At 36.2% G+C, this 72,089-nt stretch overlaps 1 protein-coding gene, 1 long non-coding RNA gene and 1 other non-coding gene across 3 annotated transcripts; all 3 read right to left on the reverse strand.

Moving 5' to 3' along the window:
* Positions 1-14,322: 14,322 nt before the first annotated feature.
* LOC146916625 (DNA N(6)-methyladenine demethylase ALKBH1C-like) lies at positions 14,323-16,819 on the reverse strand. Its single transcript, XM_085718640.1, has 3 exons — positions 16,598-16,819; positions 15,013-15,591; positions 14,323-14,753 (listed from the first exon to the last, which is right to left on the reverse strand). Exons 1-3 carry the CDS (start codon positions 16,718-16,720, stop codon positions 14,475-14,477), a joined length of 981 nt encoding a protein of 326 aa, XP_085574766.1. The 5' UTR covers positions 16,721-16,819; the 3' UTR covers positions 14,323-14,474.
* A 2,492-nt stretch (positions 16,820-19,311) lies between these two features.
* Positions 19,312-19,418, reverse strand: LOC146916626 (small nucleolar RNA R71). The gene has a single exon (XR_015017039.1). It is a non-coding gene; the product is annotated as a small nucleolar RNA R71 (small nucleolar RNA).
* A 36,992-nt stretch (positions 19,419-56,410) lies between these two features.
* LOC146916627 (uncharacterized) lies at positions 56,411-56,953 on the reverse strand. The gene is made up of 2 exons (XR_015015171.1): positions 56,738-56,953; positions 56,411-56,636 (listed from the first exon to the last, which is right to left on the reverse strand). It is a non-coding gene; the product is annotated as an uncharacterized LOC146916627 (long non-coding RNA).
* Between the last annotated feature and the right edge of the window lie 15,136 nt (positions 56,954-72,089).

Below are 72,089 nucleotides of genomic sequence, written 5' to 3' on the forward strand. Positions count from 1 at the left end.
AAAAAAATGATAGAAGTTTTTCAAAATAATTTTCAAATATCATTAATGGGGCTCAGAGCCTTTAAATATTATCACATATACTCCCCCTTTTGTCATTAGCAAAAAGAAAATGCGCACTAAAGGCAAAAAGATAATGAGAAAAACTCAAACATGGAGAGAGGATAGACTATAATAAAACAATCAGAGCAAAAAGTGTTAGAGCAAAACAATAATATAGATCAGAGCAAGTATAGACAAACAGAAACATAACATTCAGAAGCAAAACAGTTCAGATTCTATAAGCAATCAGAAGCATAAAACAACAACAAAAAAACTATGGTGTGCATCTAATGGTTAGGTTGTTGCATCATAGCTTTCATGAGAGCAATTTATTCAGACTGTTTCTTCAGTAGCTCTGCTTGTTGTTTCACAAAATCTTCAAGTGCTTGTTGCCTCTGAAGAAGAGAATCTTCCTTAACCTTTGTTTCTGTCAGTTTCTTCTTCAGCGTCTTGAACACCTTTTCTTCTCTCCATATGTACTCTGATTCTGGATAGAAGGGCTCATTAGCTAAGCAAAGAACTGGACCTCTAGCTGGCTCAAATTGTTGCAGATTCATCAGCAGTCTTCTTACAATAGCAGCTTGAGTCCTGATGCATTTCTTGCTTACAGTATCTATTAGCTCAGAGGCTCTGTTCTTCAAAGATGCCCATTTTGTCTCATAGTCAAGAGAAAGAGTGGGAACTCTTCTCAGTTGCATTAGAGTATGCATGTCAGAGCTAAGCTTGAGCAGCTCATTGTCAACGTATTCAGATTCCAAGATGTCTAAGGGTGGTTGTTCTAGAATTTCAAGGTTAGATGAGGTTGATCGTTTGTCAGGAACACTAAGTGTTTGAATCTGATTGGAAGATGGGGGTTGAGTTTGTTCAGTTTCTAGGGTGGTTAGTTGTTGGGTAGGTAGTTCAGAAGTATCTGGGTCAGAAGTGGTTTGTTTAAGAACAACAGGTTCAGAAACAATAGGTGAAGGTAAGGTTTGAGTAGAACTGGTTGAGGCTTCCATTTGTGGTTTAGTTTGTGTGTTTGGTGGTTGTTGTTGTGGTGATGAAGTCTTTTGTGGTTCAGGTGCTTGTTGTTGGAGGTTTTCTAAAACAACTTTCTCAGAAGCAACTGCTTCAGAAGCTGTTTCAGAGGCTTTCTTTGAGTTTGGGTTAACTTTATCAGGTAGTTCACCTGAATAGTGATTAATCAGATTCTCTAAAACAACATTGTCTTCTGTTTGGCTAGTTGAGGATGGTTTGGATGAAGAGGGTAAAACAGGGATAGAGGTTTCTGGAATCTGAATTACCTGAACTGCTTCTGACGCCTCAGCTTCTGGAGCATCCTCCACAATAATCATCATATCTTCCTCTAAATCACCTTCAGTAGCTTTACCAGTAATTGCCTTGACTTCAGCAATTTTCCTCTTGTAGTACTCATCACAGTTTTCTAAGCCCAGAGTCTTGAGCTTCTCATCTCTTTCCAGCTCGTACTGAGCTTTTAAATCCTGCTTTTCTGCTCTCATATGCTCAGCTCGCTCCTTAGCCATTCTCTTCATTGCAGGAGTCACCTCAACCATAGGACTCACAATCTGAAGAGGAACCTTCTTCTTCTTGGGCTCATGCTCTTCTTCTCTTATTTCTTTAAGAGCTTTTTCCAAATGCTCTTTGGTCATTATGGTTTCTCCTTTTCCTCTTCTTTTCTTGGGAATAGAAGCAGCAGCAACTTTCTTTTTCTTGGCCTTTGCATCAGCAACTTCAGACTTAGTACTGGTTCTGCCCCTTTTTCTTTTGGTTCCATCAGGAGCATCAGGAACAACTTTCACTTGAACATTGGCTCCTGATTCTCTGGAGTGAGTAGCTACCAGACCAGCTAAGATTTCAGGATTGTTCTCTTGTAGAATAAAAGGAAAATTCTCAGCTCGTTCTGACTCAGTAATGGACTTTTCCATCCAATTCTCTTTGATAGGGGGTTGGTCAATAATCCTCATAGCATACAAAGATTTGCTGTTTAGGATCTTGTCAGAAGTTGTGACCTTGAAGCAGCTGCCAGATGCAGGCTTGATGTTCCTCAGGACCCCAACAAACCTCCTTGATGGAAAATCTCAGACAGAAGCCTTGCACAAGGTACTTGCTTCCTTCCCTTGTTAATTTCTTCCTTGATAGCCCAACACAGATGATGCATGAGGTATCTAGGAATGTTTATCCTATCAAAAGTGGCCATGAAGTACAGAGCCAGTTGATGATCCTGATTAGGTTTATCAGACCCTACTCCTCTTTAAAAGAAGCAATTAGTGCAAAACTTCAGGAGCAGCCTGTGACAATCCTCCATTTCAGTAGTCCTAGCCTTTGGGTTTCCTTTCAAAAACAATCTCACGTAGCTTTCCAACAGGACATCATCCTTGACCTCCCACCGAAATCTGCCTTTAGCAGAAACTCTGCATGCTCTTGAAATTGCTTTTTCAGTGATGATTACTGGAATACCCATCACAGCTGACCTTATCTCCATATCCTCAAATGGTACCAAACCCATTTCTATTCTAGTATTCCCTTTCAGACTATGATCTCTTTCTACAGCCTGCTCTTCTTCTAACTTAGCAGCTTCCCAGCCGTAGCCTTCAGCCCTTAACCAAAAGTCCTTTACCAGATTCTCATATGTTGGTCCATTCAACATACGGAAATAACCATATAGCTTTTGAGGTTTGACGTAGGATTCCATGTTCACCTTGTATCTCTCAAGAGAGGTGATGTCCACTGGGCTCTCTATTTGAACCTTTAGAGATTCAACCGGTATGGTCATGGTTTTTGGTTTGATGATAAAACCTGGTTCTGAAGCACTCTGTTGTTGTGGCATGCTGGATGTAGATTCTGATAACATTTGTTGCGAGCTTGATAATGCCATTGATGAAGATAATGATGATGATTTGGGTTCTAGGGTTGAGAATTGCACTTACTTCGCAAGAACAGGTTTGAAAGAAGAAGTGTTTGTTGTGAAGTGAGTAGTGTGTGAATTGTCAAAGTGTTAAGAGTAAAAACGTTTGCAATTCAAAAGAGACAAACAAACATAGCATTAATGACATTGGGGGCGCGTGAAAGTACTTTCAAAGTTTTTAAATCATCATTGCCCTTTTAAGTTACACACCAATACAGATAAGCCACGTCAGAAGTTTTCAGAGTAACTGCCAAGTTAGTGGGCCAGTGTTACTACAAAAAGTAACTTCCAGCGTTTCCACTAACTCTACTATTCAGAAGCACAAAATCCAGCTTCTGGACTTCAGATGCTGACGTCATCATCAGAAGTACATTTTCCTCAGAACCTCAATAAAGAGCTTCTGATGGACCATGGCTTCTGAACTGACTTCAGAACCTAAAATCCTATTCAGGAGCAAGCAAGCTTTTAATCAGACACAAAGTGCATGTTCAAATTTTTCTTTATAAAATCAAATCTTTCAACAGTTAAAGGCTTAGTAAAGATATCAGCCCATTGATTCTTAGTATCAATGAATTGTATATCTAAAATTCCTTTTTGAACATAGTCTCTGATAAAATGATGTTTGATTTCAATATGCTTAGCTCTTGAATGCGAAATTGGATTTTTAGACAAACATATAGCAGCAGTATTATCACAATAAACGGGAATAATGTTAGCAATTATCTGATAGTCTTCCAATTGATGTTTCATCCAAAATAGTTATGTACAACAACTTGCAGCTGAAATGTATTATGCTTCTGCTGTAGACATAACAATAGTTGTTTGTCTTTTGCTAGCCCAGGATATAAGATTATCACCCAGAAATTGACAATTGCCACTGGTTGACTTTCTTTCAATCCTATCACCAGTATAATCAGCATCACAGAATCCAATTAGCTTATAATCTAAGGATTTCCTATAAAGGAGTCCAAGATTAGTTGTTCCTTTCAAATACCTGAAGATTCTCTTGACAGCAGTCAAATGAGATTCTCTAGGATCTGATTGGAATCTTGCACACAAGCATACACTGAATAAAATATTTGGCCTAGATACAGTGAGGTATAACAGAGAATCAATCATACCTCTGTACAGCTTCTGATATACTTTTGCTCCTTCATCTTCTTTGCTTAAGGTGCATGTAGGATGCATTGGAGTGTTCATCACTTTACAATCTTCAAGCTTGAATCTCTTCAGAAGCTCCTTTGTGTATTTGGATTGATGAACATAGACTCCATCTTTGCATTGATTGATTTGAATGCCCATGAAGAACTTCAGCTCTCCCATCATGCTCATTTCAAATTCATCCTGCATTAACTTAGAAAATTCCTTTCAAAGATATGAATTAGTAGAACCAAATATTATATCATCAACATATATTTGCACAACAAGAATATTTTTCCCAAGGGTCCTTCTGAAGAGTGTTGTGTCAACCTGTCCTCTTTTAAAATCATTTTTGATTAAGAAATTACTTAGTCTATCATACCAAGCTCTGGGAGCTTGTTTCAAGCCATATAGTGATTTTTTCAGTTTAAAAACATGATCAGGATACTTAAGATCCTCAAAACCAAGAGGTTGTTTGACATACACTTCTTCTTTAATGACACCATTAAGAAATGCACTCTTGACATCCATTTGATATAATATTATGCCATGATTAACTGCATAGGAAAGAAGTAACCTGATTGCTTCCAATCTTGCAACTGGAGCAAATGTTTCAGTATAATCAATGCATTCTTGTTGGCTATAACCTTGTGCAACAAGTCTTGCTTTGTTTCTTGTTACTTCTCCTTGCTCATTCAACTTGGTTCTGAATGCCCATTTTGTTCTAATAATGTTCTTATGATGAGGTTTGGGTACCAGATCCCACACATCATTTCTTTGAAATTGATTCAACTCTTCTTGCATAGCTAAGATCCATCCATCATCTGAAAGTGCTTCAACAACTGTTGTAGGTTCAATCATTGATATCAGTCCAATCATAGACTCTTCTTGTCTGAAATATGATCTTGTTCTTCTTGGACTATCTTTGTTTCCAATGATTAGCTCCTCAGGATGTGAAGACTTGTGCTTGAATGTGTTTCTGGGAGGATCTGCTTGATGTGAGCCATCTTGTGCTTCATCAGAAGCAGCTTCATCTTAAGCTTCTGATGTGGGTTCAGCTTCTGGACTATCTTCAGATTCAGCTATCTGATCAGGTTCTGGAGTATCTTCAGGAACCTGTATCTCTGCAAAACTTTCATCTTGCTCTGGAGTTTTACTCCCATGCTCTTTGTCATCAAATTTAACGTCATAGATTCTTCAACATAGAGTGTCTCTGAATTATACACTCTGTATGCCTTTGACCTTTCAGAGTAACCTAAAATGATTCCTCTTTGGGCCTTGGCATCAAATTTCTTTAGGTAGAGCTTGTTATTCAGAATGTAACATGTACATCCAAATTGATGAAAGTAAGATATATTGGTTCTTCTTCATTTAAAGAGTTCATATGATGTTTTCTCCAAAATAGGTCTGATATAGATCCAGTTCTGGACATAACATGCTGTATTCACTGCTTCTGCCCAAAAATGCTTTGCTAAATTGTTTTCATGGATCATGGTTCTGGCCATTTCTTGTAAAGTTCTATTCTTTCTTTCTACAACCCCATTTTGTTGTGGAGTTCTAGGAGAAGAGAATTCATGGACAATTCCATGTTTTTCAAAAAAAGCTTCAAATGGCTCATTTTTAAACTCTCCACCATGCTCACTTCTGATTTTCAAAATCTTTGTTTATTTTTCAGATTGAATTTGAGTGCAGAAACTACTGAATACATCACAAGCAACATCTTTACTCTTCAGGAATTTTACCCAGGTCCATCTGCTGTAATCATCAACAATAACCAATCCATATCTACTTCCATATAAGGATGCAGTGCTAACTGGTCCAAATAAGTCAATATGAAGTAGTTCTAAGGGTCTGGCGGTTGAAACAATGTCTTTTTTTTTAAAAGATGATTTCACAATCTTCCCATTCTGGCATGCACCACAAAGTGCACCACAAAGATTTCACAATCTTCCCTTTGACAAGTTGTAACTTACTAAGCTTAGAGATTAATCTCCAGTTAGCATGTCCTAACCTTCTGTGTCACATCCATTTCTTATCATTCATTGACAGAAGGCAAAATGACCTTCTGATCAACCAGTTCAGAAAAGTTGATTTTGTAGACATTTTCCACTCTCTTTCCCTTGAACACAATGGATTTGTCTTCCTTGTTGATTACAGTACAATTGGCTTTCTCAAATAACACATCATAACCATTGTCACAAAATTGACTAATGCTCAAAAGGTTATGTTCAAGACCATCTACCAACCATACATTATTAATTGAGGTAGAAGAATTACCAATAGTTCCTGTACCAATGATCTTTCCAGACTGGTTGCCTCCAAATTTCACACTTCCTCCTTCCTTCATTGTTAGGCTGAGGAACATGGATTTCTCTCCTGTCATGTGTCTTGAGCAACCGCTGTCTAGGTACCATGATCTTTGTTTCTCCTTTGCTCTTAGACATACCTGCAATATTGAAATTTTCAGATTTAGGTACCCATTGTCTTATGGGTCCTCTCTGGTTAGTACTAGAAGTTTTACTCTTCACTTCTTGTACCTTGTGTTGTGTGTTGGGTTGCTTCTGATTAACCATCACCTTAGGTTATACAACCTTTGGTTTTGGTACTTCAGGAGCAGTAACTGTCTTCTTCTGAGACTTAGACTTCAGAACCTCAGATTTTGGTTTCACCAGACTCTGAGGAACAGGTTCTGATCTCTTTAGAATCCTGATCTTTGAAGTCTTGGAATCAGAGTTGATCATAGCCTTTGGCTTGGAGTTCTTTGGCTTTGAAGTAATCTTAGCCTTAGAGCTAGAAGCTTCAGGTTCTGATTGAACAATAGTTTCCAACTCAGCACCTTCAGGTACAAAGAAGGTTTTCAATCCTTCCTTGATGCATTCACAACATGCTTTGAGACTGATTTCATTAGGTTTCCCTCCTGAAAATCCAATCCCTTTGCCATTGTTTCTGTAAATGTTGTAAATCATTGAAGCAACTCTGCTTCTGTCAATACCAGACATGATAAAATCTTCAAGAGCAATTTCATGGTTGCTTAAAGGTTTTTCATTACACTTTTCTTGTAGCTTCTGACATAAGAACCTGAGCTTGTCTTCATAAGTTTTACAAATGAAGTCAAAGCCCCTAAGTCCTTCTTCAGAAGCTTTCAGATCCAATAGAGTTGATTTTTGTTGTTTCACTAAGTCAACAAATTTTTCTTTTAAATCCTTCAACTCATTGGTTCTTATTTCAAAATGTGTAAGAAGTTCTTTAAGTGACTCAACAAGTTCATTTCTGGGAATTTTAGAATATACCTCGTTTTCATCTCCTGAATCTGAATCTGATCCAGCTTCTGAAGTTGTTGTTGCTACCAACCCAACAGCTATCTTTGCATCTTCATCAGCTTTCTCTTTATCAGATCCAGATTCACTTCCCAAATCATCCCAGGTGGCCATTAAACTCTGCTTAATCTGCTTCTTGAATTTGCTTGGTTTGAAAGATGACTTCTTTGACTTGTCCTTTGACTTTTCCTTCTAAAGATCAGGGCAATCAGCAATGAAATGTCCAAGCTTCTTACAATTGAAGCAACCCTTCTGATCTTCTCTCTTTGAGCTTCTTTAGTTACCTCTTCTGGTCAGAAACTTTCTATTCTTCTTGGTCAGATACTGAAGTTTGTTGGAGAGCATAGCCATCTCAGCAGCATCTTCTTCAGAGTCTGAACCAGATGGTTCTTCTTCTTCAAATTCAACCACTTTGAGAGCTTTTGATGACTTGCCTTTGGACGGAAGAGCTATTGATTTACTCTTCTTAGTAGACTCATGTTCATTAAGACTTAACTCATGAAATTTGAGAGAACTAACAAGATCTTCAACAGTTAAAGTGTTTAAATCTTTAGCTTCCTCAATGGCAGTCACCTTTGGTCTCTATCTAGCAGGCAAACTTCTGAGTATCTTGCTCACATGATCAGAAGCAACATAACTCTTCTTCAGTATTTGAAGTCCAGAGACCAGAGTTTGAAACCTTGAGTACATCTCCTCAATAGTTTCATCATCCTTCATCTTGAATAACTCATACTGATGTACAAGCATAAGAGCCTTTGCTTCTCTGACTTTCTTGCTGCCTTCATAGTTAGCACAAAGAGAAGCAAACATTGCTTTAGCAGTTGACTTGTCACTCATCTTCATGTACTCTGCTTTAGGGATAACAGTGACAAGTGTTCTTCTGATGATATGATGCTTCTTGTAAATCTTCTTCTGAACAGGACTATGTTTCTTTCTATCAACAACAGCTCCTTCTTCATCAAGAACCAAGTCATCAGCAACACCTTCTTCTAGTATGTCCCAAAGTTCTTTGTCTAAACTCACGACATAACTATAGAAGTTGGTTTTCCACCAAGAGAATTCTTCAGGGTCTCCATTGAATCTAGGAATCTTTCCTACACTGGATTTATTGTTGTCAACATTGTAATCATGAGCCACAGCAGTATGATCAGGTCCAGATCCAGAAGTAGAAGTACCACTAGACATGTTTTTCTCAAATCTTGGACTGTTACACTGTTAGGTGTTATCAACAGAACCAAGGCTCTAGATACCAATTGAAGGTGAGAAAAACACAAGAAGGGGGGTTGAATTGTGTTTTGAAAAATTCTTCGTTTCTCCTAAACTGAACACACTGATCAGAAGCTAAGTGAGACAACTTCTGAGATGATAATCAGAATCTGAATGCAGCGGATAAAAACAGAGAGAGATAGTGAAGAAAGACACAAAGCAATTATACAGGTTCCTTCCACAAACTGGAAGTAGTACTGTCCCCCTTGCACTTCCAAGGAGAGTTCACTAGAATGTAATATCTGATTACAAATGCTCAAGCACACAGCAAGAGACTTCCTTTGCTCAAGCACACTTTGCAAGAGTCTTCCTATGCTCAAGAACAACTGCAAGAGACTTCTAAACAAACAAGATTACAGAGGAAAATGTTTAAAGTTGAACACTTGATATACAATCAGAGGTGCTCACAATACAAATCAGATAAGACTCTAAGACTTAAGAATTTCTAGAATATGACTTTGAGAAACAGAAATTCTAAGTGAATGCAGAACAATTTCAGCAGAGGTTTGGCACTAGTAAAAATGTTGAGAGTCTTTCGTTCAGCATTGCCAAATCTCTAAGTCTTCACTCCTTTATAAAGAGGTGTGAAAGAGACGTTGTGAAATTGCCAGCACATCAAGAGAGTCGTTGTTGAAGTTTGATCAATCACCAATGATCTTTTGCCTGATTTGGTTGTTGTCCTATGAAGAACCAATTTGAAATCCATTCCCATTGTGAAGGAACATCTTTGCAGGCATAGCTGTTATTCTGGAGCTGTTTTCTTGTCTTGTAGCGTGGACACAAAACAGAGTAGTGGAGAAGGTGGTTGTACAGTTCGTACAAAGTACAATGTCAATGCTCTTTGAAGATAAGCTTTCAATGCCTTCAAATCTTCACCAAAATGACCGTTGCAACGTTCCACTAGTCTTCTGCATTTATTTCAAATCCAATAGACAGCTTTTGAAGTGTTAATTCTTGAATCTTCAGCTTTTGGTGATTATCAGCTTCTGATGAGCTTCAGCTTCTGATGAAGTTGCTTCTGGACTACTTGCTTCTGATGAACTTCAGCTTCTAATGACTTTCAGCTTCTGATGACGTCATCATTCTTCAGGAGCACTTTTGGTCGTCAGGAGCACTTCTTTTCAGATGCTTTAAAGCTTCCTTTCCTTGATTCCTTAGCTCTCATTTGTCCTTCAGAACCTTCAAGTGATGTAAATTTTTAACTATGGTCCTGTACACTTGAACAAATATTAGCTAGTCCAATTGTCAATTTTTAATACCTTGTTATCATCAAAACTCTTTAAGGTTCATTGTTAAACACATTTTGTTCCAACAGTAGGAGATAGGGAAATCGCCGGCTGAAGGGAGGGAGAGGAGGGTTTCCAAGGAGGTTTCATTCAAGTCGATGTTGGCAGGGCCGTCGGAGCACCTGATGGCGGTGGCTCACCGGCAGATTGATTTGATTCTGACGGAGGAGAGACTCAAGGAGCATGAAAATTGCTTTGCTGCGGTTTTAAGGTGCCATAGAAAGACTCAACAGGTTCAACACAACTGTGTGATGGAATGGGTGAAGAATGTGAAGGTCATGTCTATGGGTGATAATATGATGCTTTTGCGACCTGATGATCCTGCTGGTTTTCTGCAAGCTGCAAAGTTTCATGAACCTTGGTGGAATTCTATGTTTAAGGAGGTCACCAAATGGTCACCCACATCAGTGGTTTCAAAGAGAAGGGTGTGGTTGAAGTTTTCTGGTGTTCCGATTCGTGTGTGGGAGGAAGAAAGCTTTAAGTTGTTGGGCTCATGTTTTGGGGAGTTTGTTGATTTTGATGAGGAGACGGTTAGTACGAAGAGGGTTGATGTTGCCAGGATTCTAGTTTGTACAACAAGAAGGGATTAGATAAATGAATCTCTTACAATCCATGTTATGGGAGCTGTTTTTGTTCTTTGGGTGGTTGAAGAGGGTCCGGTGGTGGCGACGGCGAAGCAATCTCGTACGGTGGCGGAGTGGACGGTGGCAGTATGCCTCTACCAGAGGCAGAAGCTTTTTCTGAAGATGATGAAGAGGTGGGCCCAAGGAGGGAAGTTGATGTTTGCATAGGGGAGGTAGGAGGCACATCTCTACTGGGATCCTCCTTTTTGGTGAAAGGACAAGTGATTAGTCAAAATGGAACTTTTTCTGAAGTTCACTGTCACGCGCCCTAATTGCGGAAGGAAATTTCAAATTCTCCACTCAATGGTGAACACGTGGCAAGGGAAAAGGTGGGAGAAGAAAAGCAACTGCGGGAGGAGAGAAAGACATAGGAGATTTGATGGGGCCACTTGAGGGACAGATGGCGCATGGAGAGCTCATTGCAGGGGTGACCATGGCAGCTGCAAAGGAGGGGATCCATGCCCTGGAGAGAGAAGAGTGGCCTGCGGTCAACAAAAGTCAGCAGGGACAACTTGAGACTGCAGGGCCTGGAGTTTCTATTTTTCAGAATTTTTTTTCTTCAGGATGTTGCTTGTAAGGTGTTGTTGCTGAAATTAGGGGGTGGGAGAGTAAATAAGCATACACGTTTTTACTCGGATGATTCCAATATCTCAGATTTTAGTGACTCACTTGAGGATATTTCGGCTAATCATGGATTGCGGTTGTTGCACAATAGAAGATGAAAACAAAGGAATAAGCGTGGCAAAGAGGGCGCTTTATTGAATGGGAGATCAGATTTAGGGAGGTTGGTGGAACCGGCTGCGAAGGGTGGTAAAGGTAGGGAGGGAAAAAGCAGAGTTATGAGGTCAAATCAGGGAGGTGCAAGGGTTCCAACTGGTGATGGTTGTGCTTCATTGAGGAGGGATAGTAGGGCTCACTCCTCGTCGGCTTCAGGACTTCATCTCATTTTGTCTAATTCTTGTGAGGTAGTCCCATAATCTCCTATGCAAAGAACCACTCAGCAGGATCCTTTGAAGCGTTTAGAGGTGGAGTCACTTTTAGGTTACCAAAAAGGTGTGAGTTTTTCTTTTACAACAGAAAATAATGGGAATAAAGAGAGATTGGAAGTTATGGAGGAGGTGGATGTTAACAAGAAGGCAATTAAATGGAGAGCTAATGGTGATCCATGATTATTACAACCTTTAATACTCGTGGATCGGGGGGGTAGGATAAAAGAAACAAGATCAAAGAATTAGTGAGGCAAAATAAAGTGGAGTTTTTTGCGTTACAAGAGACAAAAATGGAGGTAATTACTCAATCTTTTTGCAATAATCTTTGGGGTGGGGAGGATTGTTCTTGGGCTTTTCGCCCGTCGGTGGGGAATAGTGGAGGCATCCTTTCAATTTGGGATAAATCAAACTCTTCTCTTAATTTTATATTTGTCAGTGAAGGTTTTATGAGAGTGTGTTTGGATAGGGGAGTGGAGAAACATAAGTGTTTTTTATTAATGTTTATTCCATATGTGATCTTCTATCTAAGAGGAGGCTTTGGGAGGAAATTGGGTGAAGGGGTGTGGTGCATTCTAACTGACTTTAATACCATTGGAGGTGAAGAGGAGTGGTGTGGGGTGAATAGGGAGTTATCTTCTAGTCAACGGGGAGAATTGAATTTTTATTCTAATTATCTTAATGATGTGGAGATGGAGGATGTGAATATTTTAGGGCGTCGTTTCACTTGGTACCATCTGAATGGTCGATCTATGAGTTGAATTGATAGAGTTCTTATATTTTGGGTGCCTTGCGTCTGTGCAGAAGCGTTACTGAAAATAAATTTATGCAGGGAACAACTAAAAAGAAAATAAATTTTTTTGAAGGAAAAAAAAAGTTTTAAAACCAACATATTAAATTTAAGGATAATATATGTTTTTAGTCCTATAAATTAGAATTTTTTAGGTTTAGTCCTTAAAAAAAATATTCAATTTTTGTCTTGATTTTTTTAACATTTTACAAAAAAAACTGTTTTTAGTCTTGGATTTAATCTATTTTTTTAACTTTTTTATCTATGCTAATTTTCGACAACGGAACTTATTTGAGCTAGTTCAATATTAACTATTTGAGGTAGCTGAATATAAATACATACCTACCAACTCAAGAATAATATTATTTTTGGGGTAGCCAAGGCCACCCTTCCACATGAAGGGCTACGCCCCTGGTTACTGGAAGAGTTTTTTCAGCTCCTGTGCTACCTGCTGCTGTGAGACGCGGTGGTTGTTGCAGATGGCAGCAGCCTCTGCGTTTTGAGTCTTCTGCTGCATTTTTTCAATCCTCTGGTGCTGTTCTGTGGTTTTTTTTTTTTCCTGCTGTGCGTTGCTGTTTTATGGAGGCAGGGCTATGTGACTGAATTCCGATTTCTTTAATTGGATTTCAGCATCATAGCTCTTGCTGTCATAGGCATGGCTGCAGTTTTTTTCGTGGAGTTTTTTTAGATGTTACGCCTATATGAGGTATCCTTGTATTTTTTTCTCCTCCTCTTTGAGTTTTGCTAAGAGTTTCGGTTTCAATAATATTCGCCGTTTCAAAAAATGTTGAAAAACATGTTTCTCATATAAATGGATTTCTTCATTCCGCTAGAGTAAAGTTATATTTGGAATAACCTATCTAAATTGTAGGACCAAAAGTAGTATAAAACTTACATCATTGTTGACAGTAAGATATAAATTACAATTTTTATTTATCTTTACATAATTCGTTCTGAATTTTTAATTAAAATATAATGTACTGATACAGTTTCATAATTACATGTAATTTTAGTTATCTCTTCAAAAATGTAATTTTATTTATATTATTATTATGGATTAAATGACAGTAGCAATCGACATCCATTATTCTTTGAAGAATGGAAATTCTTATTTTTTATAAGAGTAATGTTAACGGCTCCTTTATTTATAATTTGGGGAGAATGGTTTCTGGTGAGACTCTCGTAGCCATCACAATCAAAGTTTCTTTAACAAGCTTTACCCTTGGAAATGACATTGGATGTTGGATTTCTTAGGGTCCTCCAAGAGAAGGGTAAGGTAAGTAAGGATATTGGAGGAAGACAAATAGCTCAAGCCAACCACATAGTAGTTAAACTCAAAAAGTGAGTCCTCGCAAGCTTAGCTCTGTTGGTAGCGATAATGCATAATATATGCAAGCTCCAAGGTTCGAACCCCGGACACCACCAAAAATAAAACTCAGAAAGTGAATGATTGAAGAACTTGAAAAACCAAACTTGATTTTAGGACAAGAAACTGTTTCAGAAGAACATACTGTAATTATATTTTATAGGTTACACACTGTGGTTGAGCCAAGCATTGCTAACCAGAGCTTTGCTTACCCAAAATGATCTGTGTGAGATACTCATTTGTACCCCCCAAAAAAAGCTGTTTTTTACTCTTGTCTGTATATGCTTTTCTGATTGATTCATATTTTCAAATACTAAAGAGAAGTAATTAATCATATCAGAAATCATAAAGTTCATGGAAACACAGTGTTTAGACAATTTTTAACCGAATGTTATAATTGTGAACAATAATAGAAACTACGGTTATCCTTAACAGCCAAATAACGCATAGTACTAGTTAGAACTTACCCTTGTATCAACTATCAAATGGGAATCTTTAACAGTCATTCCACAAAGAATTCAACAGAAAGAACTTACCTCAGATCGACAAGATTGACTTAAGAAAGCACACATACATATAATTCCAGTAAATAAGCAAGAGGATATGTGATAAAGTGAAATACATTCATATTAGAAAGTCACTGTCACTGAAGGATGTAAAATTAGCATGGAATTGCATTACATGCCCTGCCCCATGTAATTCACAAAATAGGTTTCAGGCTAATCTATGATAGTCAAAATACGGCGGATTTTTAATTTAATACTGTCTGAAAGTAAGATTCAATCGGCCAGGTTTACGGAGATTAGTTTCTTCGAGCAAGCGGCTAGGAGCAGTCTCTGGCTGAATAGTACTAACACCATGAAAGACATTTCTGGCCTTTCCACCAAAGATTAAAACATCCCCAGATTCCAGAAGAACTTTCTTTGCCTTGTCAACATCCCTTTCATCACCATACAAAAACTCTGCAGTGTCTCCAATAGAGAATGACACCACTGGCAACCCTTCATGGATACTCTGTTCACTTTCATCCTTGTCCTGCAAGCAAGCAAACTCTATCACTCAGTCAAGATTCAAAATGTAAAATGTGGATGCAGTGTTGTCAATGGCACATCGCAGAAAATGACAGATTCAAATTCCGCTATGCTACAGCGCTATAGCATCACTACTTGCCAACACTTTGTATTAAATAGCGTCTTGTGAAATAAATGCGATTTGTTCGAACTCTGCTACGCCAGAGTGCTATAGCACGTAGCAACTATTTGACAACACTGTGAGAATGAAGTAATATACTTACCTGATGAAGACCAAGTTGTCCGTTCTTAGCGTAATAATTAACAATACAAATGTCTGGAGAGATCAAGGGAAGTTTGGATTTAGGGTGTTTGGCCAGGGAATGTGAATCTTTGATTGCAGAGTCAACCAATGTTAGGAATTCATCAGGAATCTTTGGGGGAACTGACCCATCACACGGTCGCTGATATTCGTATTTACTTGTCTGAGGATCCCAATTTCTACCAAGACACATCATTTTCAATTTCAACATAGCCCCACCTTCATAACTAGGTTGGTAAAATCCTCCTTCACCTAACCCTAATTCCCTACATACTTTCACTATCTTAACTTGATCGGTTAATGTAATGTAACCCTTCAAATGAATCATCCCAGGTCTTAACACATCCCCTTTACTAATTTGGTTCTGCTCCTTCCTTTTTTCTCTGTTTCCTTTAAACAAAGGTGGTTTCAAACGAGGAATACTTCCACCTTGTTTGGGGGTGCAAATATCAAAAGGCTTTGTTATAGTTTGAGAAACAGAAACACCCTCTTTGTCACAATCATTGTTCTTCATAGATGTTTTATCTCCAACAGCAGCAACCTTATCAAAATAAAATCCATTAATTAATGAAAGAATCATCATATAGAATTACTAATTTGTATTAATCACTCTAAAATTACTAATTTTTTAATTTAGTTCCTACAAAATCTTCTTGAGTAAACCACTAATTTGGTCCCTGTCTTTGTAAGGCACTATCAAATTAGTCCCTAACTCTATTAATATTTCAAAACAATCTTTGTCAAAAGTTTCTCAATTAAATATTTGCCTCTATGTTTTGGTCACATAACAAGGGACTTGAAAACTTTTGACAAAGACATAAATTATTTTGAAATTTCGTCAAAAGTTTCTCGATTAGATCCCTTTCTCTTTGTTTTAGTCACACGATGAGGGACTTAGTTTAGAAAATTGAAATATTAACAGAGACAACGACTAATTTGAGAATGACTTACAAAGACAGAACCAATTTGGTGGCTTACTCAAAATTTCTTCAATATTAGTCCTAAATTATCTTTTATTTAAAAAATAAAACAATTGAATAAAGACCCAATTTGGTCCCTTAAAATTTTCTCACAGCCCAAGTCAATAAATTAATCCCTCACATGTTCATAATGGACTAAATCAGTCCTTCTGTTTACAATAATTCAACATTAACACAGAGACTCATGAGGGGCTAAATCGGACCGCCGCAAACAAATTATTAGGGACCCAATTGTGTTTTAAATCTCAAAAAAATAGTACTTCTAAAACCACTTGGATTGGGTTGGTCTGGTAGTGTTGGTTTGAGACCTTAAAGCGAAGCGTATCGATTTTCCTCAGTATCAATTTCTCGGTGGGTTAGTTTGAAATAATACTGCATGTAGTGATATAACCAAAATTGAATAAATTTTTGTAATGACTAAATTTAGAAAGTACTAATCTTGTATGAACTTAAAACATATTTAACACCAACAAATACAGTAATCACTAATCACAAAATAAAACCCTAATTTCAATTTCGTGATGATAATCTATGAGAATAATCTATGCTAATCAAATTGAACGTTACCGGCGTTGTGGGCAGCGGTGTTTGTGGAGTGACAGGATGGTGGTTGAATGGAAGAACACGATCACGATCGCGATCGCGAATGGAACCATTGGAGCTTTGCGATGGCGAAAATCGATCGTCCATTTACGATGCTAGTTACCAATGGGTATCGAAATACGAATAGAAGCACTTTCCTTTTTGAAGTATCGTTTGGGTTTACGTTTTCTCTGTTGAATTCAATTCAACGAGACATACTTTCTCGGGAATATATATATCCTTTATTATAAGGGTTGTGATTACCCGTGCCCCGGGGCACTGGTTAAGGTATCTAAAAAAGGAAAAATTAAATAAAAAAATACACTTTTTTGACTTTTGAAGTTTTGATTACACAATTTTCAATACAAAAGCTTCTATATTTGCTTCTTTAACCATTATCCCGGGGCACCGGTTAACATTTTCCTTATTATAAAAGATAGACTTGATGAGCTAGCATGTTTGCCATAATCCCTTACATTTTTTCCCTCCTAAAAATGTAATTATTGCTAATCTAATCTCACAACCACACACTTAATCAGAGCCGTTGATTCAAACTCTATTTTCAAACTCCTCGCTTTCTCTCTCATACAGAAACGTCATAATGGCAATTGAAAACAGTGTTAATCATCCTCATAATGGCAATTGAAAACACGTATTAATGCTAATCAACTTAGTCAACAACTCCCTTCATCTCAGCCGTAGATCTCATAACCTTTCATGTATTAATGTTAATCAACTCAGTCAACATCCCACTACATCTCAGCCATAGATCTCATAACCTTCCATGTATATTAACGATTGCATTCTCATTATCCTCTCCTGCCATCATTTTTACGTCAAAACAGTTTAGACTTAATAATGGAAAGTGATGCTCAAACTCTCTTAACTGATGAGTCATAATTTAGTCTAATTTAATGCATTATTTAGTTTAGTTTTATTTAGATTTGATTTTGTTTTATTGCAAATTTATTTCCGTTTTGAATCTTTTACTTCAAATTGCATTTTATTTTATTTTAGGAACGAATATATGGTGGAAGGTGTATTGGAGCAAAAGAAAGAGGACTACATCAAATACAGTGCGAAAATACGAAGATACGGAGACAAAATTATATCTCCCCAAGTCAGAAGCTTGGCACGGCCCGTGCCAACATGTGGCACGGCCGTGCCACCCTCCAGAAGCATCTTTTGCTGCTTTTCTTCGGGCCCAAGTTACTCTGTTGAAGTTTTACTGAACAGCTCTTGTAGTTGCTTAGAATTTAAGTCAATTGTAAAGCTATAAATAGAGTAGCACTCCATCATAAACATTCACCTCTCTTTAGAATACTTCAGTACAATTATTTTAATAAAGATTCTTTTCTTTTCTTTACTTTCTCGCAATTTATTTTATTGTTTTCTCTCTTCTTCCCTCATGACTACAATGAACATGAGTGAGTAGACTTCTTTGTCTTGGGATTGTTGGATAAGTCTAATGACGTAATCCGAATCAATCCAAGCCTTAAACCCTAATTATATGTTACGTTAATTCCTAATCTAAATTCACCGCTTTAACATGAATTAACTATTATCAAATTGTGGAAGCGAACGCGGAGGGTTTGATAATCGTTAATTCATCATCTCAAATATCAATTCATAAAGCGAACGTGGAGCTTTGATATTTGAACAAGTGAATTTAGACAAGGTTTGCGAAACATGAGAATAGTCTAGCAAACCTTCAGACATATAAAGTTTCGATCTTCAAGGGTCCCAAAGGCAATCACCCATGAGAATAGGTGTGGTTGTTGGAGGGATACACTCACTGACTTCGAGAGAAGCTTTGATACGCTAAAGAGAAACTTGTCTTTAGAAATTAAGAATAACGTAGAATTATAAAGTTTAAGGCTTGATTGTGAAGGATTCGTTGTTATGACGAACCAATGATCCCAATGCTCATTTATTATTATTGTTATTTACCTTCAGCAACTAAACCTCCCTTTTTATAACTTTTCTTCTCCTCTAATCATTCTTTTAAAGTTAGTTAAATTTAACAACTCCCTAGCGGAACGATACTCTTTTACTACTATTACTTCGATAGACCGTGCACTTGCGGTTTGGCTCTATCAAGTTTTTGGCGCCGTTGCCGGGGAGTTAACTAATTTAATTAACTTTTTCTTTTTGATTAGAATTCTCTTTCTTTTTCTATTCTTTTATTTTTCTTTTATTTTTCTTTTCTTTATGTTATTGTTAACTTCTTGGGTTCTCAACCTTTTATGCGAAGAACTAGAAATCGAGTGGTATTCATACCCGAGATCGAAAGGTTCTTACATAGAAGGAGGAGAGAGGCACAAAATAATACCGCCATGGCTAATCGCACTCTCAAAGAGTATGCAACGCTGTCTACGGCTGAGCCACAAGCTATTATTGTGTACCCAACGGTTGAGGATGACAATTTTGAAATCAAGCCTGCCCTACTTAACCTGGTGCAGCAAAACCCATTTTCGGGATCCTCCACCGAGGATCCCAATCTTCACATCTCTGTTTTCCTACGAATTAGTGGAACCATGAAGGAGAACCAAGAGGCCGTAAGACTTCATCTCTATCCCTTTTCCTTAAGGGATAGAGCTAGCGCTTGGTTCCATTCCGTCGAAGTCGGTTCCATTACTTCATGGGATCAAATGAGGCAAGCATTCCTTGCCCGATTCTTTCCCCCATCCAAAACTGCTAAACTTAGGGACCAAATTACTCGGTTCAATCAAAAAGATGGGGAGTCTCTCTATGATGCGTGGGAGCGTTTCAAAGAAATGCTTAGACTTTGTCCCCACCATGGTCTAGAGAGTTGGCTCATAGTCCACACCTTTTATAATGGCTTATCTTATACCACTAAGATGTCTGTTGATGCAGCTGCAGGTGGAGCTTTAATGAACAAGAACTACACGGAGGCATACGCCTTGATTGAAGACATGACTCAGAATCATTACAAATGGACCGACGAGAGAGCCATCACTAGTTCTTCACCCTCTAAAAAGGAGGCAGGTATGTATGAAGTCTCTAACTATGATCACCTTGCTTCTAAAATTGATGCATTAACGGAGAAATTTGAAAAATTCAATGTTAGTGCCATCGATTCTGCTTCCACTCCTTCTTCTTGTGAAATCTGTGGTATAACTGGTCATGTTGATGTTGATTGTCAACTAGGTAGTGCTATTAATGGTGTTGAGCAAATGAATTATGCTCAATACAACCAAGGGATGAGACAAAGCCAAAATTTTTACAAAAATCAAAATCCCTATGGACAAGTAGCACCACCTGGCTATGCAAACAACCAGAGATTCGCTCAGAAATCCAATTTGGAAATTTTGTTGGAAAATTCTATTGCCAACCAAAATAAACAACTTCAAGAACTTAAAAACCAAACTGGATTTCTGAACGATTCTCTTTCCAAACTCAATACCAAGGTTGACTCTATCTCTACTCATTCTAAAATGCTTGAAACACAAATCTCCTAAATAGCCCAACAAGTGTCCACTCTTTCTCAAGCACCGGGAGTCTTTCCTGGTCAAACCGAAGCCAATCCTAAAGCTCATGTTAATGCTATTTCTGTTGGGGGTAGTAAGTTAGGAGATACTATTGCTAAGGTTCAAAACATTGAGAAAGAAAATGTCAAGCTTTTAGGTATGAAAACTGAGATAGAAAGTGAGAAACCGCTTGATAAGACCCAAACTCCATCCCCATTAGATGTTGCTAAGCTTAAATTGGAGGGTAAGTTTGAAAAATTTGTTAACATACTTGGGAAGATTTGCATTAAACTCCCTTTTGCAGAAGCTTTGTCTAGGATGCCTCTATATGCCAAGTTTTTAAAGGAAATTTTTTCAAAGAAAAGGGATATAGAGCGTAACGAGACAATAACTTTAGCTAAAGACACAAGTGCAATCTTCCAAAAGACATCCCCTAAGCTTAGAGATCCAGGTAGCTTTGCCATACCGTGTAAAATTGGTAATGAAACCATAAACAAAGCCTTGTGTGACTTAGGAGCTAGTGTTAGTTTGCTGTCTTTGTCTCTCTTTAAAAGGATGGGGATAGTGTTGGAACAAAATGTGTTTAACAATGAACCTTAAAGTGTTTTGATGATAACAAGGTATTAAAAATTGTAAATTGGACTAGCTAATATTTGTTCAAGTGTACAGGACCATAATTAAAAAGTTACATCATCATTGGTTCTGAATGAGCAAATAAAGAGCAAAGGAAACAACAAAATTTGAAGCTTGGACGCTCCTGAAGGCAACTTGCTACTGAAGAGAAAAAGCGCTCCTGAATTTAAGTCGCTTCTGAAGTAAGAATAGTGCTACTGAAGAATAGTGCTCCTGAAGACAAGAGGTCCAGAAGCTGCATCATCAGAAGCTGCAGAAGCTGCCTCATCAGAAGCCATTTCACCAGAAGCTGAATATCAACTGGATTTGCAAAGATTCAAGAATTGAAGAATCATCACTGCAAAAGCTGTCTATTGGATTCGAACACACAACAAAGGATTAGTGGAATTTTGCAACGGTCTTTTCAAAGGTGTTTGAAGGCATGTGCTTGCAATTTGGACGAAAGCGTTGACATTTGTACGAATTGTACAACCACGTTCTCCACTACTCTGTTTTGTGTCCACGCTACAAGACAAGAAAAAAGCTCCAGAATACGGCTTCGCCTGCATAGATGTTCCTTTGGATAAGGAATGGATTTCAAATTGGTTCTTCATAGGACAATAACCAAATCAGGCAAAAGATCAAAGGTGAAAGATCAAGCTTCAACAATGACTATTTTGTGTGCTGGCAATTTCACAACGTCTCTTTCACACCTCTATATAAAGGAGTGAAGACCTAGAGATTTGGGAATGCTGAACAACAGACTCTAAATATTTTTACAAGTGTCAAACCTCTGCTGAAATTGTTTTGCATTCACTTAGAATTTCTGTGTCTCAAAGTCATATCTTAGAACTTCTTAAGTCCATTGAGTCTGTATCTGATTTGTATTGTGAGCACCTCTGATTGTATATCAAGTGTTCAACCTTAAATAATTTTCTGTGTAATTTTGTTTAGTTAGAAGTCTCTTGCAGTTGTGCTTGAGCTGGAAGTCTCTTGATTGTGTTCTTGAGCAAAGAAAGTCTCTAGCTTGTGTGCTTGAGCAAAGGAAGTCTCTTGCTTGTGTGCTTGAGCAATTGTAATCAGATATTACTCTTAGTGAAATCTCCTTGGAAGTGCAAGGGAGACTGGACTACTTCCGGATTGTGGAAGGAACCAGTATAATTGCTTTGTGTCGTTCTTCTTCTCTCTCTCTGTTTTATTCCGCTGCATTTAGATTCTGATTATCACTTCAGGATCTGTCTCACTTAGCTTCTGACCAGTGTGTTCAGTTTTTAGGAGAATCGAAGAATTTTTCAAAACACAATTCAACCCCCCCCCCCCCCCTCTTGTGTTTTTCTCACCTTCAATTGGTATCTAGAGCCTTGGTCTGTTGTGTAACACTTAACCGTGCAACAATCAAAGATCTGAGAAAAACATGTCTACTCCTCCTCCTATTGGTTCTGATGATACTAGCTATAAACATGTCTCACATGATTATAGTGATAGTAAGAAATCCAGTGTTGGAAAGATTCCAAAATTCAATGGAGATGCTGAAGAATTTTCTTGGTGGAAGACCAACTTTTACAGTTATATCATGAGCCTAGATGAAGAATTATGGGATATTCTGGAAGATGGTGTTGGTGATTTAGTTCTTGATGAAGAAGGAGCTGTTGTGGATAGAAAGAAACATACTCCAGAACTGAGGAAACTCTACAAGAAGCATCATATTATCAGAGGAGCCCTTGTCACTGCCATACCCAAAGCAGAGTACATGAAGATGAGTGACAAATCCACTGCTAAAGCTATGTTTGCTTCTCTCTGTTCAAACTACGAAGGGAGCAAGAAGGTCAAAGAAGTAAAGGCTCTCCTGCTTGTACATCAGTATGAGTTATTCAAGATGAAGGATGATGAAACTATTGAGGAGATGTACTCAAGGTTTCAAACCTTAGTCTCTGGGCTACAGATTCTAAAAAAGAGCTATGTTGCTTCTGATCATGTAAGCAAGATACTCAGAAGCTTACCTGCCAGATGGAGACCAAAGGTGACTGCCATTGAGGAAGCTAAAGATTTAAACACTTTAAGTGTCGAAGATCTTGTTAGTTCTCTCAAAGTTCATGAGTTAAGTCTTAATGAACACGAGTCTACTAAGAAGAGTAAATCAATAGCTCTTCCATCCAAAGGCAAGTCATCAAAAGCTCTCAAAGTGGTTGAATCTGAAGAGGAAGAACAGTCAAGTTCAGATTCTGAACCAGATGCTGCTGAAATGGCCATGCTCTCAAACAGACTTCAGTATCTGGCCAAGAAGAACAGAAAGTTTCTCGCCAGAAGGGGTAACTCCAGAAGCTCAAGGAAAGAAGATCAGAAGGGATGCTTCAACTGTAAGAAACTTGGACACTTCATTGCTGAATGCCCTGATCTTCAAAGAGAAAAGTCAATGGACAAGTCAAAGAGGTCTACATTCAAACCAAGCAAATTCAAGAAGCAGATTAAGCAGAGTTCAATGGCAACCTGGGATGATTTGGGAAGTGAATCTGGATCTGATAAAAAGGAAGATGATGAAGATGAAAAGGTAGCTGTTGGGTTGGTAGCAACAGCAACTTCAGAAGCTGGATCAGATTCAGACTCATAAGATGAAAACGAGGTATAACAGCAAATGAGTTGAAGAACTTCTTACACATTTTGAAGTCTGGATCAGATTCAGACTCAGACTCATAAGATGAAGATGAACTTGTTGAGTCACTTAAAGAACTTCTTACACATTTTGAAGTAAGAACCAATGAGTTGAAGGATTTAAAAGAAAAATATGCTGATTTGGTACAACAGCAAAAATCAACTCTATTGGATCTGAAAGCTTCTGAACAAGGACTTAGGGGCTTTGACTTCATGTGTAAAACATATGAAGATCAGCTCAGGTTCTTATGTCAGAAGCTACAAGAAAAGTGTAATGAAAAACCTTTAAGTAACCATGAAATTGCTCTTGAAGATTTTATTATATCTGGCATTGACAGAAGCAGAGTGGCTTCTATGATTTATAGCATTGACAAGAACAATGGTAGAGGAATTGGTTTTCCAGAAGTGAAACTTGAGAAAACCAATCTAAAATCTTGTTGTGAATGCATCAAGGAAGGTCTGAAAACCTTCTTTGTACCAGAAGGCGCTGAGTTGGAAACTGTTGTTCAATCAGAACCAGAAGCTTCTAGTTCTAAGGCTAAGATTACTTCAAAGCCAAAGAACTCTAAGTCAAAGGCTATGATTAAATCTGATTCCAAGACTTCAAAGGTTAGGATCCTGAAAAGATCAGAACCTATTCCTCAGAGTATGGTGAAACCAAAATCTGAGGTTCTGAAGTCGAAGTTTCAGAAGAAGACAGTTACTGCTGCTGAAGTACCAAAACCTAAGGTGATGGTTAATCAGAAGCAACCCAACTCACAGCACAAGGTACAAGAAGTGAAGAGTAAAGCCTTTAGTACTAACCTTCCAGGACCCATAGATCAATGGGTACCTAAATCTAAAAATGTCAATGATGCAGGTATGTCTAAGAGCAGTGCCAAAGCAAAGATCATGGTACCTAGACAGCGGTTGCTCAAGACACATGACAAGAGAGAAGTCCATGTTCCTCAGCCTAACAATGAAAGAGGGAGGAAATGTGAAGTTTGGAGGCAACCAGTCAGGCAAGATCATAGGTACAGGAACTATTGGTAACTCCTCAACCTCAATTAATAATGTATGGTTGGTAGATGGTCTTGAACATAACCTTTTGAGCATTAGTCAATTTTGTGATAATGGTTATGATGTGCTTTTTAAGAAACCCAACTGTACAGTAATCAACAAGGAAGACAAATCCATTGTGTTCAAGGGAAAGAGAGTTGACAATGTCTATAAAATCAATTTTTCTGAACTGGCTGATCAGAAGGTGATTTGCCTACTATCAGTGAATGATAAGAAATGGATGTGGCACAGAAGGTTGGGACATGCTAACTGGAGGTTAATCTCTAAGCTTAGTAAGTTACAACTTGTGAAAGGGCTACCAGACATTGACTATCATTCAGATGCACTCTGTGGTGCATGTCAGAGAGGGAAAATTGTGAAATCATCTTTTAAAACCAAAGACATTGTTTCAACCTCAAGACCCTTAGAATTACTCCATATTGATTTATTTGGACCAGTGAGTACTGCATCCTTATATGGAAGTAAATATGGATTAGTCATTGTTGATGATTACAGCAGATAGACTTGGGTGAAATTCCTGAAAAGTAAGGATCATGCATATGAGGTATTCAGTAACTTCTGCACACAAATTCAAACTGAAAAAGAGTCAAAGATTTTGAAAATCTGAAGTGATCATGGTGGAGAATTTGAAAATGAGCCATTTGAAGCTTTTTGTGAAAAACATGGAATTATCCATGAATTCTCTTCTCCTAGAACTCCACAACAAAATGGGGTTGTAGAGAGAAAGAATAGAACTTTACAAGAAATGGCCAGAACCATGATCCATGAAAACAATTTGGCTAAACATTTTTGGGCAGAAGCAGTGAATACAGCATGTTATGTTCAAAACAGGATCTATATTAGACCTATTTTGGAGAAAACAACATATGAACTCTTTAAAGGAAGAAAACCCAATATCTCTTACTTTCATCAATTTGGATGTACATGTTACATTCTGAACAACAAGCTCTACCTAAAGAAATTTGATGCCAAGGCCCAAAGACGAATCTTCTTAGGTTACTCTGAAAGGTCAAAGGCATACAGAGTGTATAATTCAGAGACACTCTGTGTTGAAGAATCTATGCACGTTAAATTTGATGACAAGGAGCTTGAAGATAAAACTTCAAAGCAAGATGAAAGTTTTGCAGAGATACAGGTTCCTGAAGCTACTCCAGAACCTGATCAGATAGCTGAATCTGAAGATAGTCCAGAAGCTGAACCCACATCAGAAGCGCAAGATGAAACTGCTTTTGATGAAGCACCAGATGGCTCACATCAAGCAGATCCTCCCAGAAACACATTCAAACACAAGTCTTCACATCCTGAGGAGTTAATCATTGGAAACAAAGATAGTCCAAGAAGAACAAGATCACATTTCAGACAAGAAGAGTCAATGATTGGACTAATCTCAATGATTGAACCTACAACAGTTGATGAAGCACTTTCAGATGATGGATGGATCCTAACTATGCAAGAAGAGTTGAATCAATTTCAAAGAAATGATGTGTGGGATCTGGTACCCAAACCTCATCACAAGAACATTATTGGAACAAAATGGGTATTCAGAAACAAGTTGAATGAGCAAGGAGAAGTAACAAGAAACAAAGCCAGACTTGTTGCACAAGGGTATAGTCAACAAGAAGGCATTGATTACACTGAAACGTTTGCTCCAGTTGCAAGATTGGAAGCAATCAGGTTACTTCTTTCCTATGCAGTTAATCATGGCATAATATTATATCAAATGGATGTCAAGAGTGCATTTCTCAATGGTGTCATAGAAGAAGAAGTGTGTGTCAAACAACCTCCTGGATTTGAGGATATTAAATATCCTGACCATGTGTTTAAACTGAAGAAATCACTATATGGCTTGAAACAAGCTCCCAGAGCTTGGTATGATAGACTAAGTAATTTCTTAATCAAAAATGATTTTAAAAGAGGACAGGTTGATACAACACTCTTCAGAAGGACCCTTGGGAAAGATATTCTTGTTGTGCAAATATATGTTGATGATATAATATTTGGTTCTACTAATGCATCTCTTTGCAAGGAATTTTCTAAGTTGATGCAGGATGAATTTGAAATGAGCATGATGGGAGAGCTGAAGTTCTTCCTTGGCATTCAAATCAATCAATGCAAAGATGGAGTTTATGTTCATCAATCAAAGTACACAGAGGAGCTTCTAAAGAAGTTCAAGCTTGAAGATTGTAAATTGATGAACACTCCAATGCACCCTACGTGCACCTTAAGCAAAGAAGATGAAGGAGCTAAAGTTGATCAGAAGCTGTACAGAGGTATGATTGGTTCTTTGTTATACCTCACTGCATCTAGGCCAGATATTTTATTCAGTGTATGCTTGTGTGCAAGATTCCAATCAGATCCAAGAGAATCTCATATGACTGCTGTTAAGAGAATCTTCAGGTATTTGAAAGGAACAACTAATCTTGGACTCCTTTATAGGAAATCCTTAGATTATAAGCTAATTGGATTCTGTGATGCTGATTATGCTGGTGATAGGATTGAAAGAAAGTCAACCAGTGGCAATTGTCAATTTCTGGGTGATAATCTTATATCCTGGGCTAGCAAAAGACAAACAACTATTACTATGTCTACAGCAGAAGCAGAATACATTTCAGCTGCAAGTTGTTGTACACAACTACTTTGGATGAAACATCAGTTGGAAAACTATCAGATAACTGCTAACAGTATTCCCATTTATTGTGATAATACTGCTGCTATTTGTTTGTCTAAAAATCCAATTTCGCATTCACGAGCTAAGCACATTGAAATCAAACACCATTTTATCAGAGATTATGTTCAAAAAGGAATTTTAGATATACAATTCATTGATACTGAAAATCAATGGGCTGATATATTTACTAAGCCTTTAACTGTTGAAAGATTTAATTTTATAAAGAAAAATTTGAACATGCACTTTGTGTCTGATTAAATGATTGCTTGCTCCTGAATAGGATTTTAGGTTCTGAAGTTAGTTCAGAAGTAGTAGTCCATCAGAAGCTCTTTATTGAGGTTCTGAGGAAAACTCGCTTCTGATGATGACGTCAGCATCTGAAGTCCAGAAGCTGGATTTTATGCTTCTGAATAGTAGAGTTAGTGGAAACGTTGGGAGTTACTTTTTATGGTAACTTCTGGCCCACTAACTTGGTAGTTACTCTGTGAGCTTCTGACGTGGCCTGTATGTGTTGGTGTATAACTAAAAGGGCAATGATGATTTAATAGCTTTGAAAGTACTTTTCACGCGCCCCCAATTTTATCATTAATGTTATGTTTGTTTGTCTCTTTTGAATTGCAATTGTTTTACTTTTAACACTTTGTCAATTCACACACTACTCACTCACAATAAACACATTTGCTCTCAAACCTGTTAGTGCGAAGTAAGCGCATTCTCTCAACTCTAGAACCCTAAAATCTTCATCTTCTACAAAACTTCTTCAATCATCATCAATGGTATCATCAAGTTCGCAACGAGAAGGTTCAGTATCTACTTCACGGATGGTCCCTGAATATGACTACAGAGGAAGAAGCATGAAATTGGAAGAATGGGATTTACAAGTTCAGATAGAGAATCCAGTGGATTTTGATTCTATGGCTTTTCATAAGTGTTGGATCAGAAGCTACTATGAAGAGCAAGGACTCATGCATTACTTCAAAATGTTGAATGGACCAACATATGAAGCTCTGGTTAGACACTTCTGGGTAAGAGCAAAATTTTACAACAGAGCGGCATCCCTAGCTGAGGAAAGTCAAATGGTGTTGATGTATCCTGAATTAGAAGGGAAGACAAGAGAAGAAATGGGTCTTGCGCCGTTTGTTGAAGATGAAATCAGATCAAGCATCTGCGGTATTCCAGTAAGAATTACACAATGGCAGATAGAATCCGTTCTTAAGGTTGAAGCCTCTGGATACTACTCTGGAATTGATCTTTCAAGTGCTGCTGAACAACGCATTTGGAGAAAACTAGCTAACTTGGTTATATACAATTCTGAGAAGGAGAAGAAATATGCTGAATTAAGCATGGTAACTAAGATGCTTCTGAAGATTCAGAATGAGGATTTGTTTCCATGTGGTGATAATGAGAAACCAAATTTGGCTCAGAAGGTCTTTCTCCAGCACTTCATCAAGAAGGAAAAGGTGAACGTGCCCAAATATATGTTCAAGTACCTGATAGAGTGTCTGAAACAGAGTCAATTGCTGGATAAACCCTGGGTTCCTTATGGAAGACTCTTATTAGAGATATTCTATCAAGGAGGTGTCTTGGACAGTTTAAGCAGAGCTCAAGGCTACACAGATCAGATGCTGGATACAAAGACTGGAGCATTCATAAATGCTCAAACTCTCAAGAATATGAAGCTGATCAGCAAGGTCACCAAACTTAGAACTGATCTAAGTGAATCTCATGTCTTGTCTGATCTTATGAGGGATTTTCCACCCATCTGCAAACATGATCCTATTGAAGTGCAGATGAGGTACATCAATGAGCACTATGAGGCAACCAACGAGGTCATCAGGATGGATGAGGTACCTGAGGAAATGTATGGTGGTACTGTGCCTCTGGCAAAAGGCAGAAGAGCTAAGAGGAAAATGACCAAAGAAGAGTATCTGAAGGTTGAAGAATCTGCTAAGAAGGCAAAACCTGCTTCTGACAAGCTTAAGATTGGTGGTTCTACAATGCCATCAATTGAAGAGATATCTGAAAACATCAACTCTAGTGTAGTCCTAAGTACTGGTATTGCTCCTGTACAACCAGCTATACCAAAGGGGAAGAGGAAGCCAGCCTTGAGGAGGACCAATGATTTTCCTCATATCACCATGATAGCTCAAGCTGCTTCTGATTTGGAGTTAAAGGACTTACAAGGGAAGAAGGCAGAAGCTGAAAAAGTCTTGGCAATTGCTGCTGAGCTACAAGAGTCTGTAGTTTCAGAAGCCAAGCAACTGATGCTGATGACCAGTGAGTCTGCTAAAGAGGATTCTGATCCTGAACCAGAAAAGGTAATTAATATATCATCAGATTCCGCATCCTCATCATCATCAGATTCTGATGATTCTGATGATGATATACCCATAGCTCAACTTTTTCAAAAACCAGTAAAAAGCCAGTCAACATCAACCAAAACCAACAAAAAGCCCTCTCAGTCAACTACTTATGAACCAGTTGGTCATATAATCAATGAGAAGTTGGCTGAAATAGCTGAGCAGAGAGAAAGAGTCATTGATACTATCATTCGACTTAACCCTCAACCTCTCAATATTTCACCCCTCAACATGATTTTACTAGAAAATGTTGAGTCAAACTCAGAAAAAGCCTCTGAGACAACTCCAGAAGCAGCTGCTTCTGATAAAGTTGTTTCAGAAAGCCCCCATCAACAAACACCTGAACCACATAAATCCACATCACCCCCACAATCATCAATAGTGACCATTGACCCCCAACTCAACAATCAAACAACAACTTCACCACAACAACCACCAACTGAAACTGACTATCAACAACCAGAACACTCACCAGAACCAACTCCCATGGATATTGACAATTCTCAAGTCAATGTCCAAGACTTAACCTCTACCTCACACATTGCTTCTGACCAGCCATCAACCTCAACCCCAACTCAACACATCACCATTCCAGTTTCTAACCCTGTTCAAGACCTTGAACTTAGTGATTCTGATCTTGAAATTCTTGAACAACCACCCCCAAACACCCTGGAATCTGGATATATTAATGCTGAGTTACTCACTATTCTTTCTCAAATGCATAATCTGGTGGATCAAAGAGGGACAATTGATCTCACCAATGCATATGAAGACTCCTGGGTATCACTTCAGAATCGAGCTGCTGAGTTTATAGAAGATGTAAAAGACAAGTGCATCAGAAGCAAGGACGCTTCTGTCAGAAAGTTAATGGAGCATCTGAAGAAAAGTCTCAGAGTTAGAAGTCCTACACTGCTCCTGGCAAACAAGCCATTCTTCTCAGAAATGGACTACTTGACCAGAGACGCAAGGATGTTTAAGCTTCTAAGGCAACATATGGCAAAGCAGCAGCAAGAGGCTAGAGAAAGGGAACAGGCTCTTCTCCAGAGGCAACAATTTCTTGAAGAACAGTTGCAGAAGAAAATTGAAGAAATGGAGAAGATGAAGAAACAACAACAAACCAACCCTTAGTTGCACACCTTAGTGTTTTCTTTTGTTTGTTGTTTGTTTTAAGTTCTTAGTATCTGCTTCTGAAACTGTCTTGCTTTAATGTTTATTGCTTCTGAATGCTTAACTGATTCTGATTCTGATTGCCTGAATACTTTTTATACTCTCTTCATGTTTGAGTTTCTTCTCACATTTTTTTGTCTCTTGTGCTTATTTTCTTTTATTTCAATTTTTTTGATAATGACAAAAGGGGGAGTATATGTGACAAGTATTTAAAGTCTCTGAGCCCCATTAATGATATTTGAGATTTTTTGAAAAACTTCTATCATTTTTTTTACCTTATTGGTATAAGCTATGAACGAAAGAAGAAGTATCAAAATTCAAGTAAAATTAATTGAACCATTCTTCTTATCTATAAGTTAATTCTTTCAATGATTCAATTTTTTAAGCTCTGATAATTCTATTATGCGTAAAATGAATTTAATTAACCTGGATAGAACTTAGGGGGAGCTTACAAACCTCACCTTAAAGACTATCAGACTCAGGGGGAGTTTGAGCTTACAAACCTCAGATTCTGAGCTTACAAACCTCAGGACCCCAAAGTCAACTTGTTAATTAGATTAACAACAATTGATCAATTTTTAAATACTTTTGTTTGTCATCATCAAAAAGGGGGAGATTGTTGGAACAAAATGTGTTTAACAATGAACCTTAAAGAGTTTTGATGATAACAAGGTATTAAAAATTGTAAATTGGACTAGCTAATATTTGTTCAAGTGTACATGACCATAATTAAAAAGTTACATCATCATTGGTTCTGAATGAGCAAATAAAGAGCAAAGGAAACAACAAAATTTGAAGCTTGGACGCTCCTGAAGGCAACTTGCTACTGAAGAGAAAAAGCGCTCCTGAAGTTAAGTCGCTTCTGAAGTAAGAATAGTGCTACTGAAGAATAGTGCTCCTGAAGACAAGAGGTCCAGAAGCTGCATCATCAGAAGCTGCATCATCAGAAGCTGCAGAAGCTGCCTCATCAGAAGCCATTTCACCAGAAGCTGAATATCAACTGGATTTGCAAAGATTCAAGAATTGAAGAATCATCACTGCAAAAGCTGTCTATTGGATTCGAAAACACAACAAAGGATTAGTGGAATTTTGCAACGGTCTTTTCAAAGGTGTTTGAAGGCATGTGCTTGCAATTTGGACGAAAGCGTTGACATTTGTACGAATTGTACAACCACGTTCTCCACTACTCTGTTTTGTGTCCACGCTACAAGACAAGAAAACAGCTCCAGAATACGGCTTCGCCTGCATAGATGTTCCTTTGGATAAGGAATGGATTTCAAATTGGTTCTTCATAGGACAACAACCAAATCAGGCAAAAGATCAAAGGTGAAAGATCAAGCTTCAACAACGACTCTTTGGTGTGCTGGAAATTTCACAACGTCTCTTTCACACCTCTATATAAAGGAGTGAAGACCTAGAGATTTGGGAATGCTGAACAACAAACTCTCAATATTTTTACAAGTGCCAAACCTCTGCTGAAATTGTTTTGCATTCACTTAGAATTTCTGTGTCTCAAAGTCATATCTTAGAAATTCTTAAGTCCATTGAGTCTGTATCTGATTTTTATTGTGAGCACCTCAGATTGTATATCAAGTGTTCAACCTTAAACAATTTTCTGTGTAATTTTGTTTAGTTAGAAGTCTCTTGCAGTTGTGCTTGAGCAGGAAGTCTCTTGATTGTGTTCTTGAGCAAAGGAAGTCTCTTGCTTGTGTGCTTGAGCAAAGGAAGTCTCTTGCTTATGTGCTTGAGCAATTGTAATCAGATATTACTCTTAGTGAAATCTCCTTGGAAGTGCAAGGGGGACTGGACTACTTCCGGATTGTGGAAGGAACCAGTATAATTGCTTTGTGTCATTCTTCTTCTCTCTCTCTGTTTTATTCCGCTGCATTTAGATTCTGATTATCACTTCAGAAGCTGTCTCACTTAGCTTCTGACCAGTGTGTTCAGTTTTTAGGAGAATCGAAGAATTTTTCAAAACACAATTCAACCCCCCCTTCTTGTGTTTTTCTCACCTTCAGATTGGAGAGTTGAAACCTACCGAGATAGAATTGAAACTAGCTGATCGTTCTACCATGAAACTAGTTGGATTTGTAGAGGACATACCTGTTAAGATAGAAGGGATTTACATCCCCACTAACTTTGTGGTAGTTGACATTGATGAGGACGATGATGTCCCTATAATCCTAGATAGACCTTTCCTCGCAACTGCGGGAGCTCTTATTGATGTTAAACTTGGTAGGATAGTCTTTCAAGTGAGTGACAAAATGGTAGGCTTTGAGTTGGAAAATGTTATGAAAGGTCCCGCTCTTTACTCTTGTTGCATGATTAAAGATCATGATGTGAAAGAACGTTTCATGGCGTCATCTACACAACATGATCTCTTTGATCCATTTTAAGGACTTTTTCTAACCGTCAAGCTAATGACATTAAAAGAGCGCTTCGTGGGAGGCAACCCACGCATTTACTTTCTTTATTTTGTTTGTTTTCCTTTGTTTTAAGTGTTTTGTAGGTAATCGTCCATGTGTGATTCGAGAAAAACTGAAAACTTTGAAACCCCTAGGACCAGAAGGTTGGCACGACCCGTGCTAAGGTTGGCACGGCCGTGCCAGATGTTACAACACAAAAAGTGGCCAAAGTCCATAAAGTTGGCACGGCCCGTGCCAAGGATGGCACGGCCGTGCCCGACCTCTAGTGTGGTATAACCCCAATTTTTCTCTTCTTCTCCATTCATTCTCAAACACAAACCTCTTTCATCTCTCAAACTTCTCTCTAAACTTCCATAACCACCCATCTTCAAACCTTCATATCTCCCTCAAAACTTCACCAATCCAGTCAATTCTTTCACCAATCAATCACAAACTTCATCTCAAACACAAACCACCAATCAAAAACAACCTTCATCCACCCAAACCCATAATTCACCAAAACCCTATTCATTCAAAACCTAACCCAAAAACCACAAATTCTCAATCAATCTCCCTAACCAAACCCATAAAACTTACTAAAACATAAACTCCAACCCCAAACCAACCATTTCCACCAAAAATCTTCCAAAACCCTAAACCTTCAATCCAATCCACACCCAGGGTCAATGGCTTCAAGAAGAAGTGGTAAGGAACCAGTAAGCTCTTCCGGTCCTCCCTCAATGAAGCAAGCACAAGTCAAGAATCATGGAATCCAGTTCAAAGACAACAAGCAAAGGGATAGGTATAAAATTCTAATCTCTAAACCTTTGCATCCCTCTCGATATCCTGATTCCCATACTTTGGATGTGCTAGAACTTTTAGATGATGTCTCTAGGTTGATAGGAAAGTTAGGTTGGACTGATATGTTTAATCCTATGAGGGGTTATGAGAATTTCACTTATGAATTTTTAAGCTCAATTGTTTTTACTAAAGATAAGTTGAATTTTGATAACCCCAATCATAGAGTTTCTTTCCGGCTAATGAATATTGATTATGATATGTCTCTACAGCACTTTTCTGAAGCCTTAGGCTTAGCAAACGAGGGGTATATCCATGATTCTTGGGATCCTAGCTTAAAGTCGGTTGACTATCAACCCACTGACTTTTGGAAACAAATCACCGGACTTAACAAATTTATCACTAGAGCCAATAAAGCTAGCAACATTCACAACCCCGTCCTTAGGTACCTTCAGAGGGTAATGGCTTGCACTATTTGGGGAAGAATCGAGCTAGGTAATTCTAGAAGCGATGAATTCTTCATGTTATGGGCGATGCTTTATGACCACCCCGTAAACACTTGTTTCTACATGCTTGAGTACCTTGACTTCGTCGGAACTAGAAAAGCCGGTATAGGAGAGATAGTGGTAGGAGGCATCATCACTTACATAGCTAGGAGTTTTGGCGTGGGTGATGATGAGGGCATAAAACCAATAGAGGGAAACAATAGGCTCAACATAGATACCCACATTGCTATGAATTTCATTAAACACCGTCCACCCCTTCATTACCAACTCAAGCTAAATGTGTCTATCTTGTTTTTACTTCTTAACCCATCTCGGACTACCACCGAGGTGGAAGAGAATTGGTTGTATGTTAATGATGTGCAGGTACTTGAAGAGCAAGATCGTGATGCGGGAGAAGGTGCTCACATGCTCACTTAGTTGCGATGGCGGAACTCGATCGTCCATTTACGATGCTAGTTACCAATGGGTATCGAAATACGAATAGAAGCACTTTCCTTTTTGAATTGTCGTTTGGGTTTACGTTTTCTCTGTTGAATTCAATTCAGCGAGACAATACTTTGTCGAGAATATATATATGACTTAATTGCAGTTTTAGCCCCTTAAATTTCCCAAAGTTGCGATTTTCACCCCATAAGGAAAAAAAACTACAAAACCGCCCCTAAGTTTTGCAACTGTGGCAGTTTTGGCCCGCAAGACCAATTTTGACTCGGTCTACGCTGACATGGCACCCTAAGTGAGGTGCCACATGTCATTTTTTTTGCCTTGGGGGCCAAAACTGCTACAGTTGTAAAACTTAGGGGGCGGTTTTGTAGTTTTTTTCCTTAGGGAGCCAAAATCGCAACTTTGATAAAGTTAGGGGGCTAAAACTGTAATTAATCATATATATATATATATATATATATATATATATATATATATATATATATATATATATATATATATATATATATATATAGGGTTATGATAGAAGACACATTTTATGAAGGTGTCTTTTAGCAAAGTTATAACTAAAAAGTGAAAATCACACCTTAAGGTGTGACTTGTTAAAAGACACCACCAAAGGGTGGCTTGTAACAAAACCCATATACATACATACCTATATATATATATATCGAGAGAGAGAGAGAGAGAGAGAGAGAGAGAGAGAGAGAGAGAGAGAGAGAGAGAGAGAGAGAGAGAGAGAGAGAGAATTTGCATGAGAAAGTAAGGAATGAATAGGTTTTTTCTTCTAAGGGTCCATTATGCAAATAAATAAGTATAAATAAATAAGTATTAATGTATTATTTATAAGTTTGTCATAAAAAACAAACAACTTACATTTTTTTTTACAGGTAGTCTAGTGGTTAGAATTCACCTTTTCCAAGGTGGAATAAGTGGGTTGTCTGGGATTCGAACCCCCAACCCCTGCATATAACAATGCATGTCCCTGGCAACTGAGTTATGTTTACGGGGATGAATATACAATTTTCTATAATAAAATTATATGAATTAACATAAAAGTTTATTTATTTGCATAAATTCTTTTGCATAAGTGAAATCATATTTTTATTTTGTGACAATTTTGTGATAATTTTTTCTTTTTATTTATTTGATTTTCATGTCAATGTTTATTTTTATTTGTAAAACTATGATTGTATTTATTTGATTTTTATGTCAATATTTGCATGTCTGTAAATCTATGATTGTCTCGTAAGTTGTATTGTCCTTTAAATAACATAACTCTTTACATAAGTCCATCAATTTTATCTTTTTAGATTTATTGATACAACTAAAATGCTCGTGAAATTGATTGATTTGTCCAAACTAAGGACAAAAAACATTCACCAAGAAGTAATTATTTGCTCGCATATTTTTGACACAATACGCATGGCGAACCTTAATATTGGGGTAAAGATCCTCTCCATTTATACAAATAAATGGAATATTCAAATTGGAGAGATAAACACAAAAAATAGGTGGTGGGTTCCATCATTAAGTGGGTTTCACCATCATTAATTATTTTTCATTTTGTGGGTATTTTTATCTCTTCAAATAGAATAAACGGAGACAATTATAAATGAAGATGATCCTAACCCTTAATATGGACATGTTAGTCTATGTTTTTTGTGATTGTTTTTCGACTGGGAATTATCTAATTGAGGTTAAGTTCTATTCACGGTGTCAAACTAGAGGCAAATTGTATTCGACTGATTGTGATGAGTCTTGACATTTTCAAGTTATCCAGTTTCAACAAAGGCATAATTCAAATCCTTTGTGAAGGGACAAAGTCAGTCAAGGTCGGAGACACGTGGAAGCAAGTTGAATATGTCGAAGACTTTAAGTTTAGGAACGTTAGTTTCAATTATTTATACTCATGTATATATAGAAAGTTTTTCATAAGAAACAAATGTTACAAATCAAAAACAACTTTCTAACGCTCGAATTATCCAAGTCACATAGAGAAAAGAGTAACAAAAATGTATGGTTGATTTCATGAACCATCTTTTATTTATGCAATACAAATCATTTTCTTTTAAGTTGTCTTTCTTTCATTTTTCAAGCCTTGTTTTGTTGTAATCTTTGAAAACTTTTGTTGATTATGTCGAATCAGACAATTATCTTCATCATTTTACATTCAAACTCATGAATACATGAACATTCAAGTATTTTCTGGAAAAACATTTGCACAATATGTCCTAGGATTTCTAGTTGAATTCTGTAACGCCCTACTTTTATTATTTATTATTTTATTGAGATTAGATGTCTTTTTATAATTTAGTCGACTTATTTTGATGAATGATATTTTGTTATGTAATACGCTGGTATTTACTAGTGTATAATATATATGTTATTTGGTGTAGAAATATATTTGTTATTTTGTGTGGAAATATATATGTTATTTGGTGTAGAAATATATTTGTTATTTTGTGTGGAAATATATATGTTATTTGGTGTAGAAATATATTTGTTATTTTGTGTGGAAATATATATGTTATCTGGTGTAGAAATATATTTATTAGTAGCCCCTATTGTATATATTTAATGGAAGAATATATTTAGTGGAAGAATATATTTAGTGGAGAAATATAATTATTAGAATAAGTAGATTTGGGGGCTGAAATAGAAAGAAGAGAGTTATTGGGTCTAATTAGATTTAAGAAGAGAAGTTAGTATTATAAATAGAGGAGATATTAGGTTGAAAGACTGACATATGCAAAAAAACAAGGATTTGGAGAAAACAAGGTTTAGAGAGAAGAGAACAAGAGGAGAGAAGAACCAAGAGAAGGGCTGTCAATCGATAATTTTAAGGTAAGGGTGAGACTAACTTTCAGTAATATTAAGTCCGTAATTCTGATAATTAGATTTAACATGTTGTAGGCTGAGTTTAAGAGGATTTGAGAATTAGGTTTTTGAGAGAGATTTGATGATTAGGAGATGAAATTTACTTATCATGTTAGAAGCTGCCCAGAAAGCATAAATTAAGATGATTATATAATATTATTAGTATTGTGATGTTGTTAAATATGTGCTATGTGAATTATTTATGATGATTAAGCTGATGTGGCTCCTTCTTTAGTGATGATACGTTATATATGAATTGTTTATATGTTGCTAATGTTGCTGTTGAACCTTGATCATGATGACTAAGATTATTAGTGATGAGATATTGTTATATATGCACTATATGTATTGTTATGATGTTTATGTTGACATGATTCATTCTTCAATGATGATATGATATATAAGACTGTTATATGCTGCCTATGTTGCTGTTTTGCTGTTGTTGACCATTAATGTCATGAAGTTGTAAAATGATGGTCTAAGTTGTAAAGATGTAAGAAGTAGTCCATATTTTTGGAGTCATAAGAGATGTTCACGATGTTTCTAAGTTGTAAGATGTTGAGTCCATTGCATACTCATTAAAGTTGGGGGCTTGATGCCCTGGAGCCTTTGCTCAATTATGTTGAGGGCTTGATGCCCTGGAGCCTTTTTACGCTCAAATATGTTGGGGGCTTGATGCCCTTAATTGGTACCACATGCAATTGCATTGTCGAGATGATTTTAAGAAGTTGAAGTTGCATAGTCGAGTCAAGTTGTTAAGATGTCGAGTTGATAAGATGATTTAAGATGTTAAGAGTTGCATAGTCGAGTTGAGTTGCATTGTCGAGTCAAGTGTTAAGTCGATTTATCAAGTTGATGTTGCTGAACGAATATGAATGATTATGATGTTGATTACAAATTGATTATGAATTGATTATGAAGTTGATTACGAATTGATTATGAAGTTGTTTATGAAATGATTATGATGTTGATTACAAATTGATTGTGAAGTTGTTTATGATGATGATATGTTACTACATGATTATTATTATGATATGATGATGTTTATGTTGTTAAATGTAATTGATGAATTGTGTGCTTAATATTGTTGCTTGTGAAATCTCACCCCTTCTGCTTGAAAATGTTACTCTTCGTATGGGTAACTTGCAGGTAACCAAGATTAGTTGCGGTCGTGAGTGGACTCCTCACAAGTGTGTGTCTTAGGTGCTCTGATACGTAACGGGATGAGAATTTTGTTGTTGTTTTCTGTTCCTTACGTATTACTTTATGAAACCTTTAAGAATTATTGTTGAACTAAGCATTTATGAGATTTTGAGGCCCTTGTGCCAAAGACTATTTAAGATGTTGAAATAATTTCTGCTGCGAAGTTTTTAAATAATATGTTGTTGGATTTTGAAGGATAATTTATTATTTACTAGCGGAAAGACGACACTATCATGCCCGTCTATCCGCTCTTTCTACTGCGCTAACGCATGTGATTATTTTATTATGTTTGTTTGTATAATTTTGATTAAATTTTTTAAATTTTTAAATATTAATGGAAATTATTGATGTATTGATTTATAAACAAAATGTTGTCAAGTTATATAACAATTATTTATGAACTCAACATATTTTAGTTTGTCTGCATATAAAATAAAGAATAAATAATGTTCATTTATTGTTTATTCTAATAGTAATTAGTAACATCATAACATAAATGTATAAATGACATTTTTATGTAAAAGAAACATTGTTATGATTGCGATAAAAGAATATCTTTAAAAACTACATTTTTCGTAAAGTCTCCATCTTCTCCTTCTATTTTCCCTTCGTTAATGAGAACTATTGTTGAATTTTGAGAAACTCCTCTTGATAAAGCTACATATAATTGACCATGACTGAAAACATGTTGTGGAAGATAGATTCCGACGTTGGGAATGGTCTTCCCTTTAACATTAATTTTTTCTCACATTTGTTACTAATATTTTTTTAGAGGATTTAAAGTCCAATCTTTAACATAATATTTTGCTCACGTTTGTTACTAATATTTTTTTCCAGAGGATTTAAAGTTCAATCTTTAACATTATTTTTTGCTCACGTTTGTTACTAATATTTTTTTAGAGTATTTAAAGTTCAATCTTTAACATTATTTTTTTCTCACGTTTGTTACTAATCTTTTTTTTAGAGGATTTAAAGTCCAATCTTTAACATTATTTTTTGCTTACGTTTGTTACTAATCTTTTTTTTAAAGAATTTATAGTCCAATCTTCAACAATATTTTTTGCTCACGTCTATTACTAATCTTTTTTTAGAGGATTTAAAGTCCAATCTTTAACAATATTTTTTTGCTCACATTTGTTACTAATTTTTTTTAGAGGATTTAAATTCCTATATTTAACATTATTTTTTGCTCACGTTTGTTACTAATCTTTTTGTAGAGGATTTAAAGTCCAATCTTTTCCATTATTTTTTACTTACGTTTGTTACAATTGATCAAAAACTAAGGATGGGTAATTTATATCAATAAAATAATATGGAATACTGTTTCTTATGGAAGGGATATGAAAATACTTGACAATCTTTGTCGGTTGTATTGAGGGGAACAACACAGATGTAGAACATAAAAGCGGCTGATAAAAAAGTAACATGAGTTGTTGTTTTGTGCTAGTTTTTTTGTGAGTTTGATTTTTGGTTGACAGAGGTAAAAGAAGGTTAACAGTGACGATTAGTGACATGGATTACTAATCCACGTATTATTTTATAATTGGCTATTTATATTTAAAATTAAGGGTATTTTTGGAAAGAAAAGTCCAACCCAAAGGTATGCTTATAGATAAAGAAAAAACACACTATCATAGTTTGTATAAGCAATTATAAACCAGCAAAGTCAAATAATTCTTAAAATTAATCGTAAATAATTTGAATCATAATCACTTATAAACCAGCAAAGTAAAATAATCCATAAAATTAATCAACTTTGATTAGTTATAACATGAAAGAAAAAAAAAACTTACAGGTTAATTCTGAATTCTGATGCTGAGGGCAGAAAGAAGTTGAGAAAAACTAAACAATGCAGGAACGAACTATGAACTGTGAGAACCCTACTTATTAATATTTTTAATATAGTACTAACAAATCTTTTTCTAAAAGATCTTGAATCATAGTATTTTGTTCACGTTTATTACTAATATTTTTATCAGAGGATTTAAAGTCCAATTTTTAACATTATTTTTTTTCCCATGTTTGTTACTATTTTTTTTTTGCTCACGTTTGTTACTAATCTTTTATTAGAAGATTTAAAGTCTAATATTTAACATTATTTTTTGCTCATGTTTGTTACTAATATTTTTTTAGAGGATTTAACGTCTAATCTTTAACAATATTTTTTGCTCACGTTTGTTACTAATCTTTTTTTAGAGGATTTATAGTCCATTTAATATAGTGCTAACAAATCTTTTTCTAAAAGATTTTGAATCATAATATTTTGCTTACGTTTGTTACTAATATTTTTATTAGAGGATTTAAAGTCCAATTTTTAACTTTATTTTTTGCTTAGTTTGTTACTATTATTTTTTTTTGCTCACGTTTGTTACCAATCTTTTATTAGAGGATTTAAAGTCTAATCTTTAACATTATTTTTTGCTCATGTTTGTTACTAATATTTTTTTTAGAGGATTTAAAGTCCAATCCTTAACAATATTTTTTGCTCGCGTTTATTAATAATTTTTTTTAGAGGATTTATAGTCCAATCTTCATCGGCTATTATTTTTGTTTAAAAAAAAATTAAAAAAACTCATAGACTCGTGAGAAATAAAGCAGGAAAAAACATAAACTTTGGATTATTTTTTTTTCATAAGTGATTATTGTTCAACTTTGATTTTCTCAAATTCTGATTCATTCATTCTTCTAACAAAGAAAAGTAAAAACAAAGCTTGAATTGTATGTTGGCGGAAAGTAAATTACTCGAAGGATAAAACAGAAAGATATTCAATTCATGAAGTGGACCTTAAAGATATTCAATTCAATGGTGCTTCAGAAGTATTAATCAAGTTCGTGAAGCTCTGATAGGGTTTTGCGATTCTGAGCTCTGATAGGGTTCCGTCAATAGCTTTCCGGCCAAGATCATCTGGTAACGATACAGAATTGAATACGATCATTCAGTTTCTTCAATTTGTGGACGCGCAACCGTGATGATGCCTCCGGGTGTTGCAAAGGTTGGGTAACGTGAGTCACATATTAGAGACATATTTGATTGGTTATTCTGTATTCGTTCATTGTCTGCGGTTTCTGCTGTTCACAATTCTCGTTTGCCATCACTGTTTGCTGCATTGCACGCTTGTCCTACAACAATTTACAGAATTCGACTCTTCCAATTGAGGTCGCGCAACCGCGCTAATGCCTTTGTGCATTACAAAGGTTGAGTCACGCGTGCATCAATATTAGAATCGTTCTTGAATTGTCAACGGATAATTCATGGCATACACGTGCCTCTGGCCGTGTGTGTCGGACAATGTACCACCCGTTTCAGCCTTGGTACAGTCGGCAGCACCAGCTCACAATGTCGCAGCTCCCAAATCTTTTGCTGCGGCTTTATCAGGTGCATCATTGGCTGAAGAGGTACCCTTTCCCACTCTGTGCATTAAGGGAGACGCATTGAGTATTAAAATCGGTCAGGAGGAGTACTGTAAGGGTTTAGAAGATTGTAAGCATGCGTTAAGGGCTCGTCTGAACCTTAACAAAGGAGATAAACCATACTCGGCACGTGACCTTAGTTCCAAAATTGATAAATTATGGAAGACTACGGCTGGTTGGAAGATGGTGCCCCTTGGTAAGGGGTTCTATGATTTTCTTTTTGAATCGGCGGAAGATTATCGGAAGATTTAGGCATTAGGTACGGTTAACCTCAAGCCGGGCTTGCTAAGGTTCTCTCAATGGACAAAGGACTTCAAGTACCAGACACAAAAGCAGACACATGTAACAATTTGGATACGCTTAATGGAGTTGCCACAGGAATATTGGAGGGAGAGAACATTGAAGGAAATTGCGAGTGCGGTTGGCACTCCAATTGATATTGATGGACCTACAAGAAACCGTACTTTTGGTCACTATGCTAGAATTCTTGTCGACATTGACCTCTCAAAGCGGATCTATGATGAAATCCTTGTAGAGAGAGAGGGTTTTGCCTTCATGGTTGAGGTGCAATATGAGAGGCTTCCATTATTTTGTCATCACTGTTATGATATTGGACAAGTGTTGAAACATGTTGTTGGTTACATCCGTAGCCATCGAAAGACAAGAATAATCGTGGGAAACAGATTGTGGTGGCCCAGGCTGTCCCCAAGCCTACCTCTCGGCAAAACAAAGGTGTGGGTGCTTCATCTTCGGCTGCTGGTCAGAATGTGAGCTGGGCTCCGATTGTTTCAACAGTTACTACCACTCAGAGAGTCCCAGTTTCAATCACACCTACACCTACTTCATTGGTCTCAATGTCACTGGCTTTACCAGCTTCAATTCCTGCTCCTACTTTGCCTGTCAGATCACAATTGGAGCCAGTTGTTTCATCTACAGTGGATACTTCTCAATTTAATAGATTTGATAGCGCTAATTCCTTTAGCATTCCACTGCACAATGTTTTTGATCTAATTGCTCCTGATGAGCCGCCAAACAATATGCTAGTACTTGAGCTTGTTTCCCCTGATGAGCACGTTGACGTGCAACCTGTAGAAGTGGCAAAGTTGACTCAGGAACCGAGGGAGGTGTTGGTGAACCCCTTGGTGACTGTGGATACGGAGTTGCTTCTGGATAGTGAGGAACACAATCATATGAGTCCGACGGAGCTGGAGAAGAGTCCAGAGGAGTCTAATGTGCGTGTTACTCACTCATCCCCTCTTGGGCGTGAGGACTTACGACCTAACAGGGTGGAACAGACAACTCAGACGTCGTTGGTGACCCCAGCGGCTGAAGATGTTTCTGAACCACTTCAGGATGGTGTGGAACAAGATCATGTGAGCCCTCGGGAGCTGGAGGAGAGTCCTCAGGGTGCTCGTGAGATTGTTACAAGGCCATCCAATGTTGAGCATGATGACATGCATGAGGCGTTGGATAATATGTCACGGCATCAAGACAGCCCTACATTGGATCATCCAATTGTTACAAACTCTGATGGGTCCATTAATGATACAGTGGATGTCGTTGTTGGGTCCCAAACATTACCAACAGCTTTGGTCATTCAAGATGCTAGTGTGATTGATGATACGTCAATGGCTCCGGAGAGACAAGAGGTCCATCCAAGCAAAAATATCCAACTGGGTGTCGAATTATGGGAGAGAGTCCGTGAATATGATGCAAGGTCGGCCGCCGAAGCTTCAGCGGGTCTTCTGCCTGTCCTTACTAGAAATCAGAAGCAAAAGATTAAGATGCAACAGGTTTTAGCACCGCTGCCCTCAAAATCCCCTGCACGGGGTGACTCTCATTCATCTGCTCAATGAATATTCTTTATTGGAATATCAGAGGTATAGGTAATTCTGAGACCCGTACTGCTTTGAAAATTTTTTATATGACTCACAAACCTATACTTATTTTTATTGCGGAGCCGAAGATTGATTTTGTAAATATTCCTAATTGGTATTGGCCGACAATTGGTGTTACTAAGTACTGCATTAATAATAGAGGTTCTCTGCTGCCTAATTTATGGGCACTTTGGGGAAATGATGTCCGTGCTACGGTAATTTTTGTATCTGATCAATGTATAGCTCTGGAAATTTCTTGTTATCAGTCCACTATTTACATAGCCGCAGTTTATGCTAGCACCTATTACATTCGACGTAGACAACTTTGGGCTGATCTTACTCATCTACAAGGTTGTTTTCAAGGGCCGTGGCTTTTCCTGGGTGACTTTAACGCTGTTTTAGGAGTTCATGAAAAAAGGGGCAGGCGCCCTCCTTCATCTTTGTCGTGTGAGGATTTTATGCATTGGACTAATGCTAATATTTTGAATCATTTGCCAATGTTGGGATCTTTTTTCACATGGACAAATGGCAGATTTGGTAATCAAAATGTCGCTCTTCGTCTTGATAGGGCAATTTGCAATGAAGACTGGATTAATTTTTGGAGAAATTCCTCTTGTTCAGCCTTGGTACGACATCAATCCGATCATCATCCTCTCTTGGTTTCTCTTGTTTTCTCCTCGGTGAAGCATGCTACACCTTTTAAATTTTTTAAGGTATGGTCATCTCATAGTGGTTGTCGTGATTTGGTGTTGGATAGTTGGACTAAAAATGTTCGCGGACAAGGTATGATTCAATTCCAAGCTAAATTACGAAACTTGAAAAATGCCTTTAAGCTTTGGAATAGAACGGTTTTTGGGGTTGTTGACAGGCAAGTTAAAATTGTTATGGATGAAGTAAGCAGAATCCAACAGTTAATTAACTCCGATGGGTTTTCTGATCAGCTATACATGCAAGACCTTGAAGTGCAACTCATTTTAACCAAAGCTTTGAATTCCCAAGAAGAATTTTGGAGAGAAAAAGCTCGAGATCAGCGTTTTGTTAGTGGGGATCGTAATACTGCATATTTTCATAGGACTTCCAAAATTCGGGCAACTACAAAATCTATCTCTTTTTTACAGGATGGGGATAATGTTATTACAGATCCTACGGAGTTTGAAATGCATATTTTATCTTATTTTCAGGCAATATTTAGCATGGAGAACAATTGTGTACAAAATGCTTTGGTGGATGACACTATTCCTTCTCTAGTGACAGAGGCAGATAATCAAATGTTGCTGCGTTTTCCTTCGAATATTGATATCAAAGATGCAGTGTTTGCACTCAATGGTGATTCAGCACCGGGTCCGGATGGTTTCGGTGGCCATTTTTATCAATCTTATTGGGATATTATCGGTCCAGATGTAGTCAATTCCGTGCAGCAATTCTTTCATGGTGCGGTGCTTCCTACAAATATTAATTCAAACATGATTGTGTTAATTCCGAAGGTCCCAAGTGCAAGTTCTATGGGAGACTATCGTCCTATTGCGCTCGCTAATTTTCACTTCAAAATTATTACAAAGATAGTGGCGGATAGGCTTGCTAGTATCACTTCTAGTATTATCTCCGTGGAACAAAGGGGCTTTGTTAGAGATCGCAACATTTTGGATTGTGTCATTATTGCTTCAGAAGCAATTAACTCTCTTGGTAAAAGTCAATATGGTGGGAACATTGCTCTTAAGGTTGACATATCCAAGGCATTTGATACTTTAGATTAGAGTTTTTTGATTCTGGTTCTCAGTAATTTCGGTTTCTCTCCAACTTTCATCAATTGGATTCTCGCCATTCTTAATTCAGTTCGTCTGTCTATTTTGGTTAATGGGAAGGCGTTTGGATTTTTCTCTTGCACTCGTGGAGTTAGACAGGGAGATCCTCTCTCCCCTTTATTGTTTTGTTTGGCTGAAGAGGTTCTTAGCCGAGCCATATCTGCTTCTGTTGCCATGGGGCACCTCATTCCCATGTCTTACTGTCGGAGTACTGCTTTTCCAACACATGTATTGTATGCTGATGATATAATGATATTTTGTACAGGTTTGAAGAGTAATATCCGGGAGATTCTCAGTATTTTTAATAAATATTCTGCTGTTTCTGGCCAGATTGTAAACAATGCAAAAAGTCGTTTCTTCATAGGTTCTATGTCTGTGTCCCGGATTAATATGATTGCTAATATGTTGGGCTTCAATGTTGGAGCGGTGCCATTCATGTATCTTGGTTGTCCTATATTTCACGGGAAACCAAAATTCAATCATTTCAGAATGATCACGAACAAGATTCGCAATAAGCTAGCAACGTGGAAGGGATCTATTCTTTCAATCATGGGTTGTCTGCAGCTGGTGAAATCTATCATTCATGGGATGCTTGTATACTCATTTCATGTTTATTTTTGGCCTAGGCGGCTGCTGAAGTTATTGGACTCTTGGCTAAAAAAATTTATTTGGAGCGGTGACGTTCAAACAAGAAAGGTTTGTACGGTTTCTTGGAAGATCATGTGTCGTCCCTATTCTGAAGGGGGGCTGGATATTAAACCTACTCGGTTGATCAACGAAGCTTTAATTCTTAAGTTGGCGTGGGATTTGTTGTCTAAGGAGTCGCAGTGGGCTGATCTTTTCAAGAGGCGTTATTTCAAGCATGGGAAACCGATTGCACACTATTTCAAATCTTCGGTATGGTCGGGTATCAAAGGTCAGATTGGTACAGTCATGGAGAATTCTTTGTGGATTGTAGGCAATGGTGAAAAAATTAATTTTTGGACGGACAATTGGTTAGGGGAAACTTTGGTGGACTTACATCAGTTAGAACCTGTTTATCATGCTCATCTTCAAGGGAACGTGTCTGATGTTATTGTTGATGGGGGCTGGCTGCTGCCTTCGGCTTTAAGGAATTTTGGGGACATTCAAAGTCGCTTAAATTCTTTAAGTCTTCCTCTAGGACAGCTCCCTGACGTGTTGGTGTGGACTCATGCTTCCGATGGTCTTCTGACATCGAAGACTGCATTATCTTTTCTGCGTCCTTCGTCATCTTTGATTCCATGGGCTGACCACATTTGGTGTTGTGCTATACCTCCTTCTCATTCTTTTATTTTTTGGAGGATTCATCATGGTAAGATGCCCACGGACGAGAATCTTCGTGCCCGTGGTTGCATTGTAGTGTCGATTTGCAGTTTGTGTTTGTCTGCGGAGGAAACGTCGGATCATCTTTTTCTTAGGTGTCCGTTTGCATTGCATTTGTGGAACTGGATAAGTGGTAAATTAAATTGTTTTATTGATTGCACTTCAGCAGACACCCTCCTCTCTTGTACACCGGTCATGTGCTCATCACAGGTTTCAGACATATTTTTGGCGGCAATTTTGCATACACTGCATGCTATTTGGTGGGCTAGGAATTCCTTGCGGTTTACAAATGTCACGCCATCTTTGCACTCAGCCAAGACTCGTATTCACTCAAACATTGCAATGTCCGGGAATCTTTCGAATGGTAAGTGCTTGCAATCGGATTTCTCTTTCCTTGACTCTTTTGCGGTTTCACCTAACTGTCGACGTGTCAAAGATATTATTATGGTTCTGTGGAAGGCTCCGACGCCTCCGTGGTTAAAGGTTAATACAGATGGTTCGGTGAGAAATGGCTATGCAGCTTGCGGTGGTCTATTCCGTGATAACCTCGGTACTTTCCGAGGTGCTTATTATAGTAATATTGGAATTCAGACTGTTTTTTATGCCGAAGTCATGGGAATTATTCTTGCTATTGAAAATGCCGCTAAATATAATTGGACTCATTTGTGGTTAGAGAGTGACTCTACTAGTGCTCTTCGGATATTTTCTAACTCTTCTTTGGTTCCGATGATGTTGAGAAACAGCTGGCACAATGCTAGAAACCTTGGCGTTCAGGTAATCTCCTCACATATTTACAGGGAAGGAAACAGTTGTGCAGACAAGTTAGCGGATTTGGGACATTCCATAGTGGGTGATATTTGGCTTGATACTCTCCCGGCTGCGTTAAACATTATTTTTTTAGAGACAGATGTGGGTTGCCTAATTATAGGTTTCCATAACCCCTTGGTGGGCGGCTTCTTTGTTTTTCTGTTTTTTTTTCTGTTTTTTTTTTCTGTTTCTCTGGAGGGTTTTGGCCTAGTCCCCCCTTCTTTTGTAATTATTTTTCCCCCTTTTTTTAATAAAATTGTTGAGATGGGCGACATAGGATGAAGGTCTCTCGGGGTGCCAACCTAGTTGGGATGTCAATGATGCCTTCTGATGCCTGTCTTCTCTCCTTGCTTATCAAAAAAAAAAAAATCAAGGTCGTGAGCCTTGAAACTTTTTAATTTTTTAGAGGTGATAAGATGTGATCAGAGGGTACTATGATGAATTCTGGATCGATTTGAATTTATGAGAAGAGACAAAAAGAATGCAAATATAATTTTTAAACTTTTAGTGAGTTTGATGTGTCGTTAACGGTGGTAAAAGAAAGTTAACGGTGACGATTAGTGACGTTGATTATTAATCCACGGGTTATTTTATAATTGGCTATTTGTATTTAAAATTAAGGGTATTTTTGGAAAGAAAATTCCAACCCAAAAGTGTGCTGAAAGGGGTAGTTTTCTTTATATATAGTATAAATTCCATTTATAATTTTTAAGAAGTGTAGCATTCCGTTTAAGTTGTTAAACTCTGTTTTTTATTAAGAAATTTTTATGTTGGGAAAACGGGGTGTTACAAATCCTACAAGCAATAAGTTGTAAACTAGCATTTTGTTTTCCAAAAACACAGGTAAAAAAAATTGGCACGCCAGTGGGACCCTTTTGTGCATAAAATTTCTTAAAGTTTTTCGTTGCATTTTGTTCTTTGTGTAAAATTTCTGGAAATTGTGCGTGTATGCGTCTAAGGAGTGACAAATTCCTTCTTGAAATGGCTCGTTCAAGTAGTTGTAGTAGTAGTAGTAGTAGTAATAGTAATAGTAATAGTAATAATAATAGTAATAATAATAATAATAATAATAATAATAATAATAATAACAATAATAATAATAATAATAATAATAATAATAATAATAATAATAATAATAATAATAATAATAATAATAATAATAATAATAATAATAATAATAATAATAATAATAATAATAATAATAATGCTTATACATCTAACACACGGAGTACCCCTTAGAGAAATCAAGAGCAATCAACTCAAGCATTTGTTAATGGCGCTAATGTGCAAACTATCGTGGGAGTAACTGCTCTGATTCCAGTTTCAACAGTTGTGGGGATAACTACTCCTGTAATTGTTTCGATAATGGCTACCTCGATGCATCCAGACATTGTGGCATTTGTGCCACCACCAGTAAGTTTCCCTAAGACACATATGGGTACCAATCCCTTACTTGGTAGTTATGTGAAAACTAGATTCCCTTTTATGCCACACTTTACATTATCAATGGCCAATAGGGATTTTCCTTACAGTATGCCAACAATAATGATGGCAGGCCTACAAACCAATGCATTCATATATGCAGATAATGCAACAACAACATTCTCACCCTACAATACTCATTTGGCTCCAGGGTCTGCACTTAGCAATCTTGGTTGAAATGCTCAGCCATAATTAACTACAAATTCTCTTTTGTAATTGTGACAACAAATGGAGAAGGGCAATCATGATATGGTTAACATGCTCACACACCAAATAAGAATAGTTTTTAATCCTTTGATTTAAAACACGAACCAAAGTTATCAGATGTTAGCCGCGCCCAAATGGGTAGAATTGCTGACTTTTTTCGCACTCCCCAACTACAAAATTAGAATATTCCTCTAATATAAAATGTTAGGCCTCTTCAAATTCTGGAAAGGCCCAATAATGAGGGAAATTCTGGTAATCAATAACAACAACCACTTGTGGCCCAGGCAGTTGGCGGTCGGATTAGGCAATAGTACCAAATCATATGCCAAGTAATAAAGTGAAAAGTAGAGTATCATATACACATAGATTGTTGTTTCATCCAAACAACTCGCGTTACTTATTTTAAGTAGACAATATAAAATAAAAGAGATAAGGGTTAGAGGTTGCAATTTTTATCTATTTGCAACATAGCAAGTTACCTGTTTTTGGTTGCAGAAAAGGAAACAATGGTTAGGACTCTTTGAATCCCCCTATTTACTTTTTGGATATTAAGTAACATTCATGTCACGTTTAGTTATCTTAAGTAGACTATACAAGTGATGAGGCCGTTGGGACGTTCTAACCTAGTCTGTTGTCAAGATGCACCTGTGTTAGCCAATATTTTCGACAGGCTATATTAAATGCAGTCAGTGGAGTTTTAGACTGAAGAAAAGGTAATATGTTAAACTCGCTTGTTTGGTCGAAAATATGGACTTAGCGAGATTTGTTGTTTTGGTGATTGTTCGACAAGCAAGAAAAGGTCGAATGAAGATTGGTTCTAGATGAAAACAAAACAACGGTTGCTTTTAAATGATGCTATTTGAATTTCAAATCGAAGAGGTGTCTTTATCCGAAGGTAAAATATTATTTTCAAATGTGTCTGTGTAGGTAGTTTTCTAGTATAAATATCAGTCTCTCATAGGAAAAACGGGTCACAATTCAACAATACATAAAACTTACACTCAAAATATTCGCATATGAGAGAAACGAGTTACAAGTCAAAATGTATGAATATGTGTACCAATTTACATTCAATCAATGCAATTTATGTTTACCCATTTAAATTCCATTGAAATTTACTTGTTCCTTTTAAGCAATTTACTTCGACGGATTTAACCCTTGTTAAATTCGACAATTATCTTTATCATTTTTGCAACAATATCAAGAACATTCATCATCTTCTGGAAAATAACAAATACAATATATCCCAAAGATTTACTGGTTGATCTTGCAACCAATTGATTTTAAACCAGCGGTTGTTTACCAAAAATTATGGTAAACAACCTGATGATCGCATGATGATCCTTATGTGTGGGGTCTCTACTATCTCGGTTGATCTAGGTTTATCCCTCCGACGGCTAACTGCACCTGTTGATGGCACGATGATCCTTACATGTGGGGTCTTGCTAATTCAAAGGTTATTCAAACATAGACTTAAATTTGAGTTCCAAGATTTTCAAAGGCAATGAAGGCCAATGTTCTTGTAGGTCAGTCTATCTATGAATCTTAGGACACTCATAGCACACTCTCTTCCCCCCTAAGTACTTCTATAAAAGGACATCTCTATCAGAGTCTACCTTACCTAGAGGTCTAGGACAATGGTTCTACTTAAGTTGTCTTGGACATTGGGAACATAATTTATCCATTTGTAAAGTCTTCTGAGGCTCTTGAATCTTCATTCTTTATCTTCCCAAGGCCCAATAATCTTCGGAGGTCTTGCTTTGCCTGATTTTCTTGATTTCTTCGTGTTTTACTTCCTGAACCCCCTAAAATTGCTATGTTTCAGGAAGAATAAAACTACAGACTCAAATATAGAAAATATTACAAATTTCCCAAAATCATAGGCAATTGCTCAAATAATCCTCAGCACAACATTTTCAGAATTTTTCGTTTTCACGCAAGGGAGTCCGTTTTTGGCCCTAATCGCACCAAATGCGTCCGAAAGACATACTCACTCAAAAACATTGTTTTCTAGCCCAAAACAACTTAATCCAATACCTTAAAAATCACTTATTTCTCAAAAGTGCTTAAATCGGCTTTTAACTCAAAAATCAATTTTCTCGCAAACGATTCCAGACCCAAAACCTTTGATTCAAAAGAGAATTTCTTATCAATCTAACTCAACATAACAACTTCATTAATCGATTCAAAATCATCAAAATCATAATTCTCCTCTTTTGGCCTATTTTCACAAAGTCTCACAAAACACAACAACTTGACCAAACAATCACATACCACACTCAAATTCATGGATTCTCAATACAAACATATACCCAATAACATTTAGAGCACAAAGGTCATGAAATTACCAATAAACACCAAGAAAATCGCCATTTCCACCAATTTAAGCTAGAATTTCAAAGTGAACAACTTAACATATATCAACAATGAAATTCATGCATCAACAACAAGTTTCCAACAATTTTCACATACCCAAAATCATCACTTAATTCCAAGCACGAAAATTAACACACATAATCATCAATTTCACAATTTAACATAAACAAACATGACCCAACAGCTACAAAATAGCTTATTATGAAAGAACACACCTATCCCTCTTACCTCAATCTCCCTTAGCTCTAGCTAAATCTTCACTCCCCTCTTGAATCCTAACTTTGCTCTTATCTTTTCTTCACTTGGGTTCTTCTCTTTTTCTCTTCTTTATCCATTTCTCTCTATTTTTCTCTAGCCACCATTTTGTGTGCATGTGTGAGATGAAAGTCTAACCCTAATTTCCACAAGTGTTATCCTTATATACTTCAACTAATGGGTTAGGTTAACCCATCTCATAATGGGCCTAGTGTAACAACCCGTTTTTCGTTAGTATTATTTTATTTAGTTATTATATGTGTTTATTTGATTGTTTGTGTGTTTGAGTTGGAATTAGTGGATTTCTAGACGAGAAGGGTATTTTAGTCATTTTCAGGACTAAAGGTATTTTGGTCATTTTAGAAGGTAGAGTATTTTATTGTTTTAGTGTGGATAGTTATTTTTACTAAGTTAGAAGTAACTTGAGGTAATTATTTTGAGATGGTAATTAATGAGATGTTTAAGAGTTAAGTGAGTAGTAAAATTTTAGAATTAAGTGGTAAGAGTCGTTAGACCCATTATAAATTGATGTAACCTAGCCCATTTATTGGAGTATATAAGGATAATTTATGAGGAGAATTAGGGTTTAGGTATTCATTTCACTCATTCACATACAAAAAAGTGGCTAGAGAAACATAGAGAGAATTAAGAGAGAAGTGAAGATAGAAGATAGAGGAAGAGAACCCAAGTGACGAAAAGAGAAGAGGAGAGCTATGATTCACAGAGGGAGTGAAGATTTTGGTGGATTATCTAAGCTTAAGAGGAAACAAGGTAAGGGGGATAGGTTTGTTCTACCTAATAATCTATAAGCTTGTTTTTAGTTTATGGGTCATAATTGTTTTGTTTGAATTGTGAAAATTGATGATTATATGTGTAATTTTTGTGCTTGGATTTATGTGGTGAATTTGAGTATAAGAAAATTATTGAAAACTTGTTGTTGATGCTTGAATTTCATTGTTGATATGTGTTGAAGTGATTACTTTGTAAATTTAGCTTAAATTGGTGAAAATGATGACGTTGTTGTTGATTAATGATTTATGTGCTAATAATGTTGTTGGGTATCTGTTGGTGTTGAGAAGTCATGACCTTGATGATAATAATTGTGATGTTTGATTAAGTTGTTGTATTTTGGTGATTTTTGTGAAAATGGGTCAAAAGAGGAGAAGTTTGATTTTGATGTATTTGAATGGATTAACGAAGTTGTTGTGATGAGTTATGGTGATTAGAATTTCTGTTTTGAATCAAAAGTTGTGTGTGTGAAATCTTTTGGGTGAAAATTGGGGTTTTGAGTAAAAAAGTTGTTTTAAGAACTTTTGTGAAATAAGTCATTTTTGGGTGAGTTGAATTAAGTTGTTTTGGGGTCATAAAATGTTTTTGAGTGTGTATAAATGGCCTAAGTATTTGGGATGCGTTTAGTGCTATTTGGGTCGAAAACTAATTTCAAAATGGGAGTTTACGTGCGAAAATGCGTTTCCGTTGACTTGCAGAAATGGCATGACCGTGTGCCCCCATGGCATGGGTCGTGCATGATATTCTGGTTAGGGTGACACGACCGTGACAGTGCCACCTGCTGGCACAACCGTGACAACCGTGCGCGGAAACTCTGATTTTTCAATTTTAAAAGGGCTTTTGAGCATACCAATGGATCCCTAACACCTAAGTCTAATTAAATGGAGTGTAATTGAACTTCTAGAAGTGGTTTAACATAGATTTATAATAGAAATGAATTGACTTTGAAAAATGAAGAAAAAGGAGACGAAATTTGCAAATTTTTAAAATTAAACGGACTTGTTAAATAGTGATGATATGCTTGACCTAATGTGACGTTAGGAGGTAAATAGGAATGATTTTGTGATGTGTATGAGCATGATGCCTTATCTTGGTGAAATATTTGAAAATGGAAGATTTTGTAAAATGAGATGAACTTTGGTAAAATGATAGAACATAACTTGCAATTGACTTTGTAATCATGTTAATATGATGAAATAAGAATGAATCAATCATTGATTTGTGTATATTGTGTTGGGTATCATGATGTGGTTGCTTGTTCATCTATTATGCAAATTGTGCTTTGTGAGATGATGTTGTCCCTTGAGGTGATAAATGTTGATGATGATTATGATGTTGGCTCTTTTTGTTGATTATGACTTGTTGATTGTATGGATGTAAATGCTTGATAATTCAATGGTGAATTTTGATGAAGATATTATATGATAGTGTAAATTGTATAATATAGAGTTGGTGATGTTTGCATTGTCGAGTCTTTACTTGAAAGTCCATGCATTCATAGTCATGTAATTGGTGGTGATTATTACATTAGTGGATAACTCGGTAAGATTTCATCTGAAATCCAAACTTGGTACCACATGCATGTAGAAGTGTCTAGAACATCGCATGCACATGAGATTGGTAAAATGTGTCATACTTGACTACGTGATTTGGTGATTATGTGCATTGGTGAAATTTGGTGAACGTTGTGACTACGTGGAATTGTGAACTTTTATATGTTGTTTGATTATGCTTGTATACTTGAGAAATAATGTTGATGTGATGATTCATTGTTGGATGGCTCGATTAAGAGTTTATTTAGTTGATATTGAAAATGAATATGTTTAATATGCTATGATTGAAGTATGATAATATTCACATGTAGTTAGTATTCTAAGAATGATAAGCATGTATATATGCTATACTTGAAATCCTTGAATGCTTTTACTTGATTATATTTTATTATGTGAAATATTATCTAACCCCCAATGATCGTTTGGTTGACTGCCTACCCATTTGTATGAATGATGTAGACGGCGTGCATGATTGATATCTTATTATTTGTGAGTTTCTTGAGGATTAACGTGGAGCTACCTCTTTATCTTTGCTTGGAGTCTAGTTTAGGGCTCTAATTAGGCGTGTCGGGACTTTTGCATTTATGCTTTTATCTGTTGTTGGATTTATTTGCTGAGACTTATTGTCTAATTCCGTTGTGATTTTATGAAAACCAATTTATGCATGTTTTGAGAAAATGAAGGTTTAACATCTAAACTTTTTCGAATATTTGATTTATTTTCATGATTTATTGCATTCGAGGTTTAGGGTGTTATACTTAGTGTCTCTTACCACTTAATTAAAAAGTTACTACTCGCTTAACTCATTAACCATCTCATTAATTACCATATAAAAATAATTACCTCAAGTTATTGTTAATCTTAGTAAAAAATGACCATTCACACAAAAACACTAAAATACCCTTTATTCTAAAATTACTAGTTTACCGCCACTCCTCAATTACCAAAATACCCTTAATCCTAAAAATGACTAAAATACCCCTCTCGCCTAAAAACCCACTAATCCATATTCAAACGCACAAATAAGCGACTAAACACATATAATAAATAAATAAAATAATCCTAAAGAAAAACGGGATGTTACAGGTTGGACCTACGAAAACTTCTATCAAGTTAGAGTTTGATTCCCTCAACCTATAACTTTGGGGGAAATTGTTCTGAACTAGGCAAAGGTCCAATCTGGTCTAGACCGGAGCCTGATTCAGGAATTGAAGTCAGGCAAGTCCATACGATGGACACACCTTAAATCCCACTAGATAATGGTTTGCATCAACAAATCTTGACCGTCTAATTCGGATCTAATGTCACATTACCCTTAAAATGGCAACACATGTCCCTTATGGACTCCTGTCTAAGATAAGGCTTGACAGCCAAAAACCGTACTTATTCCCTATAAATATTAATCTACAACATTGAGTCATGTATCTTACTTTGTAACATATTATTAGCCGCACTCTCTTAATCCCCCCAAATGACTTATTTGTCGGAGCACGTGCAGATACAACACTCCCCTCTTGTGGAGACGGACCCACGATGGATCGCGGTGGATGAAAACGATTATATTCTTGCACACATCGAGTCTTCTCCAACAAGTTAACCATCTTAGACCTAACATGATCATATAAGTTTTAACTTTTTTATAAAATTCAAAAGCCATAGAAACATAATGCAAACTTTATTATATGAATTTAGGAATCATAATTATTTTCAAATTTATTTGTCTATAATAAAGGTAAAATATTATTATATGATTTAAGAAAAGATATTATTTTTAAATTTGATTATTATGGATAATAATGCCGACAGAAACCATGAAAGCACACCATATATTTAGGATATAACCGTCTTGGACAATCCTGATTACACGTACAAGGAATATTAGCTGCATTGTCAAATCACAAAAAGAAATATTACTAAAGGATAATAAAATAGTGTTTATAACACAAACCAGAAAATTTAAAAATGGTGTGAAATAAAACATACTTTGTTTGGTTTCAACCGAAAGTAGAGAAAGGAAGATGATCAAAACACTAACAAACATTAGAATTTTAGCCATATTTTAACTCCTTTGATTGTAATGTAAAGGTATTTTTCGTCGTTTAATAAGTAAAACTTCATACTTTTTTAACTTTAATTAAATGGTTTTTAGTTCTTAGGAGTTGCAAAAGTCAATTATGATATTATAATTAATGTTAATTGTCTAAGGTTTTTCATTATTTTTTTTTTAAATATATTATACATATTGTTTATTTATATTTTGGCCTCTTGTAGTATATAGGAGGAAACCCAAAAAGAGAAACAACAATATTGAATGATGTAAAAAAATAGATGCTTAAATAACACATGGAAGAGGTAACAACACTTTTTTTTTTTTTTTTTTTTTTTTTTTTTACAAATTAAAATTAATATAGGGTTGTTTTTGACATCTTTTTATACCAAATTAATACATTTAAATATGAAAATTGCACCAGTTGAGAAAAATGTTGTGTTCTCTAGCGTAAGAAGAGAACGAGGATTAACTAGTTATGGGACGTAAAATTGTCATTGTAAAAACATAAATAAAAAAAATCTAGGCTTGAGAATTTTGGTTAAAAATATATAATTTTTTTTTATAAATCAATGAGATAAAATAAGCAATTTAAAATTTGTTGGCATCCCGGCCCCTTATGTAACCCCCATACTAAACGTACCTAGGAAGTTTAGCATGTGCATTAACTTGATACTGGATACATTAATATTTACAACAATAATACATTGAATGAATAATCTATATAACAATGAGCGTTCGTACAAACAAATATACTCTACTACTAGTCCAAAATGTAGAAAATACATCCTTGAAATCTCTGGCATCCTGCAGCGGGTACGAACGATCGCTTGCTGAAATATCCATTCTGCTACGAGCATGCAATCCAACCTGTTTATCTGAAACAAATAAGGATTGGGATGAGACATAATGTCTCAGTGAGTTCCACCTAATTCTAGGCTATAGGTAACCTCGGGGGAAACCTACGGTCACCACGTGTCTACAATACAACCTGCCGGTTGATTATACATGTGTGGTCATGCTTGCCTAGACGGTTGTGTATACTATATCCGTCGTAGGTTCAACTTAACTTGTCACAGGTCTTGCTTACTTCATACGTGTCATGGCGGTTAAAGGGAATCTAAGACCGCTATGCCAAGATACGCTAAATGCATCGAGGCCTGAACATAACATAATCATGACACGATACTAAACCGGACGATTAGGGAAACCTAAGATCGTCATCGGCATAACATTCATAACTTGCTCTATTTGCATAAACCCGTATGTGTCTAACAACATATCATATCTTGACATACTTAGGGATTCATGCTTTCATACTAGTTCTCGACGATCTACGTTAAGGCTCTATTGCACGACTTGTTTATGGCTAACATCATATCATAATCGTATTTATTCATAAAGTTAGAGGTTAGCGTTGAACAAACAATCATTATCCGAGTTCATTTTACGAAGAGCCCCGAGGTGGAGTAAACCCGAATACAATCCCCATCTAACCGATGAAAACCTATCTAAGGTACATCGGAACTCCCTCAGTGACGTGCGGGACCCCCTTGTGGAGCTAATCCCGTTTCAGCTAGCGGAAACCCCTCGAGATCCAACCTAGTGTGGATCACAAGAGACACGACACCTACGTCTTTCATTAAAGTCTCGGTCTTAAACATTCATGAAAGGTTTCTAACCTATACATGCTTTCTCATTTACCTCGGATCCTTAATCGATCCAACTAGTGGTAAGCTACATACTTACTCGTTTACCACGGGTCCGTGAAATACCTGTTTGGCAGTAAACTATCTACATAGTCGTAATCATTCTTAATGAAGAGATTAAATTGTCTATTCACGGCTTAGCATGCGTGCATGGTCGTTCTAATTCATGTGTGAAGAGAATACACTAATCACTCTACGTCTTAGCATACATTGGACACATGCATCACATTCTAGTTCTCAACAAGCTATGTCGAAGCTCTACATTTATTCCCTTTCTTAGTTCATCACTACCCGATTAACTCGACTTAAACTCTCTTATGCCATTCTTGATGCATATGTTAATTTTGCCATGATTTTCATTCCAAGAATCGTTTGATGTTATGTGCATGGATTAGATGTTGTTTACGGGTTATATAGTTGTATACCATTGAAAGAAAGGCGTTGGAATGCATTACGGCCCCTTAACAGGCCAACAAGCCATAGAAAAGTGGCAGATGGCGGAACCAACTCGCTTATGGCGTGTTGCTATTCTGAGGAAACTCGCTATAAGCGAGTTTTAGGCTTATGGCGAGTTTCTTTGGGTCTGTAGTGCAAATTTTGTATTTTTGACCCAAACATCATTCAATCTGATCCTGTAATGCATCATACACATTCAGCAACTTGTATAAACATTATTATACATATTTCATGGCAATTTTAACATAGAATTAATAAGATTTGCTTTAGGGTACTAAAGCTTGCATCATGACTAAACTAACACAAATCATGTTTTCTTGCTAAAATTAAACACATAATCCCAAAGGTGGGTTCTATCTAGGAACTCACATGATGTTTTGCAGCATCTAACAAGCTTAAATCCATCTTGCTCAAGCTCAAACCCTAGCTTTAAGTTCCTCAATCATGCTAAACCTCTTCTTCTTGGTGTTTCCTGTTCATGAAGCTTCTCTGATCCATGCTTGATCACCAATCTCATGTATTTGGAAGCTTTGATGGAAGAAGATTGAGAGAAAGGAGGCGGTTCTAGAGAGAGAAGGAGGAGAGAATTCTCTTCTCAAAAACCTAGAGAGAGAAATAGCAATGGAAAATGAATATTTTGGCCCCAAAATCACTTATGTACTCCCTTGCGGCTTTTTACCATTTTGCCCTTCGCCTTAATAGTGTTTACCTGACACTGATACTTAAGTTCATACTTAACTGATATCGTTAATAAATATTCTCCATCATACTTACATTCCATGAACATTTCTTCTCTGACACGTTCGGTTGGTAATATTCCAATATCAACGAGCGGGATGTTACACTCTATCCCCCTTAAAAAATTTTGTCCTCGAAATTTAGAGATTCACTTATCATTCATTGCGACTAAACTATACCATCTCTGGTTTCAGTCATACAATGTTTGATCCTACACTCTCAAAAGAGTTCAATGTATACTTTGTTCATCAACACCTGTATTTCATCCTGTCTCTTAATCCGCATATAGCCGAATATAGTCTTCTAAATCCTGAAATCATCCTCGAATCTAGAGTTACCTTAAAACATCGTGACTAAAACTTACCCTTGCTGCATGTTGGACTAGTTATCTCGGATCCATATCTTATCTGCTTAGCATTAACCATTCATATGAGCAACTTATCATTAACTGGAACACTCAGGATTTGCCTTTTAACTGGGGTCCTACCGGATTCCAGGTTTGCCCTGCAGTGCTTGATTGCATCTAAGACATCTTATTATGTATACACATAGTTTTTACGTAATCTTCCTTACTGTACTTTGAGACTCATGCGTCTTACTTACATTACTTATCTTGACGATTCTACGAATCTCTTATCTCTCTTCAGAGTCTTAAGAAATCTTCCGATCTCATTACAATCTCATTGTATCCAAAGTCATGGGTAACTCATATAACTTGTCCAAGAGAAGCGAAATCAAACACGCGGATACACTTAACATCCCTTAACCAATCTTTAGTTCGTATGCTCTTGAATCTTCCGACTTAGACCACTTGCACTTGAATACTCTTAACATAAACTTGTACGCCTCATAAGACCCCTTTGAAGGACATTATTGTTAATTTCGTCAAACCTTAATTTCCATAGTGTCTTACATAATCTCAAGTGTCACATCTTGTTAGATAATAATGATACTTGTTCTAACATATATTGACTTTAATAAATATTGGTATACGAGTCCTTGGAACGAATAGATGCATGACTTTTTAAAAGAACATTGCGAAACCATACCCATAACGGCACTGCAGAACCACATGACGAGTCACTAAATTTTAAAAAAGGTTTATAACTCGTCCCCAAGCTCGCTAATGACGAGTTGGTCCTGAAGCCCGCACGTCTTAAGTGAGCCTATTCTCTTACGGCGTGTGTCATTGGGTTCAAAATATAAAGATACCATGTTTTTAAAATAACTTCGTTTCCAAGTCCCTTACTACCCTTCTTAACTTTAAAAGTTATAAAATCATGGTTTGACATTATTCTAGCAAGTATCGTTATCACTTAACAAGTATGGCACATGAGGGTATGAATCTCATCGTGCATAACTCAAGAATCGTATCTCCTTTCACGATAAAATTATTTAAACTTCAAAAGTAGATTATTTCCTATTTCTTCATAACTTATATGTATATCTTAGAGACACACATTACTGCATAACATAAATCATGTAGGATCCTTGACCCACATGACGATATCTCGTTCTCTTGCTCCAAGAACACTAAACTTGAATCTTCAGAACATCATATTCGGGTAACGTTCAAATGTTGTTACCTTCTTCCATATATCACCTTTTCTTCGGATACCGATTATCACACTTGATAACTCGATCATTTCTTTGAGTATTAAGAAGGAACTTTCCGAATCTTACATGTATTTCTCTTGTCATAGAACATACTCTTTCTAACCGACTAACAATTCTTGCACATATTCGATATCACCAATTAGGCAACCCAATTACTACATTTGTGGTGACTCCAGTCTTTCCTATCTTACTTAGGTGAATACACATCCATTATACTTTTACCATATCTATGACTGACTGTATAAGTCTCATTACTTACTTAACATTTCGAGAACTCTTCGCTCATCTCATAATGCTTCTCACTAATACCGTATTACCACACTGAACATTCCTCATGAAGATTCTTACCATCAAACTCAAGGCTCCATGGATACCGTCAAAAACCTTACCGATTAATTTCCGTTGCGCCACTCTGATTCCCACCGGTTGACTTTAACCAAAACTCTAATTCATTGAGACGAGTGAAACTTCACATTCCTTTTCCTATATGATTACCGTCTTCTTAAACTCTTCTCAAGACCTTTCATGTGGCAACCAACACCGTAATCTTGCACCTCTCATTGCCCTGGAAGATTGAATCTCATGATAGACTTGTCGTATTATCATATTACTTTACATGTGGATAGACCTTACATTCTCATTGGTTAGGTTTACCTCTTGACATATCCATATCATACTTAAAATTGTTCTCGAGCAATATCGAATTCCCATAATAGACTCACCATGTACTTATACATGCCTTTCTTGAATATCCAACATTGCATCTTCGTATTCTCGCATACTATGTTTTGCGTAATCATACTAATGATTGCTCGTTAATTTCTTTCTTTAAGAAGACTTCATAAATTAACACACGGGTCATTGGCGTTGATGATTCTTCATTATATATATAAAAACATAGTGAATCTGGGTCCTAGTCGTCACCATATAATTCACGGATCGAGTTGATAACACAACTATGCCATCAAATCTTGGTCCAAGTGAATTTAGCTTACTCTACGCGAGTCATGACCGACTGGTACCTACAGAATTCCATTTAAATTTCTAAAACGTCAACTCCAATCACCCATATGCATGTATTTATTTTCAAAACTTCGTAAACTTTATGATTCATCAGTGTAGCGAGCCTTTGCAAGGTAATTAAGCAAGACATAGACTCGAGAATTTACCCATAACTTCACAAAATCCAGAAATCTTGTGATTTCACATAACTCTTTACCACTTTACTTTCCGCCTCATGTTTTCACATCCGCAACGTTCATTCCATATGACAAAACCTTAAAACTCTTGATCCAACTTCTACTTAACTCTTGACACATTAGTTCCCAATGTCACCTTGATCTGGATTGATTTTATCAATGTTTGCCAATGCCTTTTTCTTTGAAAACTTTAAGATGTGATGCATAATAGATACTTGACATTTGAGGGGTTTTAATGTTAAAAAAGGATGTAAATAGATGTCTCAGAAGACACTAGAAGACCTTAGAAGCAAGTCAAAAACTTCCAAGAGGTTGTGGATTTCGCCACAAACTCGCCTATGGCGAGCTGCCTCTGAAGGTTTTTGGCAAAATACTTTGCCATTAGTGAGTTCATTCAGGTCATGCATTTCAAAATTCGTATATTTGGCTTAAAGACCTCAAATTCAAGTTCTTAATGAGCGTAATACACTTAAAACACATAGGAAACATTATAAGGTCATTGCATGGCAAACACTAACATCAAATCAATATAATTCACGACACAATGAAACTATTCCATAAGCATCGTAACACTTTAACATAAAACTGTCTCATTAGATCTTGTCTTCATCTACTTCCAACGGCTTTACTTGTTTCTCTGCGGACCCACTTTGTTGCAAGAAAATGTGTTTAACAATGAACCTTAAAGAGTTTTGATGATAACAAGGTATTAAAAAATTGTAAATTGGACTAGCTCATATTTTTTCAAGTGTACAGGACCATAGTTAAAATTTTACATCATTAATTGGTACTGAAGAACAAATAAAGAGCAAAAGGAATCAGCAAAATTGAATCTTAGACACTCCTGAAGGCAATATGCTCCTGAAGACAAAAAGCGCTCCTGAAGTCAAGCTGCTCCTGAAGAGAGTAAAGTGCTCCTGAAGATAAAAAGCGCTCCTGAAGAAAAGTGCTCCTGAAGACTAGTGCTCTTGAAGACTGGAAGTCCTGAAGCGCCACGTCATCATCAGAAGCTACAACATCAGAAGCTGCAACATCAGAAGCTGCCTCATCAGAAGCCATTTCACAAGAAGCTGAAGATCAATTGGATTTGCAAAATTCAAGGATTCAAGAGTTGTTTCATGGATCGAAATTCATCAAAGGACAACAGAAGATTAGTGGAACTTTGCAACGGTCATTTCAAAGGTGTTTGAAGGCATGTGCTTGCAATTTGGACGAAAACGTTGACATTGTACTATTTTACGAACTGTACAACCACCTTCTCCACTACTCAGTTTTGTGTCCACGCTACAAGACAAGAAAACAGCTCCAGAATACGGCTTCACATGCTAAGATGTTCCTTTCGATAAGGAATGGATTTCAAATTTGTTCTTCATAGGACAACAACCAAATCAGGCAAACGATCATTGGCGAAAGATCAAGCTTCAACAACGACTCTTTGATGTGCTGGCAATTTCACAACGTCTCTTTCACACCTATATATAAAGGAGTGAAGACCTAGAGATTTGGTAATGCTGAACGAAAGACTCGAAACATTTTTACAAGTGCCAAACCTCTGCTGAAATTGTTCTGCATTCACTTAGAATTTCTGTTTCTCAAGTTCTTATCTTAGAAATTCTTAAGTTATTGAGTCTGTATCTGATTTGTATTGTGAGCACCTCTGATTGTATATCAAGTGTTACCCAAGTGACGAGAATGTCATGTGATCTGACGAAACCTTTCAGTGATAATGATCATGTGTATAATTACCCTTTTGCCCTCATGTCTATATTGAACACAAGGCATAGACCGTGTCATCCCTGTCTAGTTCAATATTGGGCCCGTAGACATTTCTCCTGTTATGTAGGAGGGGCAAATTCCATCTAGGTCACTCATGTCCCTCAGCATGATTCATGGAGTACCCATCTACCAACTTTATAGTCATCCTGTTACGGACAACGTTTGAATGGTGACAAAGCACTCGACTCCAACATCTAGGGTACATAGTGGTTTCAGGTCGAAGGGTGGAATACACCACTATCACTATGAGAATATCTTATGACACTTTTCATAACTTTTACTATGTAGTATTCTCATAACGGGTCAATCCAATATAAATATTACTCCTAATATTTATATCTATGTGAAGACTTGATAACTCTTTTATCCATGATCTGTGAGATGTGATCATCAGTCTACCCACATAATAGTCTCTATGCTTTAATGATATCCCACTTCTCAATAAAGCTTGACTACGGATACTTTAAGAATAGTGTCCTTATGTTTAATGGGGTCTCACAATTAAGTTATACTTAATGTTCCATAAAACAGACTAACTATTCTAGGGACTTTATTATTTTGAAACAAAACAAAATCAATAAAGAAATGCCTTATTATTATATATTCACAATATATACTTATATCAATATCATGATACAAAGCCAAACCCAATCGACATAGATTGGCTATTAGGGCTTATTCCAACAATCTCCCACCAGCACTAAAAGCCAATCAAATATTAACTCAATATCTATTGGTCAAGTGTTAGCATCCAGCTCACTATGGGCAAGATACTCTACTAGCAGATAAGGAACTCTTTCCTATGTTGGTAGGGTATACTTCTTTCAGTTTCAACTTTCGATCTTCTATCAAAAGGAAATTGAAGTGTCAAAGTATATATTTGGATTATTGGTGAGATCAAGTTTTCATTACTCTCAAGATTTAAACCAATTTCATCTCAGACGAGATCAATGGAAGCTGCAACGCAAGAAACACCTGTTTTCCCTCAGTTATGAACTAAGCAATCCAAATCATATATATTTGACATCTGTAATAGAAATAACAACTATCTGAAGCTTGTACTTTTACAAATTTCATAGTTGATCTCCTAGCATAACATTTATTCCAAATTACAATCTGGATATACTGTACACCAATATGAAAGTCAATATCATTGTAACTTATTTACAATGTTTCTTTCATCTGTGTTCAAGAAACAATCCATAGTCCTTTAAGACATTCAAGGATCTTCTTGAAGGTATTCTAGTGTCGAACACTATAATCAATTTTGGTACATATTTAAAATAATTTTCTAACCATGTCTTACATGTGTTGATAAATTGTTTTGGTAGCTAGTATGTCATCCACATACTCCACGAAACTAATATCAATGCTCCCACTAATCTCCTTGTGTGCACAAGATTTCATTACTAATCAAAGTTTTCATAAAACTTCGTTAATAAAATAAACAATTCAACTTCGAGAAGTTTTCTCTAATTCAAAAATGAATTTTGTAATATATGTACCTTTCTAGCATCCTTTGGATTAACGAAACCCTACATATATGTCAAATACATATATAAGATCATTCTAATTAAAGAATGCAACGTCATTATCCATCTCCTAGAATTCGTATTATACAACAATGACAACTGGGATTGTTAGATTTAAGCATTATGATGATGTAATAGTTTCGTCATGATTTGTATCATGAGTTGCATGAAACCTTCTACAATTAATCACATCTTAAAGGTATTCATAATACCGTCCATGTCAGTTTTCTATAAGAAAACTCACATTCATCTTATGAGTCATACTCATTTGGATGACATAACCAATATCCATATATGGTTTGTGTACATGGATTCTTTATAAGATCCCATGGCATCTAGCCACTTCTCAAAATCAGGCCATTTGCGACCTTCTAGTAGTCAGGTGCTCATCTTCCATGAGCATCATATCACCTTGTTGAGTCATGATAAGATCATGTTTCTCATCCTAGTGTTATGACATATCATACTCATCTAGATCATGTGCTACTCGAACTACCGATTTACCAACAACCCTTTGTTGAATTAGTTCATGTTCCATTCTTAGAGAAACGTATATTTTGTGGTACTTGACTTAATTCAAGTTCTACATCACTCCCACTGGCTCTTGCAGAGCTATACTCCTTGAAAGGGAATACTCCAGTTCTAGCGACAAACAACTTTTGTCAAGGAAGAAGATGTAGAAATAGTATCCTCTAGTTTCCTAAGGGAACCTCCACAAGTATACATTCATTTAATTTGAAGTTTAGTTTATCTAGTAAACCATATAACCTCATATTATCATAAAGTCAAAAATAGGTACTCTTACCTCCATATCTAATATGGTGCCTTTATGATTGCTCAATTAGAACTTGTTGTGGGTGAAGAATAACTGTAATTTAATTAATTTAAAGAGTCTTTGAGTTATAATCAAACTATTTTAGATCGAGTCATGTCAAACATGAAGCGATATAAATAATCATTATACTCATTAATCAAGCATTTACCATCACGACTTACTCGTATAGTCTTTATACTTTCAAACTTATTCATTTTACTTCATTGTTAAAATCTTTGAACAATTTCAAAGTTTTCGTGAATCGTGTCAAACACACTTTGCTTATCTACTAAATGATTTAGTAATGTTAGATGAAGTAATAGAAAAATATCTAGCAAATATGTTTAGTTCTCCATATACATCTCATATGTATATAAACTCAAATAAATTATGTGCCCTTTCACCTTTGTTGGTGACTGGTATACTAATCTATTTTGAAAGATGGGGCTCACATCCTTCAAATGATGTAAAATCAAATGAGTCCAATAGTCCATATCCATAGATTTTGGAAATGTGAATCACACCTGTTTGTACTAAACAGTAATGCCAATGATATACAAAAGGTTCAAATCTCATTTGATCCTTTTTCACATATGTTATAGATCAGGTTATCAAGATCATGGAAATCAATTCCATTATTTGATTAACACACTTTTATAGAAAGCATTATTCGGATAATAGGACAAAATTTGTCTTTTATTCAACTACACAATCCTTCTCTTGTCAATACAAGATTTAGGACATAATGCTTCTATATTATATGGAATTAATAACAATTATTTGGTTCCATATCAAATTAAGTTTAAGTCCAAGCATAAACTCTTATAGTCAATGAAACTATTTGTTCCGTTCTAGACGTAGGTGGACTTCACTTATAGTTAATGTTCTCCTTCTTTAAAACTCTATATTTCAACAAATATAAGATCAAGTATCATATACTTATGATGCAGAAGTAGAAATTTAACTTTATATAACTATATGGGTAAATAAGAAGTCTTACTTCTTTCTTATTTTGACTCTTACAAAATTACGAGCAATTTTGTTTTTCAACTTTTGAAATAATTGCTTCCCTATTTAGCAACCATGTTTAACCTTCCCAGGTAGAGAAGCAAAGTTTGAATTTTATTCTTATCCATTTCCATCTACTTGATAGGTTGAAACTCTTTATCGTATCTTGCAGTTATAACATTGAGGTTAATGATCATATCATTATCCGTTGTCATTACCACTATAGGATATCTTATATCCACTCAATCGACCTGATGCTTCTGACAAGCATTCTTTTCGAATTTAAAGCTGCTAGGAAATGATTGCTCGAAATTATACAATTTTCCTTATTCTTAAGAACAATTCTTAATTTTGTACCAATTCAGAAACTCCTTTCTGAAGATTTTGTTCTTCATAAGAACATTTAACAGTATAATAAAAATGTATATGGCGAAGAAATTCTAAATACAGAAAATAAATAAATTAAATGTATCATGATTTAAAAACATAATTAATTAGGTCTTTAATTAAATATGCTCCCACTATTTTACTCAAATCAAATGACCTTCAACATTTGAATCGGAAAATCACATTGGAAGATTTTCTAGTGGGTTGAAATCCATATTTCACCTTGCTTTAAGTCAACGGAGGCTGTACTCAAAACTCAGTTATTTAGGTAGGAACTCCTTCCAATTGTATCTCATACAACTTTCAAATCATTTGAGTGAATAACTCCTTACTCTAATCTATCATATAGATGTTCCCAAACATTGCTTCTAAATTTATTTTAATCTCATTAAAATTAATTTAGTTAAGTTAAACCCAAAAGAATAACACTTGGGTAAATTGGATTACCGCACCGCAACTTACTAGTATAAAATATGCGCTTCACGGAGGCAAAACCCACATATTCGATATTAGTCTTGAAGGGTGTTAAACTTTTGGAAAGCATTAAACTTAATATTTTATTTGAAGTAAATATATATATATATATATATATATATATATATATTTTAATCTTATTAAAATAATCTAGTTAAGTTAGATCCAAAAATAACAGTCAGTAAATAGAGTTACCGCACCACAACTTACTAGTATAGAAAGTGCACCTCGCGGAGGCGAAACCTACACATTTCGATATTAGTCTTGAAGTGTGTTATACTTTGGAAACCAATTTACTTCATATTCTATTTGAAGGATTTTTATTTAGTTTAATCTCTTTGACATGTGTATCTCATACACGCGTCTTTAAATATGCATGACATTCATACTCATAGAAAGCAAGTATATAAAACATTTAAAACATACATGCTAACATACATCTAAAACATGTTAAGCATACATCACATACATGCGTTAACTAAACATACATTTCATGCATCACATACATAAAATAATAAATTAGGTAGTATGGTTATGACCTCCTAACGCGTAAGAATTAAATAAACTATTTTATTACAATTCTTTGACCCACGAGCAAACTTCAAAAATTTCTCCATCGGAATCATCTTTTGGTGCCGTCTTCTCTCCAGCTTGAGCATTTACAATATTTAACACTTAAATAAAATAATTAAAATAAACCACGACACGCAGGTCGTATTTAACTAAAATAAATCACGACACACAGGTCGTATTTAACTAAAATAAATCATGACACGCAGATCGTATTTAAATAAATAAAACGCCAAAATAAACTAAGGTCATAACCATATACCATAGACCATTTAATTAATATAAATAATAATTAACTTTTATTATTATATTCATTAAATTAAATAATAGTAGCATTATATATCAAATATGATGCCAGTATTAAAACATTGACGAGATAACGGTGAATCCAATTAAATCTTAAACAACTAATACCGCTAAGATTACTATAATTGGATTATTACGATACGCTATTGCCATACTTGGTTTTTGCTATCATTATGAAATCTCAATTCAATTCAAAAACCAGGCAGAAAGTGACGTGAAACAAACAACTTCTAATCCAGCCATTTAATATCATTAAATGCCAAATAAAATTGTATTACCCTTTTTTTTTAAAGAAATTTACTTTGTATGATTATCAAATAACCACGGTACTTTATTGGCAATAAATTTGTCACCGAAATTTAGTTTGCAGCCAATTCAATATACCCGTAAAATCCTCACAATATAATTTGTTGCCATTTGAAACAATTTCAAAATTAGATTGTTAAAACTAATCACAAATACGATCAGTGGCATGTGAAAAAGTTCTTGCACTATCTTTGATTTTAAAACAATATCAATCAATACCAATAAAATCAATTGATCTGATGTAAGGCAAGTTACGATGTACGCAAACAAGAACAAATCAATATCAAAATCAAATAAAACATGTTCCAGTTTTAATTTATTTTGGATTGAATCGTATTCAAAACAATTAAGCATATGATCAAAATCGTTGTTTAAAATAAAAAAGCATGTTCACATTAATTTTAATTCGAATCAAAATAAAGTTGTGCCTGTACCCGTGATGTCAACGCTTGACATATATATAGGATTTTGAATCAAACGCAAAACAAATTGGCAATAGCGATATCATACACACCGATTACCGATACAATAAACAAATAAAAGGTTCTCACGAAACAGTATATGCATACCGATAGGATCCAATCCAAAACAGTAAATCATATAAACATGTTAGGCAAACAACAAAATTTGAATTTAATGATTTAATCGGAACCAGGCTCTGATACCACTGAAGGGATTTTAAGAGAGGTTTTTCAAAAATTTATAATCCTCTTAGCGGAACAAATCCCATTGAAACGGATCTTGATTAAATCATTAATCACAAATCAAACAGAACACATGCTTAAACACTTTAAGGATTCATGTGTTTACCTCTTGAAGCGCAGAACCTTTGTAGAAGAAATATCTCTGATCACGAGCAAAGCAAAGCAGCGATGCCTCTACTCAGTCCACACGAACAGAACTTCTCCGATGACCGGTGCTAGCCAATTCCAACGGAGATTAGAGAGAATAGGTTTAGAGAGTGGCGGCTAGGTTTACTTTGTGAATTAGGTTAAGCGTTTCAACCAACAGTCAAACAAGCTTCAACACAAGGGTTATATTTATAGAACCACTTGTGTGGTCAGCAAGACAAACACTTAAGTACACCGTACCTTACGGTGGACCGCGTTTCTCTATTTTTCGTAAATTAAATAATAAATCATATTTAATTATTTAATTACTAATAAGTCTTACTTATTATTTTATAAATAAGTCTCACTTATTTATTTTATAAATAAGTCTTACTTATTTATTTCTCTCATCTATCTGTCCTTTGTGTGTGACCCTATAGGTTCTCATAACGTTGGCAATAATATTAAATCACATATTTAATATTATAAACAATGAGCGGTATCTAGCAACACATCACTGCTACCCAAGTGACGAGAATGTCATGTGATCTGACGAAACCTTTCAGTGATAATGATCATGTGTATAATTACCCTTTTGCCCTCATGTCTATATTGAACACAAGGCATAGACCGTGTCATCCCTGTCTAGTTCAATATTGGGCCCGTAGACATTTCTCCTGTTATGTAGGAGGGGCAAATTCCATCTAGGTCACTCATGTCCCTCAGCATGATTCATGGAGTACCCATCTACCAACTTTATAGTCATCCTGTTACGGACAACGTTTGAATGGTGACAAAGCACTCGACTCCAACATCTAGGGTACATAGTGGTTTCAGGTCGAAGGGTGGAATACACCACTATCACTATGAGAATATCTTATGACACTTTTCATAACTTTTACTATGTAGTATTCTCATAACGGGTCAATCCAATATAAATATTACTCCTAATATTTATATCTATGTGAAGACTTGATAACTCTTTTATCCATGATCTGTGAGATGTGATCATCAGTCTACCCACATAATAGTCTCTATGCTTTAATGATATCCCACTTCTCAATAAAGCTTGACTACGGATACTTTAAGAATAGTGTCCTTATGTTTAATGGGGTCTCACAATTAAGTTATACTTAATGTTCCATAAAACAGACTAACTATTCTAGGGACTTTATTATTTTGAAACAAAACAAAATCAATAAAGAAATGCCTTATTATTATATATTCACAATATATACTTATATCAATATCATGATACAAAGCCAAACCCAATCGACATAGATTGGCTATTAGGGCTTATTCCAACACCTTCTTGTGTTTTTCTCACCTTCAATTGGTATCTAGAGCCTTGGTCTATTGTTCAACACTTAACCGTGCAACAGTAAAAGATCTGAGAAAAACATGTCTGGTCCTATTCCTACTCCTACTCCTGGTCAATCTAGCTATAATAATGTCTCACATGATTATAGTGATAGTAAGAAATCCAATGTTGGGAAGATTCCAAAGTTCAACGGAGATGCTGAAGAATTTTCTTTGTGGAAAACCAACTTCTATAGTTATATCACG

Source organism: Medicago sativa, chromosome 6, assembly GCF_051527215.1.
Source record: "Medicago sativa cultivar Bolivia chromosome 6, Bolivia_mono, whole genome shotgun sequence".
Taxonomy (NCBI): domain Eukaryota; kingdom Viridiplantae; phylum Streptophyta; class Magnoliopsida; order Fabales; family Fabaceae; genus Medicago; species Medicago sativa.

What these genes read in the sequence shown, in the direction of transcription:
- LOC146916625 (XM_085718640.1), bottom strand. Translation starts at nt 16,720, where the DNA reads ATGGACGATCGATTTTCGCCATCGCAAAGCTCCAATGGTTCCATTCGC. An exon ending in CACCGCTGCCCACAACGCCG is followed by an intron (nt 15,592 to 16,597) that starts GTAACGTTCAAT and finishes TATTTTGATAAG; the next exon opens with GTTGCTGCTGTTGGAGATAA. An exon ending in GACAACTTGGTCTTCATCAG is followed by an intron (nt 14,754 to 15,012) that starts GTAAGTATATTA and finishes GCTTGCTTGCAG; the next exon opens with GACAAGGATGAAAGTGAACA.